At 36.4% G+C, this 65,378-nt stretch overlaps 2 protein-coding genes and 1 pseudogene across 2 annotated transcripts; 1 reads left to right on the forward strand and 2 right to left on the reverse strand.

The window, feature by feature from the left end:
• Nucleotides 1-370: 370 nt before the first annotated feature.
• Nucleotides 371-17,682, reverse strand: LOC132165314 (cell division cycle 5-like protein). Its single transcript, XM_059575814.1, has 4 exons — nucleotides 17,094-17,682; nucleotides 3,153-4,877; nucleotides 2,345-2,626; nucleotides 371-1,732 (listed from the first exon to the last, which is right to left on the reverse strand). The coding sequence occupies exons 1-4, from the start codon at nucleotides 17,268-17,270 to the stop codon at nucleotides 782-784; spliced, it is 3,135 nt and encodes a 1,044-aa protein (XP_059431797.1). The 5' UTR covers nucleotides 17,271-17,682; the 3' UTR covers nucleotides 371-781.
• A 36,423-nt stretch (nucleotides 17,683-54,105) lies between these two features.
• Nucleotides 54,106-56,781, forward strand: LOC132166342 (gibberellin 20 oxidase 1-B-like). The gene is made up of 3 exons (XM_059577144.1): nucleotides 54,106-54,668; nucleotides 55,098-55,419; nucleotides 56,244-56,781. Exons 1-3 carry the CDS (start codon nucleotides 54,106-54,108, stop codon nucleotides 56,514-56,516), a joined length of 1,158 nt encoding a protein of 385 aa, XP_059433127.1. The 3' UTR covers nucleotides 56,517-56,781.
• Nucleotides 56,782-59,488: 2,707 nt separating this feature from the next.
• On the reverse strand, nucleotides 59,489-63,684 carry LOC132166298 (thymidylate kinase-like; annotated as a pseudogene).
• Nucleotides 63,685-65,378: the final 1,694 nt, after the last annotated feature.

Genomic DNA, 65,378 nt, shown 5'->3' on the forward strand with positions numbered 1-65,378 from the left:
GCTGCAAATAGGGTGTTTTAAGATGGACCTAATAGTAGAAGCTCTCTTTTTTCTTTTTCTTTTTTGCATATTGGTAAGGGTTATTTTCCTTTTTATGTAATCTACATGCCTTTTAGTCTTATTTTTCTTTAAAAAATGGAGTTGAGATACAAGAAGAGAAATGAGAAAAGCAATCAAACACTGGATGAAAAAAGGTGCACAAAAGATTCATCTAACGGAAGAAGCAACACAACAGAAGCTTGTAAAACCCGAGAGAAATTGAAGTGATGAGAGTGCAAAAAGCGTGCAGGTTAATTGGAAAGGGCAAGAAATTCAACACCGCAGTTATTGGATCCATGAGTTTCAAAAGATGGGTCCAATCGTCAAAGGATGAAATTTAAGGAGAAGATTCTATATTTAGCTTCAACATCAGTCTTTGTTTACAACGAGGTACCACCGGATTAAGCAAAAATGCAAAACCTAGAATATAGGGTACTTGATGATACAAATCATTTAAACCTTAAAGAAGACTGACACCACATTATAGGAGGAGGAAAACAAAATCTACAACAGTTTCTGTTTCTCAGTAAATAACAGTTGCACCGTACTCGACACCAAACTAACATCTTGTCCATCTCTCTTCACCTTTTTTTGGTGTGTTTTAATAAGAAAAAAACAGTAGAGAATAATGAGAATCAGAGAACAGTACCAAATCTCCCGGTTACCGCTCACTTCACCACTTGAGCAACAACAGAAAGTTCAATTGAAGATTTCATCAATTCCTGAGAACAGTAAAAAGTCATCAGTCGTCCAACTTTGTGATGACCTGCTTGGAATTGGTATTCATATCTGCCGTTTCAGTTTGTTTCTCAGCAGAATCACCATCAAGTAAAGGCTCAGCCTTCAACACATTAGGCATTTGGTTAGTGCTATCACCAGCTGAATTCAGCATGCCCCCTTGGGCACCAGAGACCTGCATGGCATCCCCGTTGGCACAACCATTGTTGTCATCTGTTTCTGGGACACAATCTTCTTCCTTGTTGACGACACAATCTCGGTTTGTGGCTTCCGCTACATTCTGTTGATCCTCAAAATTTGGATTCACCTTGGTAACCTCAGGCGTTATATCGGCAGCAGCAGCAGCCCCATCAACCGACTCAATAACCGTCTTATTTTCCTCCCCTACAACTATTTCTGGAACTCCATTAGGGTTATCTCTATCTGAATGGGAGAGCTGAATATCAGTAGTACCTTCAGAACTATAACCTTGTACTGGTGTTGTCTTCTCTCCCCCCACGGCATCCGGCATACTAGTAGACAAACTTTCAACCATGCACAGTGGAGCATGCTCATTCTGGGTATCAACATCCATATCGGGTTTTGGACTGGCATAAGCATGTTCTTGCTCAGCATCCATTTGCTGGCCTGCATTTTCATCTTCTGCAGCCTTTGCCAACTCAAGAGCATGATTCTCGGCTGCAATTTCCTCTTGCTTTTGTGCTTGTATTCTGTATTCATCCATGAGGTGTTGTATCCTATCTAGCTCTGCCACAAGATCCCCGTACCGCCTCTGCAAAGTTCGTTCCAGCTCCTTTTGCTTCTGAACTTCCTCCCATAAACTATTTATCCGGTGTGAAGCTGCTAATTGCTCTTGCTTTTGTAAAGCTTTGAAGCACTCAAGTTCCGTTGCAGCAGTGTCCATCAGCTTGAGGGTTGCTTCCACCTTTGGCCAGAGAGTCATTTTAGCCCGTGTCTGAACAATCATAACATCCAATAGTTTAGTAATCGAGGAGTTTCATATTAAGTACCATTGCTGAAAAGCAATGACCTATGAGTTAATTTACATATCATTAATGTGAGAAAATCCAATGAATTTGATTAAAATATTATTTAGGAGTTATGGCACAATATTGTACTAAATTGTGTTCACTTTTTTCCCTGTTGGCACATTGTTCTCAGAGAATGAAAAGCAATACGTTAAGATAGACATTTCTGCCCCAGAAAGTGATACATTGACAGAATTTTTTTTTTTTCTTTTTGAAACAGAGGACTTCACCACAAATATATGATACGCATTGTGCATCTACATTACATAAATGACAATAATTCCAAGGTTTTCGGGGAACAATTTGAAACATATTTCAGCCACAAGTTCAACCACTACAACTTAAACCCTATTTTGCCTTTGATGCAAAAGCAGAAATAGATTCAATTTTCCACTCTTCTGATAAAAAGGGAGCATGAGTTAGAATGGGAAAATACGAAATTAGCAACTAGTTATAGAAAGAAAATACATTCAATAAGAATTGGCACTAGTATAAAATTAAAAATATTTTTGGTGGGTATCTTACAGGCAACAGCATACCTCGTAACCATGTGTGAGAACTTTAACCTTATTCTCAAGGCTTTCTGCCTTAGCTTTATCACCATCCATCTTCTTTTTCACATTTTCAAATTCCTTCTGCAAGGCTGCAAGTTTCTCCATGTTTCCAGCAACACTTGAGAGACCATAAGCATTGCGGGTAGGGAAGTACATCAGATCATTTAGGCAAGTTTTGTGTGCTTCAACAAATTCATCAAGGGATTCATTTTCATGCCCCATTGCCAGACGAAGATACTGAACCTCTTCCTCTATCAAATAATCAGCCTGCTAACAACAATGTTTCTTAGAAGTCTGTGGCTTGATAATGAGCCAAGATAAACTAGAAAGAGTCACCAGGTAAACATTTCACAAACTCAAACTGCATAGCATAAGATGAATCTGAAACTGATGCAACAGGAATATACTCACCTATCTATCTAACAACTGACAGTTACCTGTACCTTTCTACCCAATCTGACAAAGTGTGATCAATACATGTTTTGGAGACACCAAAAAGAATATCAAATACAGGCTGTAACGCCCCCAAAAAGGCATATTTCATCAAATACACATCTTAATCATAAGAGAGAAATGTCCAATACATTTCCATACAGCTCCTTTGTAGAAGTATCTGTGCTAGACGTTTTTACTAATCCAAAATTAAATGATGTTGGTTTCAATTCTAAAACTCTTAAGATGGGGATAGTACACTGACTCAAACAATGAGACAATAAATAAATAAATAAACATGACTAGAGAAGCAGTGATGAAAACAAGAATGTACAATAATACAGCTAAGCTTAAGTCATACCTCTTTCACCTCATCTTCTCCAAAATCATCTATCTCAGGGACATAATCAGAACCATTTGCAGAGCGCTTGACACTTTTCTTTTTCTCCTTGTTCATTTTTTTGTCAAGTGGATACTTTGCGTTATCATGCTCTAGTAAGGTTAAAAGCTCCTTTCTTATCATTTCATCAGCCTGCTCAATGGAAGTAGGAGGAACAAAGGAGCTCTTGTCTTCATCTGCTCTAATAAGAGAATTTCTAATTAGATCCAATGAAGCAGTAGGAGGTCTAGGGAGTTCCCTCTGCAGTACTTTTGATCTCTTCCTAAGTAATGCCTGCTGTCTTGCCTCTTCCTCGGCCTTTTCTCTGGCAATCCTATCAGACATATCTTCTTCAATCTTCTCCTCTGGTTCTTCATTATCTTCTGGAACTGGTTGCATAACTATTCGGTACTCATTCTTCGCCTGTGGAAGATTGCCAAGGCCTGAGCGCAAGTTCCTTCTCAAATCAGCTTGTCTTCTTTGATCAAGTTTTGCACTATCATGCATATCCATATCTTCATTAATATGGAGCTCATCCCTGATGGGAGTTCCCTTAGGCGTCATATTAAAAGAATAGCCATCTCTTGATGGTGTCGTGCCAAATCTAGGCGTATGACCAACAGCTCCAGGAGTTGCTGAAGGAGTCAACATAGGATTTGGTGTTTGGATCTCCCTTTTCTTAGGAGTGACCCCTGAAAAATCAGAAGGGTGCAACTCTGGATTCTCTCCCCCTAATAATGGTGTTTGAGATTCCCTCAACCTGGCCAGATTTTCTGCTTCCATCATAATAGCATCGCCCTTACCAGCAGGTGTTCTTTGTGGAGTTCGTAAAGGTGTTGTCATTCCTTGCTGTGGTGTCTGGGCATAATTTGTAAGAAGAGCACGTGTCGCACCACTCCCTTCAGCAAGTTCCTCACTCCCAGCAAGAAGATCACTAGCATAACCCATTTTTGCAATTTCCTCCAATTCATGGTCGGAAATCTGGGGTGCAGGAAGCATAAGTTTTGACCTCTTCCTAACTGTTTCTGGATCATTCATCTTGTTGGCTTGTAGAATAGCCGATGGAGCATCCTGCCTTTGTGCAATTTTATTCTTTGCGACATCTTGCTTTCTTAATTGTGCTTCCACATCCATTCTTCTTTTCCCTTCAAGTTCTTCAATTGTGGTCGGGAACTTGGGCTGCTCCACTGGTCTATCCTCATCAGCAACATCAAAAAAGCCTGAAGGAGGCTTCTTCTCAAAGGGAATCTCCGCATTGTAGTCTATGCCCTTCCTCTTCCTCTTGCGTTGCCTGTTGTCAATTCCAGCAGCCTTCAGTTCTCTCCTTTTCTGTAAAGAAGCGAGCCTCCTGGCCTCCTCAAGCTGTTTCTCCCTGGCTTTCCTCTTTGCCTTCTTACCTTTGGTGTTGGCTAACCGAGCTCGTGCCTCAGAAAGCATTTCTTTCTCATCCTCATCCATATCCACAGGATCTGGACGTGCAGGCTTTGACTCAGGGTTCGGGTCAATCTCTCCAGGACGCAATTTCCGAGGGTCATCACCTGGTTCATAGTTCTCATCCTTAGCACAAGCTGCATCAAGGAGTTTCTCGTACCGCTCAAGGCACTGGGATGGAGTACGACCAACAATTGGGGCAATTGTTCTCCACTGTGTGGGCATGAGTTTAGCAAGATGGAGTAATTTCTCATCCTCCTCTCTGGTCCACTCAGTCTACAATAATCATGGAGATCAAAATATCAGTTCCTATATGTTCCAAAAAGGATTCCACGGTGAGAAAATTAAAATACAATCGGGAAAGTAAAAAATGCTCTAAGATCATAAAATAATCAAACGAGCAGCTACCACAAATGCTCAATGAAGAAATACACAGGTACAAGGCCCCATAGATCCATTTTCTGTTGAGATAACACACACAAATCTCATGTTTGAAACTTTGATGTAGTTAGAAAAGATAAGTTCATGACATTCCCTTGCTTTTAATGACAAGTACCGTTCTTTAGGTGCAAGGTGATGGAGTCATTGTAGCCACACCTACACGAAATACTGCTTACTGCACAGCTGCGGGAGGTTCCATGGTAACCTGTGCTTTGTATACAAGTCATAGTTATATAATTTTGGTACCTGGATATTATTTGATTCTCGAGCATGGTTCTTTAGTTTCCAGTAGACTTGAGCTCTGGTAGAAATTAGTTCTTAATATTTTAATTTTTTTGATGGGGTATTCAAGTTGGTTATGCATTGAAGCTAAATCCTTTTGAGTTCATATTTGAGGTTGGTGTTACGGTTCTGCGGGTTTTTGAGAAAAGTAGGGGCTCCGCTCATTCAGTATTTCTCAGCAAAGTTACAGTGAGCTGGCTGGTGGACACCACGGTCTGTTTGAAGCAAAAGGTGCAAAAGAGTTCGTTAAGTCCCCTAGGGTACGGAGCAAAGCTTTTATCATTCAATGTTGTGCGAACAAATTTGATCGCTTCTTGACAATCATGGAGTGTGAAGGGGAACAAAGAGGCTCGATGGTCATCCTAGAAGGTAGAGGCAGTAGTGGGTGGTCGGGCTTTGCTCAAGATTTGCTGAAGTTCCAAGATTTTTCCAGCCACCCCACAATGGTGGAAACAGAGCTGTGCAAGCCAGGGAAGCTTTCCGTGGGTACCCAGCGCATATAGTATGGTGGTGCGACCAACAGTGACTGTGATGGGTGTCAAGTGAAGCATCTCTTATGAGTTCATACACGGAGGCGCTGGTTGAGCTGGGAAGAGTATGACAAGCTCCTCATCTTTAAGCAGAGGATGCAAAATAGTTCTTGAAGTCTTCTAGAGTGTGGAGCAAAGATTTTATCATACAATGTTGTGCGGACAAATTTGATTGCTTCTTGGCAATCACAGAGTATGGACGAGGGGGACAAGAAGGTTGGAATTTAAAGTGTTCGGGATAATGCCCTAAACTCTAATTAGTTTAATAAGATATTTTGGTTTAAATAGAATAAAGTTGTTATTCACTAATATATTTATTGAGCATTGAGCAGATAACATATTTACATGCTTTTACTTTATGAACATTATATATCATATGCATGTAAATGGTCCTTAGATTACATTGAATATGGCCTATAGTGGGAGTTATAAGAGTATCACATAGAAGATTTTAGACCATAAACCTTGTAGTCTAAAACCTTGTGTTTACAGCTATTAATGGAATTAGGCATTTCATTGGATAAAACTATAACACATCAATCATGATGATCTATCTTAATCATGTTAATATGTGACTTCGAATTACTGTGGTGGTTAGGGAGGGTTCAATGCACCCAATGGACCACAGGAGTTGCCATTCCTTTTAAACATTGTCTAAAATGAATAATGTGAAACTCTATAAAGACTCTTATATCAATTCTAAATCCTGAGAGAATTGCAAATTCAAATGTCAAGTGTAAATCACTTTGATGCATTTAGGAGTGAAACCTTTTTGCGATCAAAATTCTCAATCATTGGGTGATTGCATGTAGTATTGTGGCAACATCCTCAAGAAGGAAACCAAATCCTTTGATTAATTCAAAGAGATATGAAATTTTGCCTTGAGTTTAAGTTTAATGAATTAATAATTATTCTTAGTCCTTGGCCAAGGCATTTTAGTATGAAATTACTAAAATAATTATTACTTGATGAAATATTATTTCTCAAGTAAGAGAATAATTATGTAATTAAGCGGGGTACTCTAGGATTGACTTTAATTCGACTACATAATATTTCATGGAGGAATCAAATATAAGAATTGTCTAAAGGATTAATTGAATAAATAAAAAATTCTATAGAGTTCAACTACAATTATTTAGTATAATTAATTGTAATTTTTTTTTTTTTTTGATAAATAATGTATATTAACAAAACAAGTAGAGGGACGCAACCCATGTACATCAAAAAGTATATAAGAAAACCCTTACTAAGTAAAGAAAGAAGCACATAACACTAAAAATTCAAAAAAAAAAAAAAAAGTAGAAACAAGCGAAATATGCAATGTCACTCTCCATTAAAATAAAGTGTAACACCAACTTCTTCAACTCGAGCAAGCCATTTTCATGATCATCAAAGCTTCACGCATTCCGCTCTCGCCAAAGAGACCACATCACACACAATCATCATCCATATGTACAAAGCAAGACAATTACCCAATTGTCCCCTCCAACTTCCCAAACAGTCACTCACCCTATGCGGCATAACCCAATGAACACCAAAGAGCTGAAAAAACGTGCTCCATATCTCGATTGCAACCTCACAATGCTAGAATAAATGGTCGATTGACTCTCCACAATGCTTACACATGCAACACCACTACATCACCATAATATTCATCTTCCATAAATTGTCCAAGGTTGAGATTTTCTTAGAGCCACTGTCCACACAAAGAAAGCCGCTCTCGGGGGAGCCATAACTTTCCAAATACTCTTCCAAGGACAAATCGCCTGTACCGGAGTAGACAATACCTAGTAGTAAGACTTCACTTCAAATGTCTTCCTTTTTGATGGAACCCAACAAATTTTATCCTCACCTCCGTATCTAACTTTTTGGGAATACAACAATTCAAAAAATTGTGAGACCACATCTACTTCTCAATCATGCAAAGGGCAAATAAACAAAACATTCTAATGAATGATACCATTCGGAACCTGCATATTCTCCTCCACCCACACATCCTTATCACAAGGTAATACCCCACACCACACACCAAACCTTAGACCTGATGTGTATGCCACCAAAGTCCAAGGCCTTCATCACTTGAGCCAACCTTTAGGGTAATGTTAGGAAAGATTCTCACTACAGATAACCTAGAGAGAAAGAAATTATTGTAGTTTTGAAGACCGTGAGAGGACAATGGTCGACTTAAATGTGTCTTTTCTCAATATTGTCTACCATTGGATGCCAGCCATTGATTGCTTTCATTTTTCTAGCTTTCATGATTTTCTAGATATTTGTCATTTTCTTGGTTAGTTGTTTCTCTTGTATATTTATTGTGTGGGTTTCATGCGAAAATTCAAGATTTAGCCTAAGCCCTAGCCTAAGTTCTCTCGGTGCAGGATTGTATCGCCAAAGGTCGGTTCCAATAGATTCGTCGGAGATGGCAGCATGTCCGGAGATAAGAGTATGTAGCGGCTTAGCAGGTTGCTCTAGCCACCACGCCTGAAGTTTTCTACCGTGTTGGGTGCCCCCAAGTCCTCCTGTCAAAGCCGGCAACTTCTTTATGTTTCCTCCTAGGCCCGCAAGTGTTGATGCTGGGCTGGATGGGTCTATTCCGAGTAGTTGTTCGCAGGTGTCTGATCATTCTGTTGATGGGTCCAATCCGTTCGTCGAGGATGGGTTCTTTGTCAGTGTTTGTTAGGTCAGATTTTACTGATGAACGCAAATTGCTGGTCCTCCTCCCAAGCTGGTGAAGCTTTACCACTGCAAGCTTAAGGCAAGTTTAAGGACTGTAGGGTCGTCTGGGTTGTGTGAAACGGAAGGGAAATTTGGGCTGCCTTCTTCGCCTAACGCCGAAGCTATCTCTCTGCCTTCACTTAGGCCGATGATCTCTCAATTTTTGCCGGGTTTGTCTTCTTTCAACAGCGTTCATCCTCTTCAGTTTTCGAGGGTTTTTCGTTGGCCCCCCCTATCGGTGGCTGGTATCGTCATCGAGGAGGGTGAATCATCAAATGGGGGTGTCTTGGCTGGGGCTGGGGAGAATGGAAAGGTGGGGTTTGGGGGCTATTCCAAGTTCGTGCTCAGTGCGATGGGAGCTGCTCCCATTATGGGGTTGTCTTATGGGGGTGACGAGAAAAGACTTTCAAATCTTTTTTCTGCCATTGAAGATAGGGTTTCTGCTTCTAAACCTAAGGGGAAGAGGGAGCTTAAAAATTTGGAATGATCCATTAATTTTGATGTTAGAAGCAATGGCTCTAATTGGGGAAAAGGCAGGACTAGTGCTTGTTCTATGGGTTTAGGGCTTTTTTAATTTTTGTTTTTCAGCGTATAGGATTTGTGTAATGCTGCCTGCATCAACCAATGCAGCAGTGTTTGCATATATAGCAAAGAAAGAGTTACAAGTCGATACTAACTTACACTCTATAATACAATACAAGTTTAAACACCATAGGACAGTACTAGAGTCCTATCATAAGTCTTCTTGATGCTTATAATCCTCTACATTATCTCTAGGAGTTTGAGTTTGAGTAGGTCTAATACAGCATTCTCTTGTATACTTCATGTGTACTAGGGTTGCACCCCTTTGCGCTTTTGATATGCAACATTACTTGTCAAAAAGAATATTTAGTGTGCACCTGGGTTTTGGGCCTTTGTATTTTTTTATTGAATTCCATTTACTTATCAAAAAAGAGATAACACACAAATACAAAATAAAACCAATTCCAAATCTCATGCCCTGACAAGCAGCTAAACGCTCCAAGAAAAGCAAGTTTAAAGACCAAAATGGTTTAAAATTATAGTCTAAATTTGATGTAGGGCCAATTCAATACCCTCAGTAGGCCACTTCTGTTGCTACTTCAATCTTAGTTTTATGTTTCTTTATGTTAGAAAGACGTGATTATGCTTCCTGTAATTTTAAGAGCCAAGGGTATTACTATAAATTTTAGAATTCTGGATAATGTCGTACTTTTGAGCCATAGGATCTTATTTCAGTTTCATAATGTTATTTTTTCTTTTTCTTTTTATAAGTAATAACCAGACTTATTAAAAGCGTAAAGCGCCCCAAGGTACACAGAGTAAATACAAAAGGAATCACGTAAATAAAAAGGGAAAAGCGAACAAGGAAATCATCATAACTTATCAACAACAAGGACACAAACCCTACAGTCCAAAGATACAATGTATGAAAACAAGAGGATAATATGTCCTCCGAAGACCTCTCCAAGTCTTCAAAGCACCTATTGTTCATTTCCCTCCATAAACACCAAAAGAGCCAAGTAGGCACCATATTTCAGATGGCACTCCACAAAGCAAAAGCTACTTCACAATGAAGAAGAAGATGGTCCACCGTCTCCTCGCTTCTCTTACACATGCAACATCTATTGATCACAATAACATGCTGCTTCCTGAGATTATCTAAGGTCAGGATTTTACCTAAAGCCGCCGACCACGCAATAAGAACTGCCCTCATAATGTTGTTGACTTATAATTTGTGAGTTTTACAAGTTATGTAGTTTAGGCTTAGTAGCCAAAACCCAAGAAGTGCAGCCAAGGATTGTGTGTAACTTCATGAGAATTTCTGCAAAGATTGGTCTTGATTATTCTATGATGCAACCCTGTCAAATATCCGATGCCAAGATTGGATAAGAATTCTGACGTAGCGGAAGACTAAGGTAACTAATCAAAGAGCAGCGTCTTTGATTCTGTAAGGAGAAGCTTCTTCGTCTTCTACTCAAAAAGATAAAAACAAGCCCACAGGCTAAAAGAAAGATAAAACTCCACAGAGTATTTGAGAAAAAATTCTCTGATTTGATAATAATTCAATGAGTTCTGTTTTACATAATAAGCTAGCCTATTTATAAGAGAAATCCTTGGAGAAAAAGTAAACCTACTTCTAGTAGAGAAAGTAAATCTAATCTTAGTAGGAAAGTAAACGTAATCCTAGTAGGGAAAGTAAACATAATTTTAATAGGAAAAGTAAATATACTCCTAGTAGGGAAAGGATTAATAGTTAACTATTTATTCTTGGGGGTCGGGACACACATGTCCTACATTAGTATCCCCTTCTTGAAAAGAACTTGTCCTCGAGGTAAGTTCTGACTCCTCTGGTGGAAAATATTCAAAAATGTCTACCACGTTGAATGTTGAGGATATTGCCATTTCTTCTGGAAGATCGATGACATATACATTGTCGTTAATCCTTTTTAGTACCTTGCATGGACCATACTTCTTATTCCTCAGCTTTCCAGAAGTACCAGTCGCCAGTGGCCCCTTGCGTAGATACACTATCACAAGATCTCCTTGACAAATCTTCGATCGTCGACCCTTGTCAGCTTAGTTTGGGTGCTTCTCAGTTTTCAAACCCAACTTTGAAACCATCTCCTTAGACACTACGTTCTCCCCGCTACCACCATCAATAATCACATCACATACCCTCTGATTGACTATGCAGCGGGTACAAAAAATCTTGTGCCTTTGAGATTGATCCTCTTGCCTCGGGGTCAAGAATAAACGTTGAACTACTAAGGATCGGCAAAGTGGGATTCCCTCATCTACGTCAGCCAACTCCTCTTCCTCATACTCGGGTGTATCAATATCTCCATTTTCAGACCCTTCCTCTGGCTCGGGTTCGATCAAGTTTACCATCTGCCTTCAAGGACATTAATGCGACCTATGTCCCAATTGGTTGCATTTGAAACACTTGTCTAGACCGGGCCGTGCGTATGGATTGTTGGCTGGTTGTCTCAAGGTGTTTGAATTGCTGCTGGCTCCTTTTCCTGTGGAAGTCATTGGTTGACTTGGTGTGACTGTCGGGACTAGAGGTTTTCCCCGACCCTGTGTTGGTCTCATCGAATCGCTCGGGTTTCGCTCCCAGGTTGGTGCTCTAGGCCTCACCAGTTGCTTCTCTGCTCAGGTTGCCAAACTAACTACCTCGTTCAAAGTAAAGACAAGATGCATAGAAACCTTATCTGGTATTGCCACACGCAGTCCACCAATAAACCTTGCAACTTGTTGATCCTCTGTCTCCATGAGATCATTCCGAGCAGATAGGTGATAGAAATCATCAACATATGCCTGGATGGTCCGACCTCCTTGTCGACACTCTTGGTATTGTTGGAATAGCCGTTGCTCAAAGTCCGGTGGTAAAAACCATGCTTTGAGTAGCCGCTTCATTTCAACCATGAAGTTACAGGTCCCTTCTCTTGTCGGACTCGAGAAATCTGTAATTTTTCCCACCAAGCAGAAGCTCCGCCCTTGAACTTGTATGCCACTAATTTCACCTTGCGATCCTCGCGAATACTCATATAATCAAAGAACCTCTCTACTTCCATCACCCAATCTAAGAAATCTTTGATTTGAAGATGCCCGTTGAATGATGGGAGATCAATCTTCATTCGGTATTCGTGGGATTCCTCCCTACCATGATCCTAATGTCTGGGTTGCTCTCCCTCAGCATCCCGGTAGCCAGCGCCTTCATAGACATTCCCCATATGGCCAGCTCCACCACGCTCATAACCTATGAAGCCTGTGCCGCCACGACCGACTCCTCTACGTAGTCCACCCCTTTGATCTACCCCAATGTCCCGTCTGAATACTCCTTCAGCGAAGTCTTCATCGTCACTAAGATCGTCATAGGCCAGTGGTCGGTTTATGGGTGCAGGTTGTTGGTGAGGAATAGGCCTCACTCGGATCCGATCGTCATCATGGGCATCATTGTCCTTGTGATTACGATTAGGACCTATGTGCATGCACTCTATCATCTCCCGCATCTGGTGCATCTCCTGTTGCATCGTTTGCTGGATCTGCCGAAGCTCTTGGAATTCGGCTCTCCAAGGAGCCTCCTTGTCACGAGCAGCGTCGTTAAAGGAATCGTCACCGTTGCGCTAATTGGTCATGATCAGGATAAAGCATGCTCTGATACTAACTGACGTAGCGGAAGACTAAGGTAACTAATCAACAAGCAACGTCTCTGATTCTGCAAGGAGAAGCGTCTTCGTCTTATACCCAAAAAGATAAAAACAAGCATGCAGGCTAAAAGAAAGATAAAACTCCGCAGAGTATTTGAGAGAAAATTCTTTGATTTGATAATAATTCAATAAGTTCTGTTTTACATAATAAGCTAGCCTATTTATAGAAGAGAAATCCTTGGAGAAAAAGTAAACCTACTTCTAGTAGAGAAAGTAAATCTAATCTTAGTAGGAAGTAAACATAATCCTAGTAGGGAAAGTAAACATAATTCTAATAGGAAAAGTAAATATACTCCTAGTAGGGAAAGGATTAATAGTAAACTATTTATTCTTGGGGGTGGGGACACACATGTCCTACATCAAATTCGGACCTATTCCTACCCTGAATTCCTCTAATCTTTAAAATTCTAAACCACCTATCCTTCAAAAACCTCCCAAACAACAATAACAAATCAAATCCCCTTTCCCCAGTTATTGTTACAACTAGCCAAACCCTAAGAATTCCTCTTGGTTTTATCTCCAAATCCTACCCATCCTTTACACCCTTAGAAACCCTATATTCTCTAAGATTTTATGGACTTTTCCCACAAAAACCCTAGCCCTAGCTATCCTAAAACCCTAAAAAACTGCCAAATAAACCCTATATAGCCTAAAGGTCCTAATATTGCTGCTGTCCTATATTATATTTTGATATCATACCTGGAAAACGCTATCTCAAATTTTTTATGTATTGAGATGAAGAGCCAAATCATCATGTAATGAGGATAAAGAGGTATTATTTGATTATAGGGTTCTCAAATTAGATGATTTGGAAAAGTATGATGTTAATATCTCCCTTCTTTTGGCTCTAAGGTGTATTCTTGCTAACTAAATAAGAGGATGGAAATAGCAGGAATAACTCTATACTCCACACTTTGGTTTGTTGTGTGGATCAAGCTAAAAAACTTATTATTGATGGTGGAAGATGTTGGAATGTCACGTCGACATACACAGTTAAACGCCTCAAGCTTCCAGCCAAACTACATTCACAACCATTCACTGTGGCTTGGATACAGGTATTTATCAACTGGTAACTGAGTTTTGTTACTATTAGATATGGTGCAATTTGTTTTTCTATAGACTACACACACATCTTACTTGGTCAGGTTATAATATTCTGATGTTCAGCATTGTGCAAGGGAAAATATATACTTTCTTCCTCAACAATAAGGAAATTGTTCTAAAGTCCGTGAGTGCAAAGAAGATGAAAAATTATCTAGAACTACCAAAGACTGCTGCCGAGAAGATGCCAAATGATGTAGCTGAAAACTAGATCAGCAAGAACAGAAAGAGGGAAAATGTAAGCTGAGGGATGAAATACCAAACTAGCAAGATGAAAGTCCAAGACAGGACTTAAAACTTACTTCACAAAGAGAAATTTCAACAAGGGAGAAAAGGATTAGAGGTTAAACAAGTTTGGAATGACCAATGAATTTGATGACTAGCCCCATATAGTGCATATGATGGAGCAGCCCAACTTCCTAGTGCTTCCTATGGATTGAACTAAGGATATGTCACCTACAACAATTGTTCCTATCACAGATTTTTTTCTCCCTCACAGTCGCATTTAAGTCCCAAACCCTTTGTGGTTGTGGATTCTGGGTTGAAGCCCACACTCATGTTGGGTATGGGTGCGAATGGGGCATCTAGCCTCCTCATCCAGCCTGTTGATCTACTAGGGAAGGCGCCTGAAGTGGTCCTGCGTATGACATTGTCAAAGGCAACGCCGGCAACTGAGATGGTCATGGTGACTCCAATTGGGGTATACCTGTCAGATGGGTTTGTCCCAACGAGTTCTAGTGTCGCCAGTGACCTCTTTTTCTTCCAGCCTTGGACAGAAGGCTCGTCAATTTCTAACTAGATCTTGCCTAAAGCAAAGGCTAGTCTCCAGTCTTCAATGTTTACAACTATAATGGCTCAGCCAAGTGACGGAGGTTCCCTTTTGCAAAGGCTGCTTCCTTCTTCAGACCCTTTCCCCATAGTGAAGGAGGCTGTTCCAGTGAGGAGTCTTCTCCGGTGAGGCTTTCTTAACCCTCAACTCCCGCCAGCAGCTTTGGGCTTGCGTAAGGAATGTGACTTCATTCCAACAGTGGTGGCAACTAGGGCTACAGCAACAATGTCTAATGAAGATCGTAATGTTGGGTTTTCTTCGGTTAAATTTTGTTACGGACAGTCTTCGGTGCTGGTGGCAAGGGATAATAGAGTTGATTTTTGGGTGGAGGAGGATTCGGGTGAGGGGATCGAAGACCCTATAGTGCTTCTCCCTCAAAAGGTAAAGGGTAGAAGGGAGCTTCTGAATTTAGAGTGCTCCATCAAATATGATTCTAAGGGAGCGTCATCTAGGTGTGGGAAAGGCATGGCTCACACTTTCTAGCATTGAGTGCTTTGTGTGGGCTTCATGTGGGTTTCGGGCTTTTGGTGTTTTGAGGGCTTTTCGGGTTGTGCAGGTTTGTGGGTTTTCTTTGCTGTTACATTTCTGTTTTTCTTTTGCTGTTTCAGTTAGGAGCTTCTTGTGTATACTGCTTGTGTACATAGGGGCGCCTTTTTAATAATATTTTCCATTACTTAGCAAAAAAAGAATTTACTACTACATTTGGAAAGAAGGAAGTTACTTTATCACCATGGTTGCCTCCAAGAAAGAAGAGCAAACAACTTGAACTCCAGACTTATGCTATGGTAAAGATGCAATTCATGATATGTGAAAATCTAATTGCCAAATGCTTAATTAAAAGCTCATCTTTTTCCAACTAGGGGAGAAATGGATGTAACGGTTTCTAATCAATTAAAAATGGGTTTATGAAAATTTTCAGTAAACACTACTCTTGAGGATTGTGCAATGTTAACTCTATCCAAAGTGTGATGCCGAGAAACCATAGATGTGATGCTTAGGTTTACCTTTGAATTCTTAAGCAATTTCCCAACAAATTCCAGCCAAGACCAGATCTGAATTTGAACCCACCTTTTCCCTAAAATATTTATTTTTAAAAACCTAAATCACCAACCCTCAAACAACCACAAAAGGCAAAACATCCCCAGATATTACTCACATCCCAGGATCAGCCACCCAAATCTAAGTTTTCCCCATTGTTTCATCTCCAAATCCTACCCTTCCTTACACCACTAGAAACCCTATATTCCCTACAATTTTCCAGCATTTTCCCACCAAAACACTAGCTATCCCAAAAACCTACCAACCTAAAGTTCTGCATGTTTAATATTCTTTTGATAAGTAATCGAAATATCATTAACAAGCAAAGGGTGCAACCCAAATACACATGAAGTATAACAGAGAAATGCTTAGCAAGGAAAAAAAAATTTTTTTTGATAAGTAATAAGAAGTTTTATTAAAAAGCGTATAGGCGCCCCAAGGTACACTGGGAGTATACAATAGGATCACCTAACTAGAAGGAGAAAAACGAAGAAGAAAATCATCATAACTAATCGAAACAGGAGAGACATGCGCAACGGTCCAAAGATACAAAGTTTGAAAGCAAGAGGCTAAAATGTCTTCCCAAGTCCCCTCCACATCCTCAAAGTTAGTTTTCATAACTTTCTTGTTCATTTTTTTCCTTGCTTAGCAAGGAAAAAAATGAACAAGAAAGTTAAGAAAACTAAGTAAACAGGGATAGACATACGCAACTGTCTAAAGATAAAGAGTACCTAAAGAAAAAAGACTTAAGTTCCACTACCATCCTCTAGCGGTCTTCGAAATTTCTATTATTTATTTTCCTCCAAAGACACCACAAAAAACAAGAAGGCACCATATTCCACACTGCTGCAAACTGAATGCTAGTAAAAGGCTACTACTTGTCTAGGCATAATCTAAAACAGCTCAATATGACTGAAAACACCATTCCATAAGGCACAAGCAACCTCACAATGGAGAAGGAGATGATTCACAAACTCCCCATTCCGCATGTTTAATATTTTGTCAACTAAAAGCATACATACTCAAAACAAATTGAATACACAGCACCAAGAAAATCAAATAACTTATCACAATATACTCATTTCCAGACAGAGTTACAGCTTAAGAAACAAGAACCCATGCAAAGCAAACAATCATAATCCTATTCTCTCACTCACTCTTGTCAAGAACCAAACTGACTCTTACATTTCTACAATAACATCACTTTGAACATAAATCAACATAACCCAAAAAACAAACATGTGCGGGATTTGAATTTTCTCGAACGTGTTCCCTGAATTTTCTGAGCAAACAAACAGAAGAAAAAGAAGAAGATAGTAAATACCTTTTTAATGGAGGGGTCGAGCCACTCGTACCAGCGAGCCTTGCACTGCTTGGCGGACTTGCGAACGAGGAGAGAGGAGATTCGCGCCCACTGGTTCTTCCCATATTTCATCACCGCCGCCTTGAGGATCTCATCCTCCGTGTTCTTCCACACGCCTCCCTTTATCATGATCCTCATCTTGATGCCTTTTTTTAATTACTCCTCTCCTTCTCAAGTGTTCTAGGGTTTTGAAGAAGAAGAAGAAGAAAAAGATCAAGACGGTAGATGGAAATGGCAAAAGAGGAGGGGTACCAAACAAACCCTACACTCTGTTTCAGAATGGGGAGACAGACCGGAGTACCAAACAAACCCTACACTCGAAAGCACGAAGGAAAGCGCGAGGCTCTGCTCCTATAGCGAATGAGCAATCAAGGCCCAGAAGATCAGATCGAAAACCCTAGCTCTTGTTTCCGCTTTCGGTTTGAGCTGCAAGGTGTAGCCGTCAGTCTCTCAATTTTCATTCTGTGTTTGGTTGCTGGGAAAGCGTAGTAAATGTAAGAAAAAAATCCGAAGAGTCGCTGTCAATTCCAGCCCAATTGTAGCTTTCTTCGGCGCTCCGATGTCTCTAAAGTCCCATTTTAAATCAAATCTTGGAAAATACATGGTTTGGGTTGATATTTAAAATCTCATAATTTTAATGGCTGTGTTACAAAAAAAATAATAATAATAATTTTAATGGCTAAAATATAAATACAAAATATAATTTTCAATGTTAATTTGCGATTTCTGAATTTTTTAAAAGGGTTAAATATTTTTTTGTCCTGAGTGATTTAACAACTTTATTTTTTGCCATTCGGCTTCACTTTGTATTACATATGATACCTCAATAATGGCTAAAAATGAAGATGGTACATCCGTCTAACTTCCATCTAAAATTTAATGAAAATCCACATTAGAACCTCTAAAAAATCATCGGTGGCCGATCACCCCATGGGGGTGGCTAGAGTCACCCTTTGCCGGTTTGGTGGTGGTTCGGCTACCCTCATTTTGCAACTTGGGGGTGATTTCGGTCACCCCCAAAGCCCTTGGGCGGTTTGAAGGTGATTCGGTTACCCTCATTTTGCAACCTTTAGCCACCCCCAAGGCTGATCCCAGACCAACTAATCTAGAAGGGCCAACAACCTCAAAATGCCAACTAAAAAAAAAGTTACGGTTGGCCCTTGGGGGGTGGCTAAAGGCCATGGGGGTGGTTTAGCCACCCCCATTTTGCAACTTGGGGGGAGTCGAACCACCCCCAAACTGGCCGCTCAAGTCACTCCTTTTCCAATTTGTTTTTTAATTTTGTTTTTTAATGGTTTTAATTATTTTAGTTTTAAATTTTTTCTTTTTTTAATTAGGTATAGAGACACGTGTCAATTTGTAGGGGTGTTGACATTAAATTTTGGACGGAAGTTAGACGGATGTATTATCTTCGTTTTTAGCCATTATTGACGTACTATATGTGATACAAAATGAAATCAAAAAAGTAAAAAAATAAAGTTGTCAAACCACATGAGGCAAAAGTATTTAACCTTTTTTAAAATTATATTTTAAAATCACACATTTTAAATTATTATTTTAATAACACACTTGTTAAAGTTGCAAAATCTAACCCTTGATATCCATGAGGCCCTTTTGTTGTGTTAAGATTTTTTGTGTGTATGGCTTGAGTTTTTGTTTCTGCTTTTATTTTTATTTTTTAAAAAGAATCAAATTTAATTCTTAGGTTTTCATGCTATAACATTATAAAAACGACTTGAGGGTGTTTGGCAAACCCCTCCGCACTGTTCACCAACCCACGGCATTGTAGATTGGATTGGGCGCCAAAGACAGTTAGAAAAAAAAGCAGACTGTTGCACGCTGACAGGTATGGGTTTATTATCAATATTTTCTATTTTACCCCTTTAGCATTGTAAACAATTCCTATTTTGTCCTTTGAAAACACCCACACAAAAATATACCCAAATTTTTCCCCCCCCCATCTCACAACATAGTGAGAAACTTCCTCTTCCCCAAATTTTCCCCCCCATCTCATAGCACAGCGAGTAACTTACTCTTCCCCAACAACACTCACTCCTTCCTCCTCCTTCCATCTCCTTCCTCTTTCCGCCATTCTCTTTCTCTTTCCCCCATTCTCAGTCTCGGCATATAGGAGGATCAACAAGGAAAAGGAATCAACCACACCTTCATTGGCTTGGTGACTGGGTTCTGTATCTGAACCTGTGCGCCGCCAGTGAGTAAATCCTCTGTTCTTTGTTCTTCGCACTCCAGTTGGTTGTACTCTTCGTACTAAAAAAACCGACTAGATCTATTTTTCTAATATGCCTCAAGACAGTACGAGACAAGCACAGATACATCTCTGGACCAGATCGACGACCAAGGTGAGTGTATTAAACTTCCTTTGTTTTTTTCAAGCTTGTGTTTGCTGTCTTGTGTGGTTTGTGTATCGTGTGCTGCACAAAATTACTTGTATCATAGCCATTGGTTGAATCCTTTTGGATGTTTTTTTATATTCTGAAATTTCTATTTTTTGGATCAGTTTGTGGCTAGAAATTGGAAGAGTGGACTTCACTTTGAATTTGGTGAAAGCCCACCTATAAAGTTAGTATTTTAATAGTTTTTAAGGCTATTATATGCTGATTTGATCAGTTGTCTATTCCATGCATTATATGCATAGGTTGGGTCCTATGTAAGATAGATGTATTTGCCACCATATTGTGTTATGTTCGTAGAAGATGCACGCCAAAACCTCAGTGTTGTGCTTATGTGTGTGGATCCACTAGAAAAATTCTCTAGTTATGCCAATAAACTCAAGCTATTTAGGATTTCCACATATGCCATGGTTATATCTTTGATGAGGACATCTCTGCCCGTTGAGGTGACATACTTTCTAGGAGTATATGTGCATTCACACACAAACAGAGCATATGTTTATTTTTCTTGTTTTGCTTGCCTTTTTTTTTTTTCTTTTTTTGTGTTATGTTTTACTTTTAGCTATTCAGTTATCTTCAGTTAACATCTCAAGTTATTAAGAGCAATTTTCTAGGATAAATGTTCCTTTGTATCAGAGAAGCCTTTATAATGCAAGAGTAACTACCTTAAAAATTCTCTGGTTATGCCAATAAACTCAAGCTATTTAGGATTTTCACATATGCCATGGTTATATCTTTGATGACGACATCTCTACCTGTTAAGGTGACATACTTTCTAGGAGTATATGTGCATTCACACACAAACAGAGCATATGTTTATTTTTCTTGTTTTGCTTGCCACTTTTTTTTTGTGTTTCAAATGTTTTACTTTTAGCTATTCAGTTATCTTCAATATAACATCTCAAGTTATTAAAAGCAATTTTCTTGGATAAATGTTCATTTCTATCAAAGAAGCCTTTATAATACAAGAGTAACTACCTTAAAACTACGGGAAGAACTTCTGGGGTGCAAAACCCATATAATAATTAGTAGTTGGTTGTTTCTAAATTTGTAGAAATTGATTGAGAGTCAGAGGTTTGGAGGCTGGTAATTTGAGTTTGTAGCTTGAAAGAAATTTCCAGAAATGTTGATTGTTTGTTTGTGAGCATTTGTTGCTTTTCTCTAGCATTTGTCTCTGAAATCCTTGAGCTAAGTGTAATTGGTTGAAGAAGATGGTTGGGGCCACTGAAGTAATGCCTAATGCGGATTCCAATGGGTCAATTCTGAGTATCAAATGGTGCTTTAGGGAACTATGACAACTGATTTGCAAATGTTGATTGCTTATATAATGACATTGATAAACCATGGTTATTACTTCATTACTGTGACACTTTATTTTTATTTTCCTGAAGAAATTTAACTTGATTTTTTGGCACACTTGTGATAAGAGGTTATTTGAAGTATATGGAAGGTTAAGTATGACAAATGAGACCTTGTCTTCTAAAAAATAAGAAAAATAATGAAAATGAAATATAAGTACAAAGGTACAAACAAAACGAAGGCCTAGCTTCCTATTAGTTTCAGTGACTACTATATTTGGGAGGTTTGTTTTGTTAAAATCTTTATGCATGAAATGAATTTTTGAGGGATTGGCATATTTAAAACTTCTGATTTTTTTTTTTTAATTTTTTTTTACCTTTTTTTTTTTTTTTTTTTTTTTTTGGCAGAGAAGTTTAAACCATTTCTTTAGATCCGTCGAGCATATTGGTAAATACTAGAGAGTTGGTTGTTTGTGCTCAGCTATTGAATTGTATAGTTGTTGAGATTCGTTAGTATATATATAAAGAGATATAACATTTTACGTTAAAGTGTGTTAGCGACTATATTGTATGGTATGAATTATGTTAATGCCAAATACCAAAATTACGAGTATTTAGTATTGGCTATATGATAATGTAAACCATAGATATTGGGGGCTCTCTTGAATGTAGTGGCATTATTATAACTTTTTATAGGGTATTCTAAATCACTAATACGAATATTTATTATCTTTTAGTATGGTGGGTATAATCTATAACCACGCCACCTGACACAAGCACACCAAGTGACACATCCACAGGTAGGCAATCTTCTTTAACCATCATGTTGCTTATATTGCATGTGTTTATGTTAAGATATAAACACAAATTTGTGTTCATTATTTTAAACTTATTGTCCAACATTCTATAAATGTATTCGTAGATGTCATACTGTACTACACCACGCAAGTCACCACGGAAGGTGGGTCAAGGTGTCCCATCCCCTAAACAGTTCCCTGACCCTCCCAACAATCAGAAATGGGAACGAGAGCATGAGGTAGAAGTGCTCGAAGTTCTTATGAGTCTCCAAGAACAAGGTATCCGACCACCTTATAGGAGTTTCTTAATACCTCGCATAACCCATAAGCTCAACAAACGTCTGGTGGATGGCAGTAGCTACGTAGGCAGCTAGGTATCTCGGAAGATTGGTCATTTGAAAGACCTGCATAAGGATTACACCGACCTGATAAATCAGCTACATGACACAGGGTATGGATGGGATGACGATCTGGGGATGGTTGTACTGAGTGCCGATAAATGGGAGCATTTTTGAGCGGTATGACAGTACAAATTACAATAAAACAGCATATTGTTATACCAATTGACCTATTATTACTATATATGCCTCTAATTGTTGAATGTTTTTATTTGACATTCTTCCAGACACCGGGGTTGTACAAGTACTACAAATTCCAGAATGGGCCACCTGCGAACTAGGATAAACTATGTGTCGTATTTGGGTCAACATCCACTGGAAAGTTGCGGTACGCTAGCACACAATCCCCTCCTCGCCCGGATCTTAATATCTCACCTGCAATCGTGGATCTAACGGAGCCCCATCCATCTCCCCCGCTAGTGTCACAAAGGAAAAGGAAGGGAAAGAGGAACGCATCTCCAATAGAGTCATCGTGGAGCAACAAGCATTCATCACTTGGCATTGAAATTTTTGAAATGGTTATGGATAAATTAAACTTCTTGCAACATAGCTATCAAAAGAAATGTAATCTCAATGATGGTGGACATTCACATGCAGACGCTACCTCGAAAGCGGTCCCCCTTGCACAATCACCTTCGGAAGATGTCATGGACATAATTAACGTCTTATCAAAGGAGGTTTCATTGCCTCTAAACGCGTACCTTCGGGCATGTGATGCATCATGGATTCAGAAAATAAGGCAAAGATAGTCCTTAAAATGAATGACATTGTGCAACGCCAGTGGCCGCTGAATTTCATTCAGCCTGGAGATATATTGTATGTGTTGTTGACTACTGTGACATCAATCCTAACCGTGTGTACTAGTTTTAATTTGTATTTTTCATGATGCTTGCATGACTTAATGACTGTGTATGCTAATGATATTCGTGCTTACTTGTATTGTTGAATGGTTGCTTATTCCCTTTTAGTGTGTTGGATGATAAGTTTAATATATATCTACAAAGTTTTGTTTGTTGCAGAAGTTGTTTATTTTAATGTTGTTTGTAATGAATGTTGAACAACTATTTGACGTTATGCATTTGGTGTTAGCTTTATTATCGCTATGAATGAACCTGGAATGTCAGGTGCGAACGTTGGGTTCATACATTGGGAAGATAGTCTCGATCCATTTCCCGATTTAGACTCAAAGAGCTCAAGTCTGGAGATGATGATGACATTAATACGGATCCACAACTTATGGAAGAGTTGGAGATGCTGCTAATCCGCATGTTGGAACTGGTGAAAGAATACTACAAACAGTTAGCGCACCCAAAGGTAGTGAGGGTAGCAAGCAAACGACAAAGGAATTCAAAGTTAATTGGCCCTATGTGGGTACACTGGGTGCTTACACATCCAAACGAAACTACATGCTACGAGCGATTTTGGATGTCGCCATGGACATTCTTAAACTTATGCAACACTTTGAAAATGAATGGTTTTCTACGAAGCAAGTAGCTGCATTTTATCTAGTTATGGCACATGCCCACAAGCAAAAAGATGTAATTGATAGGTTACAACGCTCGTTAAAAACAATAAGCAAGTATGTTAATGCAGTTGCGATCGCGATGTGCTACCTTGGGAAAACAATCATACAACCACTTCCAATGCAGGTGTCTCACCCATACATCACGACAAATAGCTTGTACTATCCGTGGCTCGCGGTAAGGCTCTATTAACCTTACTACTATTATATTTTGTTCTTTAACCTTCAAGGACCAAAAATTGGTGTATTAATGTTTTACCCAGTATCAATCTTCTTCTCTTTGTTTTTTGGGGAAACTTCACTAAGGACTCCCAAACTTTCACCCGTTTTGAAATACCCCCCCTGAACTTCAAAATATCTCAATTTAGTCCCATGAACTTTTAATTGCTTTCAATTTGGACCCCTCTATCAGATTTTAAAAGTCACATGACGTTTATACCCCTGACTTTTGTATAAAATTCCAACTTCTAAAACATTTTTTTAAAAAACAAAAAAACAAAAATTACGGATATCTTGGTCTTTTTTAAAATTTTTAACGGCTAAAATTAACGGAAGAGTCCAAATTGAGAGCAATTGAAAGTTCAAGGGACTAAATTGAGAGATTTTGAAGTTCAGCGGGGTATTTCAGAACGGGTGAAAGTTTGGGGGTCCTTAGTAAAGTTTCCCATTGTTTTTATTTTTTATTTTTTATGTAAGGTGCCTAAGTTACTCACTTTTTTTTTTTTTTCTTAATCGGCTATTCAAAACTATATATATGTCATTATTGAAATAAGTTTTTGTTCGTTATTTTTAGGATTGCGTTAGGGCGATTGATGACACTCACGTAAAAGCAAAACTGCGAGATGGCAATAGTGTGCCATATTGAGGGCGAAAGTCAAGCACAACACAGAATGTCATGTACATGGTGGACTTTTACCTATGCTTCACATACGTCTATGCCGGTTAGGAGGGTAGTGTACATGACTCGCGGGTTTTCTTCGAGTGTATTAACGACCCCAAGGTCCGCTTTTCCACCCCAGTCGAAGGTACAATATAAATACTTACCTTTGCATGAGCTATGTAAGTTGATTCGCTGTTGTACTCTGTATGTCTTACGAAAATGTCTTTTGTGTTGCAGATTATAATTACTTGGTGGACTCTGGATACGGTTGCTTCAAGGGGTTTCTACCCCCACACTGGAATAATATATACCATCAGGAAGCCTTTCGTAAATCAGGGGTCAAACCGAGGAATGCAATGGAATTGTTTAACTATAGGCACTCCTCCCTTCGGTTAGTTGTTGAAAGAACGTTTGGTATATGGAAGGCTCGATTTAATATATTCGAAGATATGCCCCCTATCCGATTGAGAACCAACGACTGTTCGTGGTAGCATGTTGCGCAGTTCACAACTTTATTTGCAGGGATGAAGGTCAAACTGATCCATTATTTAAGGAAGATCTACAACAGATGTACGGACAAGATTGGGTTGATGTGTCATTGCGTAATAATATGCCAAGGACTCAGTACGTAGAGCCAGGATTACGGCTAGACCAAACGAAGGCAAGCAAAGAATACATGATTGTGTAACGAGCCATAGTGGCGGAGCACATGTGGAGTACAGTTCATGGTGGATAGTTAGTTCTCTGTTATATCATTTATTAGTTTGTTTTTTTTAAGATTATATATGTTTTGTAAAATTTTTATTTGCATTAGTTTGTTATATCATTTATTAGTTTGTTATGCACGTCCTGATTATATCGTTAATTTGGTGGTTTGATGTTTAGCGAAACCCTATTTTGTAGGTGTTGCTCCTTAACCGGCTACTATTTTTATTGTAATGGTTTTATACGGCATATATGTACCTACATTGAATATATTTCCTTATCATAGTAATTTTCATATGTGAAACGTATTTTGTTTATAAAGTGTCACATAATTATAACAGACAGTAGTAAATTACTAACCAAAAATTGTATTCTACAATGTAAGTACTCATTCCAACTAAATTACAAGAACTAAACCCATAACAGTAAAGTGGACTAACATATCTAACAGCAAAGTAGACTAACATATCTAAAATGACAATATATGTTTACAACTATCGCCCGATGATTCGCCAGGAAGTATGATTGGAGCCAACATAATTCCTAGGAGTAATGCAAATAAAGCAATAACAATGAACTGCAACTGCAGAATGGTTGCATCTTTGTTGTGAATTTCATGACATAACAATTCATTTTGTGCAATTAACGCAGGTATAAGATTGCAACAGCCTTCACAGACGGGGTCATCAAACCATTCAAAAAACCTGCAATACGGCTCACCCGTGCCATACTTTGGGCAGCTGAAGTATCGTCTACCGGGATTTTTTTCCGACAGTGCGGTTTGAATGTATGAGACCAAGCCGCAGAAGCAACGTTTGGTTTTGTTGAGACTGTGTGTGAAAGCAGTGGATGAGATTTCCGACATCTACAAAGGTCAATAACAAACCTCAATAAGGCGCTTTAACATATATACAGAAGTCTGTTAGGTCTTATCATTCGGATGATTACAAAATATAAATATAAGAATTTTTTCGGTGTCGTTCGAAAAATATGGTTCCTATCACTACAATGGTAATCAATATTTTTGTAAGCAATGATACATGAGCTCCCAAATGCAATCCCAATAAACCAAAGAATCCCAAAAAAAAAAAAAAAAATACTAATATTAAAAAATTAAAAAAGCAAACCCATCTAAGAAAGCCAGCAATCCATCCAAGAAAAAATTAAACAAAAATAAATTTAAAACAGCATAGGAGCCTACATTTTAAGAACAAATCCAGAAACACGTTTCACAAAAAAAAACATCTACATTTCAAACCCGACACAGGGACCAATCACACACACACCCACAAATTCATCATTCGTTTTCTTGTTGCACAACATGATTCAGATGTTTTCTGAATCATGTTAGGATAAATATATGCGAACCCATATTCCATCATGGTTGGCTCACAAGATATGGGTTCGCAATATGGCTCATTTGGTTCAAAAAACATGTGAGCCAAATTGTGAACCCATGGGTTCACATTAAATTGTATATGTGAGTCAAATAGCGAACTCTAGCAATCATGTTGCGAGCCAAATTGCGAACCCATTCCTCTTACATCACAGCAAAATAAAGATTTAATTTTCATTGTTGTAGTCCATTCCTAAACCAGCAACCAAACCAAATCAAAAACTAGTATTTCCTATTTCACTACTTAATTAATTGTACTTATAAACAATTAATTAAAAAGAGAATTATCCAAGAACAAGCTATCAATCTAAATATGTAATTTGGATTTTTAGCTGGGTCAGTGCAGTATATCAAAATTAACAGGGCATCATCAAATAAAAAAAAAAGTCATGAAGTAATAAAAAAAAAAAAAAATTAGAACAAAGCATCAAATTTTTTCTTTTCACCGTTGATAATGTGGGGGTGGCTAGCCACCCCATTTTGGCCAAGCCACCCCTTTTTGTTTTTTTTTTTTAACAAGAAGAACATAGAAGAGCATAAAACCCAAAAAAAAAAAAAAAAAAAAAAATCAAAATGCTGGCTGAATCGATCTCTCTGAAAAATTAAGCAAACCTTGATTTTTCATATTGATCGGGGAGATGTCCGTAGTGGCTGTATGGAGCTTTCCATCGGCATAGCTAGCTTTTAAACTGTTGAAGAACAATGAGGGAGCAAGAAGAGGAAGAAATGATGAACTGCGGAAGAAGGAATGAGGGAGCAGGACGAGGAACAGTGCCGTGAAGAAATGAGATTTCATTGGTTTTCTATTTTGCCATATGGGCATATTTGTCTTTTACTATCAATTGGGTTCTCCCATACAAGCATGCTACATGTGTGCAGCAGTAGCATAGTCAAACTCTTTCACTCGAGGAACAGTGCCGTGGGTCTTGGGGAAAGTGCTGTCATTTGACAAACAAGGCCCTTGAGATGGTGTTAAAAAGCTTAAAAAATACTTTTAATACATAAAACATAGTGCCTTCTAATCTTTCCCATTAAATCTAAAACAAGGAAAATATTCCTTATCTCTTTGTTTTCTAACAAAAGATTTGAATTTCTTCTTGAAATTGGTATTCCCACAAAGCTACATGCGATTACCCAATATATTGAGGTTATTTCGACTAACGATAGGTCTCACTCTTTAATACATCTAAGTAACCTACACTTCACATTTGAGTTTACAAACTCCTCAAGATTTAGAATAAATGTTATAAGTCGGCGTGCATGTACATCATTTGTTATGACAATATTAACAAATGATGACTCACGTGGTCCTATTTGGTGTATGACATAAACTTGTCAATACCCCAACATATTAACCTGAAGCCTATCTGCTTCCATGACCAAGATAAGTCATTTGAGGCTTAATATGTTATAGTTTAGATGCAGTTTCTAATTCTATTTACGACTACGAACAACAGGTTTTATAAGTTACAAGGACCTTTGAGTATAATCTTCTGTGATACCCACATCATCACTCAAATATGATGCATCTTAAGGATTTCACATGCATATAATTGGACAATACACAATCACACATATATGTCATGTAAGAATATAAGTGTACATGTATATTGTTCTATAATAATCAAAATATTATCCAATCAATTGAATTTTTGGACACCATTTCCAACATATATGTCCAAGCCGTTCTTTGATCCCAATAAATACAACCCTGTGTTGACCCTCACGTCAATATAGGTGCATATAACCAGGGGTGGAACCAGGACTTTTAGTATGGGGGATGAAGGTACATAGATATATATAATTTCTCTATATATATACGTTTGTGCGTATTTATGTAAAATAAAAACAAAGAAGTCTCAAATTTAATTTCATAATAAATCATAAGTCATTAATATATACAAAAGTTATGTCTATAAAATTATTTTAGAATATCTATTAATCATAACACACAAGGGCAACTTACAAAACTAAAGCAAATCATGCGGGTAAAGACAGTTCTAGTCATTTTATGGAAAAAATATAAAAGGTTACCTTCCTAAAAAAAAAAATTGCTGTAGTCGAATAGCCTCTGCCCTTGTAGGAAAAAAACAAAAAGGAAAGAAATCTATAACTCTCCCAAGAACCTTATTGGTTCTCTACACGATATACACACATAAAAAACGAAAATAAAATAAAAAAATAAAAAAACAGATAAAGCCTTACAGAGTGCCGAATTCCTTACGGGAGCTTTGGAGGTTCGATGGCAGAGTTGCGGAGAAGAGAGAAAAAAGGTTCAACTTTTTTAGCTGTTTAGCAATGAGCAATAAAATGAGAGGCTGAATCCAAAGAACAATAACTTTCATTTGTTATAATTTGAGTAGAGGAAAGGATGATAATATGACTATATGAGAAGAGACACTTAGGTAATGAGTTTGATGGCAGTCGGCAGAGAAGAGACATGACGCTAGAGTCTAGATAGAGTTCAAAGCCAAGTAAAGTTGCTTCAAAATCTCAAACCAAATTAGAGATCTTGTTAGAAGCCAACGAGTAGGTCTATATGGAGACATTTTTGACAAATTGTAACTTTTTTATAGAATATTTTTATCTAAAAACTTCAATTTGTGAAAACTAGTTACAAAGTCAGATTTTTTTGTGAATTTTTTTTTCTTAAAAGTTTCATACTTCTCTCTGTAGCTTAAGAAAAGCTGTCACTGCACTTGCAGCCTGCTATGCTATCTTGTCTATGACCTCAAAAAAAAGACTAGGAGCTTTGTAGGTTTCTTTGCTAGGAGAGCCAAGAGGGGAGCAAAATGGAACAAAAATATTATTTGGGAGGACAAATATAATATTTTAGAGGGACAAACTTGAAAAAACCATATACTTTGGGGGAAATTTTAAAAATTTTGGGTAGGTCCGCCCCTGCATGTGACATCAGCTCCTTCCTTAGTACTTGTAACAAGACAAAATGATGATCAAAACATCGGATTGTCTTATAACAAGACAAAAGCTTTCATTGCAAATAAACCAAATAAAACACATGATAAAACACGAAGATCGTGTTCTACCCCCAAATCAAACGTACATGCAATTTATATAAAGAAAATAAATTACAATGCTCAATATTAACACAACCAAAAAAACTTCTACACAAAGATTTGTTGACGAAGTGGAAAACTCTTTGAACTAATCAAAAGAAAAAATCACTCTGGGGCTGCCAAACCCTGAAAATCACTATACAAAATTCAGATTACAGATAGTAGAAAATACTCACAAACCCTTGTAAATCTCTAGACTCTGTAAAATCAACAAGCATCCAGCTTGTCTCTTAGCTGATCATCTTCATGGAGTGCATTTTCTCACAGACCCTTCGGTAGACTTCTTCACGATTGTAGAACAAATAAGGTTGTAGATTGTGGAATGATGATCAACATATCAAGAGAAGGACAGTCCGAAGCTTTCACCACGTCCTCTCTTGGAAATCAACTCACGAGAACTAATAGCTCAAAGGAAAACCTTTGTGACTATCGAGAAAATCACCCAAAAAGTCGAAAAATGACAGAAAATGGAACTTATATGAATGAAATTTTATACATCAAGTCTTAACGGGACTCATTTCGCATCTCCCATTAAGTCTTGATGAACAAAATATGCAGATCTGGAATTAGTCAAGTCTTAATGCGAAATGAGTCTCGTCATGACTTGAAGAGTAAAATTATCTCAGCCCTGTCACGAGCCCGTCATGACAACCATCTAATGGGAAATAAAATAAAAAAACAAAAACTAGTCAGGGTATTTTGGTCATAACATTTTCACCCAAACTCCAAATGACGCAAACTCAATGGCTTTGGAAAGCTCTTCCCTGATCTACAACTTTGTCTCTAATGAGCTTCTTCAAATTTGGACATTTACTAGTTTAAAAATGGCTATCAAAGTTCTACAGAAACCAACTGGGTCATGACGGGAATTCAGTTCCGTCATAATGAGAATTGTGCAGTAACTTACTGCCAGCGCGTCAGGAGCACATCATGATGCCCATGCGATGGGAAAAAACATTCCTAAGTGACCCAATCACTTCCAAGTGATGTTTGGGTGATTTTTTGGTACTAGAATATTATAGAACACTTCCGTAAACATATCCAATGCTTTTTCAAGAGTAATGAGAAGATAAATCATAGAAGAAAACCAAGATACCATGGAAACTATACACCACGTCTTGATGGGCATCCAACGGAGAATGAAATCCTTTTTCACATCTTAACGGAAAATGAATCGCGTCATGATGTGGAGAGTAAAACCTTTGCATTCCCATCATGTCCACGTTCTAATGCCTCATCCAACGAGGTAGCCGAGAGCAAATCATAAAGTCTCATCATGAGCCTGTCCTAACGCCTATCTAACGAGAAAGCACCAAAAACCTCTTTTCACTTACAATCTTCACCTTGATACTTGAGGAAGATAAAAGGGTTATAAGTAAAGTTTTGTATATCGAATAAGGCTAATGTCAAAAACCTAACAACACACTTACAATTTTTGTCCCCAACCTCGCTCACAAGGGTGCCATCCTTGTGTGTGTGAGTTATGAATAAGGTGCTTCTGTCAGGGCCTCTCCTTGATCTAGACTCCTACATATCACTGATTTAAAAATACACGTAAACAAAATAAATGGCGTCAAAAAACATCTAATGCATGATCCTATATATATATATATTTCAATGTGTACCTCCTCATCATTAAGTTGAGCGAAGCTCTTGGACCTAGACGTGTGGTTTATAGTTTGCATGGCCTGATGTTCCTTACTTTTTTGTGCCTTCAACTACATATTATTAATAAAATAGTTATACATAGAAGCCTAACAAATGTCGGGATGGTATATAGATGCGTTGTTACCTGCACTTCGAGATCACAAAAAGTATCGAAATCAACCTTCAAAAGCCTCCCAATCAGTAATGCAATTAGGATTAGCTGTCACAATGACAATTTTTGTAGACTCACCTGGTTGTGTAGTGACCCAAATAATTAACTAAACATAGGTAGCTTAGTTAGAGGATTAAGATGGACTTTGGGTCACTAGGAACAGTTAGAAAGACATTTTGAGAATTTCAGACTTTCGGAACGGGGTAATCAACAAGGGGAACTATGAGTATACACCCATGCCCTAGGCCTCATGTGTTTGTTGTATTCCATTGATTTATGCTTTCTTAAAGAACAACTTAGTATACACCCATGCTAAATCCTTTAAGAAAGAAAAGAGTTAGAATATACACTTATACTTAATTCGTTGCTTAAGGAGATCAATAACTTAAGGAGTATACACCCATGCCCTTAGGTTGGCAAACATTAAATATACTGGTATGATTGGTGCATTGACATATTGTTATCTTAATTAGTCTGATTAGTGGTAGATGTCGAATCCCTAACATTTTCATTTATCTTTATCTCTTTTCATAATATCAATTTCGTGACAAGAACCCGCAAAGGTATCTTTTCTCACTTTATTAAGCTCAGGACTCGATTATCTAAATTGACTTAAATAACTAATTCATACCACATGCATATTGATCAGACACATTCATATGAGGAATTCAATTAAGTAGGAAATAATCAAGTTAGATATACCAAAATATGATTGTAGCAAAGACGCCAATATTGAAATCCCAAAAAGATATGATTAAGGCTTCAATCTAGCCCTTAACTAATTACACATAATTAAAATAAAGACTAAAAATAAAAGGAAAAGAAGAAACCGAAAAGCTACTGGAAGTAGCCTCCAAATTCTCCTCTCTGAAGTTGTGTGTGTAATTGTGAGGCTTAGAGGTCTATTTATAGGTTTAGAAAAATCCTAGAAGTCCTAGAAACACTAGTAAACTAGTAGGTCTAAAGCCCTAGTTCAACTAGGACTTGGGAAACCTAGTTTGGGAAGGAAAAGGAGTCTTGCCATGTGTCTGAATTTTCTCCAGCGCCAGAATGCCCTCGATTGCATGGGTGGTGCGCTCGATCGCACTCCTGCGATCAATCTCTGGTGTTGGGCGTTCGAGCGCATATGAGCTCGAGCCTAGGCAATGTGCGCTCATGTGCACCAGTTACATGACTCGAGTATGAACTTCCTCACTTCCAGAATTTCCCAAAATTGCTCTTTAAGCTTGAATTTTCCAGAATGCTTCATTTTCCTCAAAAACCAATAAAAAGACATAAAACACAAAAATGAAGTAAAATTGCACAAACTAACAAAACTAAGGGATTAACAAATATAAATTAATGGGCTAAAATATGAATAATTTAGCACATAACACACTCCCAAACTTATATATTGCTAGTCCCTTAGCAATACGAAACTAAAAACAAAATGAAAAAATAGAAAACAAAAAGATAAATTCATCTTTCGTGGGATGTACGATTGCATTTAGCATATGCAACAAGCCTTTTAACCCCTAGGCATTTCCTAGAGGACGAGTGAAATCTCGTGAGGGTTTTTCAGGAATATTACCTACAAACATTATGCAAAGTTCATGTTATCCGAAAATTCATTCATTAGCAAGCTTAAAAAAATGAACTTCATCTTCTCAATGAATTGAAATTTTAAAGTTGAATCACTTATGAAAGACAAGTTAAGGCATCACAAGTTCGAAATAGTATATAGTGAACTAGCATATAAATATGAAGCTTCCAATTGTTTTCAATGTGCAGTGTCTCAATATCTTAAAGTTTACTGAAATTCCCATCAAAATGAATAACTATTGCATAACTTTCTGTTTCTTTTTTTTCTTTTTCTTTTTTTCTTTTCTTTTTGGTCAGGCTGTGCAATGTTAGGTTCCCTTAAGCTTTCTAATTGACCCATGTAACGAGTGTTAAGTCAATCATTCCCAAACTAGATGGTTTTAGGGCATTAGGTATAAGGACACCCCTAAGAACTTACTAACTCGAATAAAAAAGGCTACGAAACCAAACTAACCATGACATTAACCAAATCAAAGTTCTTCACCTTTTAACGTGAACATTCATTGCTTAATGAGGCAAGAGGTCCAGTTACTTAGTAAAAAGCTTATCAATGATCAAATTTTTTTATTTTTTACTATGCCAAAGTATCCAACCAATAAGTCATCCAGTTTCACCCAAGAAATCGAAACATAAACATCAGACTCTCATGTCATACCCCACAAATTATGTGCTAATGTGCTTGTGTCAGATCAGATCAAACAGGTGAATTCTCAGATGCCTAAAGTAAGTAACCAAACTGAAAAACTTTATCATCGAATCATGTGTTCAAAATTTTAAGCTCACCAATGAAAATTAAATAACAATTTTTAAGATCAACCAAAATTTTTAGACAAAACATGAACATGCATTTTTTTTTTCTAAAATGGGACAAAGTGTGTGTAAAATGTCTCATATACTTCCAAACTTAAATTACACATTGTCCCAAATGTGTGAATAACATGGAAATATCTTACCTGGGAGATGGAAAAACTAGCTAAAATGGTATGGCTCGTAGCACACCCCCAAATTTGAACGTGAACACACTTGTCCTTGAAAAACAAAACACTTAAACAAATAAAAATGAAACAAAAAGAAACTAAAGATAAACACCAAAATAAACTGAAAAACAAATAGAAGAATAAAAGGATAATTTGTGGGGTGCCTACCATGAACGCTAATTTTAACGTCTTTAGCCAGACTGTGGTCCTCCCCTCACTGCTGTCCTAAAGAAGATGCCCCCAAAGGTGGTAGTAGTCGGGCTAGAATGGACCATAGCAATACATCTTGTGCTTGTAATATTTCTCCTTGCTTTTGTAGTAGTTCTTCTTGCGCCTTTAAACGTTGTGCAACTAAGAAGTTGTCCTCCCGAGCTTCCCGTCTCTGGTCAGCTAGCTCATACCGGAGGAATGAAAACTCATCACAAATGTACTGGTATTGTGATATGCCCACGGTGATGGTCTCCTCTTCCCCTGCCTGTTCAACTGCAAGGTCATCCGTGTCCATTGGCTCCGCTTTGTCTACTCTCTCTGCCTGAGCTGCTGACACCCGAGGTACCCTTGGCATGTGTAATTGGCTTTGGTTCCACTGGATTCTACCAAATTTTGGATGTTCTTTGACAAGTCCATCTGCCAAGGTGCCCTTAATGCCATTCTTCTTAAGAATATGAGTGAGTAAAAATGGAAAAGGTAACCCCCATTTATTTGTAGTGCCAACTCCTCGTACATGCACCCCGTCCCAAAATTTATAAATCTAGCTCTAGATGAGTGCATAAATGGAACACCAAAAACTTTTAAGAAAGGTGTAAAGTGCTTGGAGGAACAGATCTTTCTCTGAATTTTATGTTCCAAGGGGGATGCATAGAGATGCAGAATAGAGTCCATAAGCCAAAGTCGTGGAGGCATTTTGGCCCTGCTGCCAGCATTGTTGTGCTTGTCTGCAAACTACCCTTCACACATGTCCTTAATGATTTCTGCAACGTAGAACCTGGGAGGTTGCTCTTCAAACGGTGCATCTTCTAGAGGGTGCTCATCATTGCCCTTTAAAGCAATGGCTATGTCGGTGGATGTCACCTCAATATCCCTGCCTTGTACTGATGAGGACATGACACCCAGCTTGGTGTAGTTGTAAGAGATGCTCATAGAACTGTGTGATGAGGCATTCGTAGGCAGTGGAAGTGACGGGCTTGAACAATCTCGTCAACTCACGGAAATTAAACTCTTCTACCGTCCATTTAGTAGCTTCAAAGTGCTTGAAGTCGTCTTCTATTGCAAATGTCATCTAAAGAAGCTCCCTCTGCCCAAAAGTGGGTTAGGAGTCTGTGGCTTGAGTTTCAGAAGACCAAGAAGACAAAGCTCGAGCTCTAGGCATTGTTCAGATTGGTTCAAGACTTGTGTCGAACAGGTGGCATGCACTCCCAAAACCAAGTGGTGTAAAACCACTATAAAAATGGCTCCAACCCCCTACAAAATATATAAAACCAACACAAAAGATGAAGCACTATCTATAGCTACAGATTATGCTTGTCAAAACAGAGAAAAAAATTGGAGTAAATGGAGAAAAACGTAAGTACGGGGCAGGGAGGTAATGGGGAGATAAGAGCGAAAGAGGGATGAAGGGAGGGGTTGGTGGAGTGTGCGGCAGTGTGTGGTGGTGTAGAGGTGAACGGAGATGGAGGTTGGCGGCGCTGTACAATGTGTGCTTGGGTGGTTGTGAGACAGTGATGCGACGAGTTTGGGGCGTCTGCTGGGTGTTCACGGCGCTTGGGGGAAATAACAAGGGAAGGGGGAAGTGACCTAAAAATAGGTCACATGCACCTCTATTCAAGTGCGCTCGATCGCACTCGAGCAGAGGTGTGAGTGTGTGCGGGTGGGTTGTGCACGCAGGGGCGCATAGGTGGGAATGTGCTCGAGCGCACAACTAGGTGCGCTCGATCGCACTTGCAGAATCAAAAACCTAAAAATCCGCATGAGAAGAGACAACAAACAAAATAAAAATCTAACCTCTATAAAACAAATCAAAATAAACAACAACCTAAAATTAAAACAAATAAATGATACTTCAACCATATCCATATATCAGACAAGTGCAACACATTGCTGTAGAAATAGAATCAAAGAATGAACATGTAACAACAATGGAAAGGATAAACTTGGATGGATATCATGGTCCCTGGCTTGATGGCGAACTCAAGCGCATGGGCCAGCACTCGAACCTACGAAACTGACTCAATTAGTCGAAATATATGGGATCCGCCAAGCTAACAGAATCCTTATCATTGAAGCGCTTAGTGCTTTTTGACTTTTAAGTTTAAACTTAAAGCACCAGTCTTTTCTTCTCTTTCACCAAAGAGAATAAAATTTACCTACAGAAAGGTAAGTCCAATTTTCAGTAGATCGGGGTGGACCACTCTGAGTCTTCTCAAATAGTTTCTCATCCAGAAGGGAATCATAAACTTGAATAACATGAGGAGAATGCTCAGAGAGTTTTTCTATCTTGATGTCTGATGTGTCAAATTATAATATACTTGCAAGTGCAAGAATCGTTTGCAATATAATGTTTTGCAAGTGCGAAGTCGAACCCACAGGGAATTGTGTTTTTGAAGAACAAATCATAACTAAACTAATTAAATCATAACCTAGTTCCAAAAAAGGTTTGAATTTTGATTTTTGAAAATTATAGGATAAACATAAACTAAATAAAATAAAATAAAAGATAAAGACTAAGGTTTGGGAACCACACTCACCAAATCATAACAACATATTTTACGTTCATCAATATTAATCCGAAGTTCTCACAAATTAAATCTTATGTATGTTTTACTATGCTTCAAAGAATTAATCAAACCATCTCATGCATCCATTCATTGTACAAATCACAAAAGGAATCCAAATTTTATTGAAACACCAAATGTATCCGAAGAACAAATCACAAGGGATATCCCATTTTTAGGCATATAAAACCAAGCAATCAATTATGTGAAATTATCCTAAATCATCAAGTGCATCCTTGAATCACAACAAGATATCCAAGAATCATGTCACATATTGAAAAGAGTAAAACAATTGAAATCAAAGTCAATAAAATCGGAATAATAAAAACTTACATAAAAGTAACGTTGTGCTTCATTGGTGAGGCTTCATTCTCAACTTTAGTTTGGAAATTAGCTCCACATAAAAATAAAATTTAAACCTAAATCTATACCTAAAGAAAAACTAAACTAAAGAGAGAAAAGCTGTGAAATTTTGTTCTCCAAACTTGTCTTTTTTTCTTGAAGGCTTAGATATCTATTTATAGGGCTTCGGAGAGTCCTAGAAGCCCTAGTAATCCTAGAAAATTTGGATGTCTGTCTCCCAATCAAATTAGGAAGCAATTGGAGTATAAATCGGAATAGGATTCGTCCAAATTTGCGTTCTTATATTGCGGGACGATTTTGGAATAGAAAATGTTTGAATTAAGAAAATCCTATTTCACAATAAATTGTAACATTTTGAGTAGCTTTCAAATGCCTTTAGTTTCACTTCAATCCGATATTTGAGTAGAAAGTGATGGTCAAAATACTGAGATGTATGTAGAATCTAAATTTGAATCAAATCCGATTTTTACTCAAATTAGAGAAATTCTGATTTAATCATTTCCTTGATTTGGTTAAACTTAACCACATCATCTAGGTCTTCTCAAAGTGTGCTTTCTTCCTAACTTTGCATTTTTCCCTTTAAAGAGCAATTTTTTTTCAACAACCTATAAAACACTAAAAACAAATAACTAAAACAAAACATTATATAACGATACAACTAAGGATTAACTAATGTAAATTAAGGGGCCCAAATATGCAATATTTGGCACTCATCAATGTCCTCAATTTGCTCATTGGTAGCTTTAACAGACTTCTCTCCTAGACTCTTGGTACTTCGGGAATAAGAGCTAATGTTGAAGAAGTCTCAATGCTCTCTTCTTTTTCCCGATGTAGTCATGTGGAACCCCAATTTACTCCTCCTTCCTCTCTTCCTCTTGACTTTCAACCACTTCTTCACTCCTCAATATGACAGCTTGCTCATGATAGTAGGTACACTCATCCTCCATGTGGTGCCCATTAGGATTGGCTATCAACTGACTTTGACACTCTTCTTCTTGGTATTATTGATGCCAATAGATGGGAGGTGACTCTTCTTCATGATATTGTTGAGACCAATTCATTGGAGATGACTCCTCTTCATGATAGCAAATATTCTCTTCCTCTATGTAGTGTCCATTAGGAGTAGTCACCGACTAACTTTGGCTCTCTTCTTCTTTGAGCTATTTGATATTTGCTTGAAGTGATCCTCTATCTTGGCAAAGGTAGATTGCAGCTGTTGATTATGGTCATTCATCGTCTCAACTACTTGCAATGTATCATTGGTCACCACTCTGACCATATCTAACAACTCTTCAGAAGTCTTAGGAGGAGATGGTTCAGCCTGCTATTGCTGTTGTGGAGCCGATTAAGAGGAATATTAATGATCATAAAACTGCAGATATGATTGATGGTGCAGTTCATGAAATTGTGGAGCATGATTTATAGGTGCTTGAGCTTGCCACAAGAAATTAGACTATTGGCTCCATGACGGGTTATAGGAATTAGAATAGCCGTCGTCCCCTAGTCTAGAGAATGATGTGTTCATATGCCCATAAGAATAGTTAGAAAATTGTCTTATTGAAGGACAATTTTTAACATGGTGATAAGGGTTACGGCAATATGAACATGGCCCATGGGATGTTGGAATGTTTCCCCACATGTGAACAAAAATAAAATAACACAAAGAAGTTAAAATTAAAAGGGGAATAAAAACAAAATTTAAAATAAAGACTTACAAATATGCAGACTCAAATGACCCTGCATGAAAAGAAAAACAAATCAAATTTGTAATTATAACAATTTTTGTGTTGCTGTTCGGATGTGCGATCGATCACCTTGGAATGAGCGCTCGAGCACACCTCCGTAGGCAACACAAGAACTGCAGAAAAACCAGAAAAAATAAAAATAAAATAAAATAACTAGGAAAAAATTATAAACAAAATTAAACAATCTCTGTCAACAGCACCAAAAACTTGTTGTAACAAATACTACCTAAATTAATAGATAATATTTGCTACGTTTTAACTCGTAAGTGCACAAGATCAACTGATAGTATAGTGCGGCAAATACAAGATCACTCCTACGAGGATTGTTGATTTTGTTTAGAATTGATTTTCTAAATTAAAATATCAAAATTGTCACGAAATTGATATTATGAAAAGAGATAAAGATAAATAAAAACGTTAGGGATTCGACATCCACAACTAATCAGACTAATTAAGATAACAATATGCCATCACCAATCATACCGGTATATTTAATGTTTGCCAACCTAAGGGCATGGATGTATACTCCTTAAGCTATTGATCTCCCTAAGCAACGAATTAGGCATATGTGTATACTCTAACTCTTTTCTTTCTCAAATAATTTAGCATGGATGTATACTCCTTAAGCTATTGATCTTCCTAAGCAACAAATTAGGCATGTGTGTATACTCTAACTCTTTTTTTTCTCAAATGATTTAGCATAGATGTATACTAAGTTATTCTTTAAGAAAGCATAAATCTATAGAAATCGATAAGCACATGAGGCCTAGGGCATGGGTGTATACTCCCGGTTCCCCATGCTGATTACCCTAAGAACCCACAAAAGCTATCTTTTGTCACTTTATTAAGCCTATGACTCAATCATCCAAATTGACTTAAATAACTAATCCATACCACATGCATATGTTGATCAAACACATTCATATGAGGAATTCAATTAAGCAGGAAATAATCAAGTTAAATACATCAAAATATGATTGAAGCAAAGGCGCCAATATTGAAACCCTAAAAAGACATGATTATGACTTCAATCTAGCCCCTAACTAAGAGTTAGTTACGTATAATTAAAATAAAGACTAAAAATAAAAGGGAAAGAAGAAACCGAAAAGCTTCTGGAACTAGCCTTCAAATTCTCCTCTTTGAAGTTGTGTGAGTAATTGTGAGGCTTAGAGGTCTATTTATAGGTTTAGAAAAACCCTAGAAGTCCTAGAAACACTAGTAAACTCGTAGGTCTAAAGTCCTAGTTTAACTAGGACTTGGGAAACCTAGTTTGGGAAGGAAAAGGAGTCTTGCCGCATGTCTGAATTTTCTCTAGCGCCTGTGTGCGCTCGATCGCATGGGTGGTGCGCTCAATCGCACTCCTACAATTGATCTCTAGTGTCGGGCGCTTGTGCGCTCGAGCGCACCAACTGCATGGCTCGAGTCTAGACTTCCTCACTTCCAAAAGTTTCCAAAATTGCCCTTTAAGCTTGAATTTTTCCCGAATGCTTCATTTTCCTCAAAAACCTATAAAAAAAACATAAAACACAAAAAAGTAAGCAAAATTGCACAAACTAACAAAATTAAGGGATTAACAAATATAAATTAAGGGGCTAAAATATGAATAATTTAGCACATAACATGTAATGAACTCTAATTTTTATAAAGTGTGCAACAGTTCCAACATGATAGATTTCCATAAGTGTGACATAGATATATGATATATGCATATAATATAAAGTAATAGTCATAGTTCAACAATATGGTCTACTCGAGATATTACCCATTTTTAGTAGGGTTGGCGCTGTCCTGAGGGACTTATAATACAGTGCTGATGCCCCGACCATTATACTCTACTATGCATAACACTAGCGGCATGATCGAGTCCGACCTCGGTTGACCCACACCGCTAATGATATTCGTCCTATAGTGACCACCCATTAAGACTGCGTCGGCCACTAAACAACCATTCAATCCAAGGCCTATATAACACACATGTATAGTAAGCTCATAACCATTATACCGCACGTACCGATGTACCATGTCATACGATGCAATTTATCTTGTATGTATTTCACATGCATGCTTTTTACAAGTCTCACTTTGTTAACATATTATGCACAACTTTTTTCTAAAAAATGATAGAGTTCATGTGTAACAAGTGTAAATCGTGAGAGTTGCAAATATGCATGTTTTGGTACACAAAATAGTCGTGCAGTCATGAAAATTAACAGCGAGCATTATGTGAGTTAAAACTCATCTGGGACGTATAAATTCTCCGAATACTCCTCCGAATGATCCAAGTTCCCCAAATCTATGGAAAACCTTCTATTAGTCTTAATTCCACTAAAACAACTCTATAACAAGAAAATTGGATTTATTGGACGGCTGACCAAAATAGCATTCCCTAGAATGCTTCAGATCGTATATCCAAGCTCGATGCCATACGTCCGCTTCGAAGGATTTCAAGTAAAACCTTATTTTGTCCATTCGTCCTCCTATCCTCCTAAATCGATTTCTAAGGCTGCCAAAAAGGCTTTCTAAGACTACTTAGAAAGCCTTTTATTAGTCTTAATTCCACTAAAACAACTCTATAACAAGAAACTTGGATCTATCAGACGGGTGACCAAAATAGCATTCCCTAGAATGCTTCAGACCGTATATCTAGGCTCGATGCCGTACGTCCACTTCGAAGGATTTCAGGTAGAACCTTATTTTGTCCATTCATCCTCCTATCCTCCCAAATCGATTTCTAAAGCTGCCAAGAAGGCTTTCTAAGACTACTTATCTCAAAATAATGCCTCCATCCAATACAAAACACACTAAATCAAGATAAACTATTAAACCGCCAAGATTAAAGCATAACCTAACTAGAAACTCAAAACCAATAACTGAGCTAGCAATTAAACAGCATAACAGCTAAGAAACGAGCTAGGCTTAAGGATATTACCTCCTTGAAGTGAAACTTCAAGAACCTCCTCTCTTCTCCATACAAAGCACACAAAACACACTCTCACAGAGTTCTGGGAGCCTGGGGGCTTAAATGAGCATGTGATAGTAAGGGGGTTAGGGGGATATTTATAGTAGAGGGCGCTACCAACTTCTCTGAAAAGTAGCGAATGTCCGGGTACTATTGGGGCGTACGTCCGGGTATTATTTACACAACGGTCCAAAGGCTGTAGCGTACGTTCATGTATTATCCAAGGGGTATTCCAAAAGTAGCGTACGTTCGTGTGGTCCCAGCGTACGTCCATGTACTATTTGCAAGTGTATGTACAGTGGTCCCCCGCGTATGTCCTCCACTACAAACAAGAATATACATCCGCCAATCTTAGCATATGTCTGGTCCGAAAGTCCAAATTCTTAAAATGCCTTTCGAGCGGTCTTTAGTGACCCAAAACCCAAATTAACCCTCTAACCAAACTACCTAAACTTAGTTAATTATTTAGGTTACTACAGCTGTATTCTCTCATTTAGGAGAGATTAAGATCCCTGAATCTTGTCCTGTGAGGGATGTAGGTTGAAAGACGAACCATGGAGTCAATTACCAGTTAATTGATTTTCACAGAGCGTTACAGTAACAGTCTTACTCAAAATGGAATGCCTAGTTCCATTTACTGATTGCAAACTTTATACTTTAAGAATATAAGAATTATAAAATATGACCTTGTGTGATAACCATATTACTCACACTCATATCCATATTTAATGTAATCCTAGGACCTTTCACATACATAACAAAAATTGATAAACTTGATAATAAGCATGTAAAAGACATTTTATATGTTATATGTTCAATTCATTTTAATCAGCGAATATAGCATCTATATTCATAACAAACATTTAAATGTCAACACAGATATATAAAATCATTGGGATTCAGGGCATAATCCCAATAATGGGAACAAACGTTTAACCCTCATGGCATGAACATCCACATGTAGCATTGTGGGAAAGCCTTTTTCAAGAGAGAATCCAAATCTTTTGTTGAAGAACAACAAGACAATAAATTTCCCTTTGAGACTAAGTTTATGGATATTATTCTCGAAGTCTTCGGTTGAAACAATTTGGTTGGCATATCAAAAAATATACATGTGTCTTCACAAGTATGATAATAATATAAAATCAATGACTCAATGATAGGGAGGTAGAGAATTTAGTGACAGTATTCTTAAACTTAATTTTGCTACAAAATATTTCATAGGAGGATCATAAGTCAATATTAAATAAGTCAAATGGATTAATTGTTTAATCAAAAATATTTATTGAAGTGCAGTCACAATTATTTAGTGGAATTAATTATGATGAAAAAATTGTTGCGTAACAAATGTCAAAGAGACATGATTACGAACATATTTAAGTCAATAATTATTTTTCCTTTTAAGTCTCTCACCAAGCAAATGTAATTTAACCAAAGTTAGGTTTTCTTATTTATTGGGTTGCTTGTTTTATTTATTTAAAATATGGGCTAGAGATATACAGTGTAGAGATGCATGTATGGAGAATTGGACTTGAGATAAAACTTAGAAGCCCTCTAGACAAAGAGTAGAATGCATTAGGTCAGGAAAAATTTCATGGGCCTATGTGTTGACTACAATGTGAAAATGACTGGAATAACACCCAGGCCCTTGACCACTAGAGTGGATGCATGGACCATGGAAATAATTTCCTAGCCCATGCGTTGGAAGCAAAGGAGGTGGAGGCTAGAGTTTTCCAACCCTAGCCGTCCCCCCATTGTCCTAGTGAATCTGGGATTAACTTCTTATAATCCTATGTGGATTAGAACTATTACTTGTCCCACATTGATCATTTCTCAACCTCTGCTAGCATGCTAAGCTTGTAAATAGAAAAGAGTCTAAACTCTCAAATCACTCATCAAGTTCCCTTAATAATTAATTTTCAGAAACTCTCTAGACTTCATGGTTATTATATTAAGTGACAAAGAATAAAAGTTTAAGATTTGAAGAGTCAAGTAAAAGCCCACAATCTCTTGGTTATTATCAGTCATTGGTGAGAAGATCTAGATATCTCATTATCCTTGAGATCTGTCGTGTTCTTGGAGAATGAGCAAAAGACTTTTTCCCAAAGGTAGGTGTGGCCATTGATATCAAAGTAAGTGTTCTTTGTTCTTAAAAATTAATTTTAAATCCAACTGTTATTTACATGTTCTTCTTAAAGTTGTTCTTGGGCATGAGAATTTGAATTTTCCATTATACAATTTCTTATTTGCATACATATTCCCATCAGAAAGTTGCTGAGCAACTGTGTCCCAGAGGGTATTTTTGCTAGAAATACTGTATTCTTTGTGCAAAATGAAAATTTTCTCCATAGAAAGAAAAAAAAATGTTAGAAAATGAAAGTAGGTATATTTTACAAAAAGGAGGGTAGGGGTGTAAACAAGCCGAGCTTGGGCTGTCCGAGCTCGGCTCGTTTATTTTGGGCTCAAGCTTGAGCTCGAGCTCAAGCTTGACTTGAGCTTGGAAGTGTTGCTCGAGCTCAGCTCGATAGGGTTGGAACCCTGTTCGAGCTCGAACTTGAGCTCGACTAATATATTCGCCTTAATTTGTTATACCCGATATGTGCCAAATATTGCATATTTAAACTCTTTAATTTACTTTTGTTATTCCTTTAGCTGTGTTACTATTTGATATTCTGGGTTAGTTTTATATTTTTAGTGTTTTGTAGCTTGCTATGGGAAAACTGCGGGATTTATATGAAAAATTGCACACTTTGGAGAAGCAGCTAATGGACCTGCGATCAAGCGCATAAGCGCCCAGTCCAAAGCTCATCACGTGCTCATGTGTACACCGCATAGGAGAAGTGATGCTCAAGTGCGCTCGAGTGCACTAAATGTGAGATCAAGCACACCTGTCCGATCTGGCAGCAGTTTTATCTGAATTCAACTTGTAAAACCCTAGTTTTAAGTCTATAAATAGATAATTATCAAATTAGTTTAGTGAGGCTGCGAATTTCAAGATTTCAAAGGAGAAAGAAGAGAGTTTTAGGGTTTCCTACCTTTTGGATCTTAGCTTTGTGATTCCATATTTGTAAGTACTCAATTTTCCATTATGAATTCAATTAATCTTATTTTGTCTTCCAATAACATGAGAGGCTAAACCTTCAACTAAGGTTGAAGATGAAGCCTCATTTATGATTAGCACATCATTCCATGTATGTAATGTTTCCCAATTTAATGATTTAATTGCCCTATTATTTTACTTTAACGCAATTAGATTGAATAATTCTTAGATATCTTTTGTGATTTAATGATACACTTGATAATTTAAGATTATTCAATACAATTGATTACTTGATTTTTTTTGTTAAACATTGGATTTCTATTGTGATTTATTCTCTGGATACAATTGATATTTTGATAAAAATTGAATATTTTCTTGTAATTTACGGATACAGTTAATGATTTATTATTTATTGGATTTTTTTTTTTTTTTTTTTTTGTGATTTTGGTTATGTATGGATACATGAGATGTTTTAATTAATTCTTTGATGCAATATTAAAACAAATCTAAGATTTATATGTGAAAACTTTGGAAAATATTATAGATCATGAAATTATGTTGCTATGAATTTGTGAGTACAAATTCTGAAACCCTAGTTTTTCGTCATTAGATTAAATTTAGATTAAATTGCTTATGCTTTTGATTTTTCATTCAAACAATATGCTTTCAAAATTTGGAACTAAGTTATGGTTTAATTAATTTAAATTTAAAATTGCATTCAAAAATACAATTTTTTATGGGATCGACTCTCATTTGTAATCCATTAACTACAATTAAGTCGTGCCCAGTTAATATAAATTGACACAACAATACCCATTTCAGAAAAAACTCGAAACTAGCCTAATAGAATCACAAGCGCTATACCCATTTCAGAAAAAACTCTGAATTAGCCTTGAATATAATCACAAGCATTATCCAATCAAACCCTCATCCAGAAACATCATTTAACGCAAAATTTATTTACGAAAACGAATACTTGATTCGAACCCATTTCTATTTCTTCGAAAAAAAGAAAAGAAAAAAGGCTCAAATCCATACCTTTATCCGATAATAAGTGGTACATGATTGTGATGGGAGAAATGGCAGAGACTACAAAAGATACTGAGATAGAACAGGAGAAGTGTGGGACAGAGGTGTCGTTCTGTCCTTCTAGGATTGGCCGCGTGAGAGAGAGAGAGAGAGGCAAACGGCTGGATAGTTAGGAGGTTTAGGGTTGAAAGAGAGGTATATATATATGTTTAAAACGACATAGTTTTGTTTCAATTAGTTTTGTTTTTAAAATGCTTCAAAATGACATTGTAAACTCATATGTAAGTTCAAAACGACGTCATTTAAAAAAGTCTGAAAAAATGGTCAAAAAAATAAGACAAAAAATACCCAAATAAATTCGAAAAACATATTAAAAAATATTAATTTTTTTTTTAAAAAAAAAAAATTAAAAATGAAAGGGCAACTCACATAAAATATTAAAAAAGAAACAAAATAAAAATGAACACCATCTCATACAAATAAAACACAATCTCATACATTTATACAAATTGTGTTATTTATTTGTCAGTTTGTTTATTTCAATTTCAATAATTACAATTTTAAAAATTGTGTTTTTTTTTTAATCATGTATTTTTTTCTTATTTTAGATTAAGTGTTTTTTAAATTACAATGCCAAATGCTTTATGTCACACACACTAATCACTATTATCATATCACATATAATATTATTTAGTTAATATGTCAAAATGTTAATACTTAACACAGGTCAAGTATATAATGTCAATATTAATATATATTGTATCTTATATGTAAACATTTATATACTTATATGAATGTATCATTATATGGGTCAATGTTAATTGTTATATACTTCTATCATATGATCTCACGATCACAATTCACGACATGTGATTTAAATTCAAATTATTAAGTTTTTACTTATCACAAATTGTGATTATAATGTATAAATTATAAGTAACACATTAGTTACTTAATTATTAATCATTTAATCTAATGGTAATGCTCAAAATCTAAATCCTAAATTCCTCATGATCTAATGGTCATACACTTATATTTAAATTATATGATCATATTATCTCACAATTCATATTAATATTATCTTAGATTTAAGATCATGGGATATACGTTTTCTAGGAATAAAATATCTAATTATAATGCATTGATTAAATAATACAAAAACTTATGCAGATATATCATATCATTATATAATGATTAATGATTATGTGATATACGATTCCAGTTTTCAAAGTATAACTATTCAATGATAATACTTTTATTAAAAGACAAAATAACTTGTATCATATGATAAAATGATTAATGATAATATTAAATATTTCTTATTATTTACTATATATATATATATATTTCTTATATGTGTTTATATAATATATACATATATGTAATATATATACACACATATGTATAAATAACAAAAAATAAACTAACAAAGGTATATATAATATATTTGTTATCATTAAGTAATGTTGATTATATATTGTTATTTGTTACTTAATAAAAAATATACGAGTCGAGCCTAATAAACGAGGCGAACCTTATACGAGCTTGCTCACGAGCTTAGCCGAATCAAGACAAGCTTGCTTCATTTAATATTTGAGCTAGGATTCGTGTTCACAAAACGCTTCATTTAATATTCGAGTCAAACATGAGTAGAAGTTATGTGAGCCAAGCCCGAACTTACTCGTGAGCGGCCTGCTCTCTTAACATCCTTAAAGGAGGGTATAGGATTTTGTACTTTTTGATGGTCCAACAAATGTCTACTGGACACTTGCAGTGCTGGGAACATTATACTATTTAAGCAAAAGACAGAGGTGCAGAGCCAGCCAAGCTATGCTGGGTCCAGTTGATCAGCATCATACATACTCTTTCTTTCATCATCCCAAAAAAATTGATTTAGTTGACTTTGGATAAAGTTTTCCTTTAAATTGGATCGAAATTTTTTTTTTAATCTACTCTATAAAAGTGACATGTGTCCCTTGAACATGTGAAATGAACATGTTTTTTTAATAGCAGTAAAAATTCATGTGCATCTCGTATGTTATTATTAAAAAAGGCACGCGTCACTTTTATAGAGTAGGTTGAAAAAAAATTTTCCAATCTAATTTGGAGAAAAACTTTGTCCATTTGATTTTATAAGCCCTCCTCCTCTTTTATTTCGAATCTAATGATTTTGAAAATGTTTTTCGGTGAGGATAATTAGTAATTAGTTTGGGAATTAAAATGGGAATTTGGACATTATTAATTTTGAGATGACCTCACCAATTAATTTTGAGAGTGCTAATTATAAGTAAAAGAGCAAAAAAAAAAAAAAAATCACGTACCCTTTTTAAATTACCATCCAATTTGTAAGGATTTTTTTATTATTATCAAAATTTTAATTTTATTTTTTATTATTATTGTCCTCGAAAGGACATTGGCCCAATTAAAATTTTGGGAGACATTATCAATTAGATTGTAGTTCGAAGGGTATGTGAACTTTTCCTTAAAATCAAAATAGATTTTTATGTGATTCAAAAAATTTATGAACTAAGACAAAAAAAAAAGAAGGTAAAATCCACTTAATCTCCTCAAATTATCATCATAATGACAATTTACCCTACAAACTATTAATTGTGACAATTTACCTCTAAAAATACCAAAACAATGACAATGTACCCCTTAATGCTAGCAAAATGACGAAATTACCCCTATAAAATTTTTAATAAGACAAAAATACCCTTAAAATTTTGAAATTTTTTTTTTTACTATTTTAGTATTTTGTTTTTATTTTAGTAAGGGTAATTTCGTTATTTTGTTAAAATTATGGGTACATTGTCATTTTTTTGAAGTGTGGGGGATAAATTGTCATTGAGGTGGTAGTTTAAGGGGATTAAGTAAACTTTATAAAAAAAAAAAAAAAATTGAATTTAAAAAGTTTGGATTACATAATAAATGAAGATGGTGTATGAGATAAAATAGACGTGGGCCGTAAGAGCATTCTCAATGGAAGAGCCAAATGTTACTTTTATCTAAAATAGCTCTTCAAATGTTTATAAAACCCTACATTAGATTAGGAAAAAAAAAAGAAAGTAAAATAAATATTTGATTGGAAGAGCTAAAAAAAAGCTAAATGTAACAACACTTTTCAAATGATCTATTTTATTTTTCATTATTTTTCTCACATGTTTTCTCTTTGTTCTAAATTTTTTTCTACTTTTTCTCTGTATGTTCTCTTTTTCCCAAAAAATTTTCTACTTTTCCTCTTACATGTTCTCTTTTCTAAAAACTTTTTTTACTCATAATAATATTTTAATAGAATAAATAAAAATATAGCTAATCAAATATAAAGACATTTAAAAATAACTTAACTAAATTAAATAAAAATAAATTTTAAGAAATTATTTTACATAAAAATATGACTCATCTATTAAGAATGCTATAAGATAGATGAAATCTAAAAGAGCTTCTTGGGACCGACCATGACGTATGTGTCATCAGCGGTAGTTTGCACAAAATGTTGACAACTCTGGGTTGGCCCCCCACGCTTCAACCGTATTACCGTGCATTGCACGTGTTGTATCGCCAGTTTCGTGCCCAGGTGGGGGGCCCAAGTGGGCATGTAGACAAAATGGGTGAGATGCTTTGTAGGACTCAGATGTCTTTATAGCAACAAAAATACCTCATCATGCCCACGTGAACACCCTCTTCTCTTTTTCTTTTTCTTTTTCTCTTTTTGTCGAAAATTACTATTGAGAGATTTATTTAATTGGCTTGAAATTGTACCAGGTAGAGGACAGTTGGTCCAAGTCTTTTATGGCGTCTTCTTGTGCAGAATTCCGGCACACTGGCCCCAGTTGTGTAGCATAAATCCATGCTCTTTTTACACTTTTTCTTCAACTCGAGTTTTCAACTTTCAAGAGCTTTTGGGGTGTCGCCAAAGCCCAAAGGTCCCTAGCATTACTCGTTGCGAAATCAAAATAAAGATCAAAGATTCCCATCACACTCGCAGCTTTGACAAACTCAAACTAATTAATAATGGCTGCTGCCTGCCCTGCACATGCAACTGGCACCAATCACAACTATCATTGTGTAAGACTCCGGTTCCATATTAGAAAGATGAGAAGAAGTCTACATAGAGTTGATGGTTTATAGAGATAGTCATGGGTGCTAAGTCCCACATTGTCTGATTACTAGGTGAAATTAGGCTTTATAATGAGTTCTAGGAAAACTCCAAATTGACTAGTCTTTTTGGGGTGATAGCGCATATATGGCTAGCGTTTTTCCTTGGGTCGTTCACTTTGTTTTCGGTGTGTATTAGTAAGCAGAAACCAGAGATCAAGGTGGAAGCTAACTTAGGATAAAAGAAAAATAATATATAACAAATAGAGGTGAATCAAAAGACAATTACAGTTAGCGAATATTAACTAAAATTGTCAATCATAATTGCGCAAGTTGTTAGTAAAATTTGTTAATTGTCTCAGCTGTTAGGCGGTTAGCGGCTAATAATCATAATAACCGCTAACCACCTTTTAAAAGAAAAACCAAAAAAAAAAAAAAAAGTTTGAAAAAAAAAAATTAAAACGACCTCGTTTCTATTGTAATACCATAATACCCTACAACATATGACATCGTTTTTTAGATTTTTATATATATAAATATAATATATATACAGGCGGTTAGCATTTTTTTAAAACTTAAAACCACTAACTGTAATCGTCTAGGCGGGTTAATGGTTTTTCGTAACCACCTTCAAAAGCGATTATCGGTTAACGGTTAATCACCTACCTTTTCACAGAAATGTTATCGATTTAACCAACCGGTTGGTTAAATCAGTTTTTTGTGAGCTTTTTATTGGACTTTTAACCGTTGTTAATTGGACCAAAAATTAATTGTTTTAGAGGCCCAAATACGTTTTGTTGGGCTAAAGCCTAAAATAGCTTATTAAAAATTAGTTATTTTTTAATATATTTTTGGCTAAAATAGCTTATTGAAGCTTTATTTTTATTTTATATTGATCCACTACAATATAAAATAAAAACCAAAACGACGTCGTTTTGGTTTCAATAATAAATATAAAATTATAAAAAATTAAAAATTAAAAAACTTATTGGTCATCTCGGTCATATCCGTTTTTCCATAACAAATTATTAACCGACCGATAAGCTTATCGGTATAAAATTTTTAACCGATTACTCGGTTAATCTACGCACTCCTAAATTTGACAAATCAACATTTGCCCATACTCATGCATCACCAAGTAAGATTTACATGGCAATATTTGAAGTTATATATATATACTCAGAAATATTCTAACTTGTGCGTCCTCAAGTAACGTGTTATTCCATGATTGGCAGCTTGCACGTAGGACGTATGCAAGTAAAGTCGTGTTGTTTTTCGTATTTTCAATTAATATATTTTATAAATTAAGTCACATTTCATGGCGACTGCAGGAAACAATTACTATTGACTCATGTCACAATCTTACCGATACATCCCACGCATCTCTCACAGCGACAAGCTATTTCAATAATCTCATCCCATATTCATATTTTTATTATTATTATTATTATAAGTTAAAACACATCAAAGAGGCAAAAGAAAAAATCCTATGATCTATTCACAGTCCTCTTGACCATACAAAATTTCTTCCCCTCTTTAAAGAGGAAGTCTAAGCCTATGCTTGAGAATAGTAATAGCAGAAGCAGAAGGAAAAAATTTAGCGATTGCAAAAGCAAAAGCGTTGGATTTGTAAAATGAGTATTTTATTAAGAAAAAGAATAGCGATTATTATAAATAGAGGAGAGTAGAATGAAATAATTATTGTTATTCTTTAGTTTGGTAACAACCCATGTTTTAAGTGAAATTGAATCAAAATTTAATTCAGATCATTCTCCTCGGGAGTATGTTTGGCAAGACTATTGTGGAATTTCTTTCTAGGATATGTCAGATCATTTTCCTGCTCTCATTTTTGGTAGGTATTTTGTAAGAGCAAAAAAATAGTATCCACGTAGGACTAGGAAACCAGAAAAATACTATGAAGAACCGTAGCATTTCTCGTAACATTCCTTTTATATATATATATTCCAATATTTGTCCATGGTACAAGAAGACATGCATATATTGTTCTTCCCGTTTCTTTCCACACATTTTTCTAAACTTTTTTTTTTTTTTTTTTTTGACATGTCCACACAAGAGGGGGGAGGGGGATTCGAACTAGTGACCTCCACTTCATTGAGTGTGGTCCCAGCCAATTGAGCTACCTCTTGGGGACCACATTTTTTTTTTTTTTTTTTTTCTAAACTAATCATGTCTTCTTGTGGCATGGACAAACATTGGAATTTGGAAATTGATTCCTAGCAAAAATCCAGATATATATTTTCATAGTGTCTTGGGAAAGCATGTATAAGTTGTCTTGATGTCTTATATCTTTTCCGAATTCACAGATTGAATCTTTTTCACATAATTGTAGAATCAGGTATTTATGTTTGAAATCTTTTGCTCTTTCCTGTTACTATTAATTCTTTCCATATGTGGAATGTGTTTCCATTTTGAACAAAGAAACAAGATATTGATTCTTCGGGGTTGGATAATAGCTAGCATATATGTTACAATATAAGAATCCTATGCTTTGAAGGTATCCAAAGAAGAAAATGACCCCAATTAGCCAACAACTCCTAGACTAAAACTTCTCAATTTTTATACTTCCGATCCGTTTGTTTCGGCATAAAATGATTTCTAAAAGTATTTTCTATATTTTTCGATGTTTGGTGCCATAAAAAATAATAGTCAATAACAAATATTTTCAGTTTGACCGAAAAAGTTTATTTAATTTCTGTAAATAATTTTCATTTTTTTAAATCGTAAACTACTTTTCGAGTTTGAGCTTCTCATTCTTAAATCAACAAACCTAGTTAACAACCTGCTCAGACATCACCAGGACCCGGTTGGGCCCTTTCTGAGACCTGATTGAGACACCGCTAGGACCCACCAAGACACCGTTTGGACCTGCCAGAACACTACCTAGACCCCATCGAGACATTGTCATGACCTGCCGAGGGACCCGACCAGGACCTACCGGGACCTGGGACCTCGCTAGGACCCAACCAAGGCCCAGTTTGGATCCCACTAGGACCTAACCGAAGCCTAGCAGGGACCCTACTAGGACCAAGTCTGAACATTATCGTAATTTAAAGTTTAATATGATTGAGTGAAAATATATATATTTGTGTATATCTGTACACTTTAAACGTCGAAAAATATTTTTTGCTAAAAACATTTTACATCAAAACAAACGGTGTTCAATGAAATAAGGTTTTTTTTTTTTTTTTTTTTTTGGGTATGAATATGAATTTATTGAAGAAACTTAACGAGTACCAAAAAGATTCATAAACAATTCCTTAAAAACAATATGACTTTAAAGCCAAAAAGGGCCTACACAAGGAAACCTAGGCAACATGAGCAAGCAATTAAAACTAAAAAATTATATATATATAAAATAAAAAAAGCCCAATAGCCCAATATATACTTGGCCAAAAATATTAGCCGGAGAACCACAAACATGCAACCTTCAGGAATTGAACCCAAAACATAATCTTAGGAACAATGCACCGGGAATTCATGTTTCTCCTTTGAAACAAGTTATTCTCTCACGTCGTCATAATGCGTACAATACAACAACCATCATAATTCTTATGAAAACGAACATCAAACAAAAAGATTAAGAATATTCTCCTCCCCAAATTCATAGTAAACACATTTCATCTATTGATGAAGAAAGCAAATAACAACCCCTCATATCCAAAATAAAATTAATATAAGGTGGAAATAATGTTTTATTATGTCGCGCGCAGAATTAGAATAGTTTGAAGAAAGATATGTCTTATTCATGGGGTCCAATTGGAATTAATTATAATTAGCAAGTTTTATCTAGTAGAACAAAAACGACAATAGAAGGAAAGATGGAAAGAAATGAAAGAAATATGGTTTATGGTGATTTTAATTAATTGGAGAAAGTGACCAAAAGGGTTAAACGACGTCCACCACTCGTCTCAGTTGTTGGCACCTAAACACTCATCCAAACCTTAATTTCTTCTTCGACCTCTCCAATGGACGGCCTTGGCCTTTCCCTTCTCACCATCTTTTTACTTACTCTCCCTCTTTTACCCCTCATTTTTGTCCTCTATAAATACCCTCCTCTCCTCTGCCTCTGCCTCTGCCTTCAAGAACATGTCTCTCCTATTGGACTCTACCGCCACCTCATCTCCTGCTCTTCTCTACCCTCCATCCATCGAGCTTAAACATGATAACGCGGGCGGGGCTTTGGTTTTCGACCCGGTTTTCCTTCAAAAGCAACCAAACTTGCCCGCCAAGTTTTTCTGGCCTCAGGGGGACTTGGTTCACGCTCAGGAGGAGCTTCAAGAGCCCCTCGTGGACCTGGGTGGGGTCCTAAGAGGTGACGGCGTGGCAACTGCTCGAGCTGTTGAGCTTGTGCGGGCAGCTTGCTTGAGCCACGGATTCTTCCAGGTCACCAACCATGGCGTTGATGCGAGTCTCATTCGCGCCGCGCATGATGAATTCGACGCCATTTTCAAGATGCCCCTCAACCGGAAGCTCAGACTTTGCAGGAAACCCGGGTGCATCTCCGGGTATTCGGGCGCCCATGCGGATCGCTACTCCTCTAAGTTGCCATGGAAGGAGACTTTTTCCTTTGCGTACCGTGGGACTGAATCCCAACCAATCGTATTTAACTATTTCAAGTCTGTCTTAGGACAAGATTTTGAACAAACTGGGTGAGTAATAGCTAATTGTAATCGCTAATAAACGGTTAAATTTATTCTTTCTTTATCCACTTAAGTTATAGATGTTCTAAGTTTGAATCCTGACAATCTTAACTTAACCCTTTGAATTATCGTCACTTTTATAATGTTCTGTCTAAAGTTCAATTTTTCTCAATTTAATGTATCTATTTTTTAATTGTTTGTAATATTACTCCTCCGTTAACTTTTTTCAAAATACTCCCATTTGTTTTAGGGAACCAAAAAAAAAAAAAAAAAAAGCAAAGAGTAAGGCGTTGGTCCGAATTTAAAAATATTTACAAAAATGCCATGCCTAAATCTTTGCAAAAAAATTCTATAAGAAAAATAAATAAATAAATAACGCTGACTAATTTATTTTATTTTTTGGGAAAGCTATTTTTATAATTTGGTTTTTGTTTATAGATGGGTGTACCAAAGATACTGTGAAGCGATGAAGGAAGTGTCTCTAGTGATAATGGAGCTGTTGGCAATGAGCTTGGGGGTGGATCGCCTACATTACCGGAAATATTTTGAAGATGGAAGCTCAATAATGAGGTGCAATTACTATCCCCCTTGCAAAAATTCGGGGCTCACGCTCGGCACGGGTCCTCATTGCGACCCGACTTCTTTGACCATTCTTCATCAAGACCAAGTTGGAGGGCTTGAAGTGTTTGCAAATGACAAATGGCAAGCTATCCGACCCAGACCCGATGCCCTTGTCATCAACATTGGCGATACATTTATGGTACATTCTTTACCATTTTAATTATACCCCCCTTTTTTTTTTTTTTGCTTATTACTTCTAATTAATATTACAATTTGATAATAAAAATTAATTTTTAGATAACAAAGAAATTAAAAATTAATTTTTATTATCATATCATCCAATTCTATTGCATTAAGTAATATTATTTGTAAGAATAATAATGCGTATTCTCTTAATATTTTCTTAATCCTAACTTAAGTGAATATTATTTTTTAAAAATAATATCTATCTAAACCAGAAGAATACCAGAAATATACTAATATTTTCCTTTGTAAAATGAGTTAATTTGAAGTGGCGCAATCAAGGAAAAGAATCGGATAAGTGTAGGTTTTAGGTACGGAATGAGGCGAAAAGATAGAAATGGGGACAAGTAGACTTAGCATTAATAACTAATTTCTGTCGTGATTAAGACATTAATTAACTTTCTGAAATGACTAGTGAAAGGCAATTATGACATAAAGTTCACTTTTAGCGGTTTGGATTCCAAATAGTATAACTATTTCTAATTGGACGTCGCTTGTGGGCCATCAACATAATTAATCCATAATTTTTTTGATAATTTAGGGTTAGTGCAACAACAGTACTTAATTATAAGAATGTGATCCAAGCAGCTCGAATAGTCTCAAACCCTAACTTGCAACAAAACTGTGGGCTAAAATTCAAAGCGAATAATTTCATACTACTTAAAGAGGACGGTTACGGTATTGATTTCCCGAGGATAAAATTAGATAATGTTCGGGGGTGTCGTTGGCGGTGACGAAATATGTTTCACAGGTTTTAATGTAATTTTGTTTGATATGTAGGCGTTATGCAATGGGAGATACAAGAGTTGCCTGCACAGGGCAGTGGTGAACAGAGACAAGGAGAGGAGATCGTTGGTTTTCTTTGTGTGCCCAAAAGAGGACAAAGTGGTGAGACCCCCACAAGATTTGGTCTGCAGAGAAGGGCCAAGGAAGTACCCGGATTTCACATGGTCCGACTTGTTGGAGTATACACAAACCCACTACAGGGCTGACGTTGCTACCCTCCAAAGCTTCATCCAATGGCTTCCCTCTTCCAAACCATCCAAATTCTAGTTCCTTTCGCCTCGCCTCATTATTCTCATCCTCAATTGCTACTTAACCATATATATATATATATCACTCTCTCAATTATCTTTTTTATTATCTTCGTACAGAGAACGGATGAATTTTTCATTGAATTTGTGGGACTTACACGTGAGTTCATAAATCTAATGATGAATTTGTGAAAAAGATAGTTAAAAGATGGTTGAGAGAATAATATGTACCTAACATGTCTTTTATATATATTATCTCATAAACCCGCCCTATTCTATATATATATATATATATATATATATATATTCCCTCAACTTCAAGAACATGGCTATATATAATATGTTATGTAAACCTATATATATGTTTCTTTGCTGTACTTTTCTGCAGTATATATACACAAATTTCTGTACTTTTTCACTGTATGAATGGGTTTCTGATCTGTGTATATGGATATATGGGTAGTACTCGCATTCGGAAGGAGCTTTTTTTTGGAACAATTAATTTGGATGAAAACTTGTCATATCGTATGACAAAATTAATACTATATAAAATTATTAAACTGACGATTTAACAAAGATAAAAGAAAATATGCTTAAATTATAATTATTAAACGTTAACTACAAAACTCAATTAAACAATCAAAATAAAATAGACGTGAGTGTACATGCATATTCCATGAAGAATAGCTACGTGTCTGTTTATCAAAAGAAGAAATGATACAAATACATAAAAGAGGGAGATGAAGGGAACATGCAATTCGGGGCACACTACGGCGTCGTTTCCTGAGACTGACCACGCAATTCCCATCAATGTTGGCTCTATGAGCATTTCTCGTCTATTCCCTAAGTTTAAAGAATGTCCCAAAAATCTGTGGGATGCCTTAAATGAACCCTAAACATTATGATTGTTATAGTGAAATTCAATATTTTGAGTTTTACTATTGCAATCCTTATGATTATTAAAATAAAATAAAAATGATTCTCTCTCCTCTCTTCTCTCTTCTCTTATGAGTCATGTCTCATAATTCTCTCTCATCTCTCCTCTCATATATATAATATAATTAAAAAAAATAAATATTTTAATGATATAGAGAATGATTAAAAAAAGTTATTGGGATGTATTTTGACATCAAAAAATAAAAAATAGTTTAGATCTTGAAATGTAGAAAAAATAACAAAAAAGCTACTGAAAATACTCTGAGAAGAATCAAAATGAAGGAAATGAGGGACGGAGTGATGCGGGTTTTGGGTATGAAGTGAATCAGGGTCACCAATTCGGGTTCTGGTAACAATGCTGTTGAGCGTTGAGTGTTGACTGGTGGGTTTCCAACAGTCCCACAAGGCTACACTGTCTTTCTATTATCTCGCTTCACTCGACGCAATCTCTACCAAGTAAACAAATGGCACTTCGAGGAAAGGCTCACGTATGCATAGTGCATGTATGTGAGTAACGCGATACTTGCACTTAGGATGATAATTTTTCATAGCCCAATATGACCTTAAAGGTGAAATTAACGTTTGACATATTAAATTAAATCGGTTCAATTAAAGCTGACTTATATAATCTTATACACATATATCAATACGAGTCGACTTTAACACATCACATATAGAGAATATATATGTCAATTGTTTACGCGACCTGCATACTTGACATAAACTAACACAAAATTACATGTTAGGATTGAGGGGTTTAACATGTTTGATTAAATGGATCAAACTGATAAGTTATTGTTCACATATACAGTCTTATACTTATAATACCTCAACACGACTCAAACCTGACATACAAATACAAATTGCCTTCCGAAGAATACTACACACTCTCCCACTCTCATACTCACTCTCAAATGCATACTCTCTAACATGCATTTGTAAATGTGTGTAGCATCTCTCATTGCCACCACCCCTACCTACACTAAAGCCTCTTAATAAGGGACATGGTGACAAAGATCCGTCGCAATAGGTTGAGAGGTTGCTCAAATCCCACTTGTTTCGAACAATCTTAATGATATAATTGAACAATCTTATTAGTCATTATCTAAATTCAGGATTAAGATTTATCTAAATTACATACAATTCGAGCAACTTGCCTCGAGTAGGTAGACCTCGTATTTAGGGCCGCCTAGAGCCGGTGGATTCCACAACCTTTTCTTATGAGAGTAGCCCAAAATTTCATGAAATTCAGACAACCAATTGTGAAAAATCATTTTTCCTAAGACTATTTTATTATGGCTTTCTAGAAATTTGTAAAATATCTACTGTCTTTTTTTTTTGGGTTTTACAAAATTCCTGAGAATCACAATTCTCATGAGTATCTAAATTATGAAAAAAATATAGTAATTTAAATCATCTAAGTAATTAACACCTAATCGATTCAGATTAACATAATAATGAATCTTAAATCATCTATATTTTTATCAATCGAAAGAAAGTTGCAGTTTCATAGTTTGTTCAAGCCATTTGAATTAAAAACTATTAACCAAATTCAAAGTAGATGTGTACCAAGCATGATCAAGGTGTAATACAGCTTTAGGCAGTCGTACAGTCCATGCCCAATTCACTAAGCTTCAGCTATCACGACACTTAAAAAAAAATAAAAAAATTTAAATTTAAATACCATGATTTGCACTTTTTCAAAATTGATAATTTTTACTACATGAATTTTGCACATTTATCAAATTTTACTTTCGTCATCTTCCATTCAAAAAAATAACAGTCATACCGTTAGTCATAAGGTGATGAGGGGATCATGGTGCCTCACCGACCTCCACCCTTCATGGAGATCGCGGAGGCCCAGTGACCTCCCCGCCAGGTGGTCGTGAAGGCTCCCCAACCCACCACTCAGGAGGTCGCATAGACCTTGCGACGCATGACCCAACCACTCCTCCCTCATGAAGGTGAAGTAGTCAAGATCTTGGTTAAACTAACCCAACTGGTTATATAACAAGGAAAATGCAGAGGAAAAAAATAGTAAAAATAGCAATCCAATGGAGCAAGAGTGTCATTTCTGAAAATCAAAGGTAAACCTCATGTGAGTTGGTGTAATTTATCCCATCTATTACATTCATAGACCTCACTTTGTTAGAAGACGCACGAGGCTTGAAACTGATTAAAAACACCACCAGGATTTTAAAAACTACCCGACAATAGTGGGTACACGAAATGGTCATGCCTTAGAGAGGTTTCTCGTCATAATTTTTTTTTTTTTTTGAAAGATTACTTGAACAAATCTGCGAGATACATATGCAGAATCCCTTTACACATGAAGGGAAAAAAATCACAAAAAGAATGAAAGGAAGAATTAACTTGACCAAAGGTAGGAAAGGGGTTTGCCTTTCTGGCATGTCATGACACAATCCAATACAATCTCTTGCAGGTGTTTCTCGATATCTTGTATAGGTTGGCCGTCATCAATTATCTGCAATCAGATAGGAATACATGTTTATATCAGCCATAACTTCCTTCTCCTTTTTTTTTTTTTTTTTTCATCAATGCAAAAATAAATTAAAGAAGAAAACTCCAATAAAACTGATGGGAATCAATGAACAACATAACTTAGATGGAGTAAGTGCTATTATCATCTAAAACCCAATATTTTAGCATCATCAAAAACCCAATATTTTAGCATTCCTTAAAATATAGATTAAAGAAAGGAAAAATATAATGCAAAGTGAAAATCAATCAACAAAACTCTATCTTAGTTTTGGGCTACTGATGAATGGTTTTGTTCTGAGTAGTGGCAGGAGAGGTGCCTCCCACCAGAGAGCATCACAACCATGAACCAGAATATGCAGCTTCTCTATTCACAAAATATCACACAGATGAAACATAAAATTACCTTCCAGGAGGCCATGGAGAGCCTGATAGCATTGTGCAACTTTCCTCTGGAACTCGAGCTGCTCATATCTCTCAGCTCCATATCCTCCTCTCTCAGCAGTTTTCTGAAGATTTTGGAAAGGCTTTTCAGTCCTAGAAGTATGCAAGTCTGTGTACATGAATACGTGTGTGCGCTCACACTATAGAAGGGTATGAATTTATGGATGCAAGGGGCAATTAAGTGTGTGTGTGTGTGTGCGTGTGTGCATGTGTGTGTATCAGGGCCCCATGGATAGTCATCCAATTTCATAGAATCATTGAAATTGGTTGATTTGGGTTCATGAATTCCTTGCATATAAGGGCACATAATCCACCTTGCTTTTCTTTTTCTTTTTTTTTCCCTCCCCTTTTCTTCTTTTGCTTTTCTTCATAGGGGTGAGGTTTTATTGACAGCCCAGAATCTGTCTGCATTTATGAAACACAATATTGCAAGAAGGGCATGGGTGTCCCAAAATAAAGATTAGACAAAAAAGAACACGTTGAAATCCTTCAACACAAAGTAAACTAGCTCTCAGGAAGGGACATATTTCATGCCTCAAACAACGTTTGAAGAAAGCAAGCTACCTATAGAACTCAAAGAAAAACAGGTTGATAATATGGCCGAAGCCGTTGATGTTTACTTTCTTGAACTATAAGTTTATATCAATCAACATAATGGCAACTACAACATACCTCTGGCTGTATGTCAAGGTAAACTACCAGATCTGGAGCCAACAACCCAATCTCAGGTGCCTGCAAAAAAAAAAGAGACCACATTCTTAAAAAGAAGACGAACACATGCTCCACTCAAGAACAGTCGGAACCATGTCTTCATCTTACACCATTCAATGTCCAATCCTTCGGCAGACGAGAAAGCCACCCCAGAATAAGAATAACGGTCAACAATGAGGATGGTTCCAGTCTTCAGTTTAGTTTCCATCAATGATCTGCGCATGCATTACAGGTAACTCTGAGTACAAGTCCCTAAATTTTTTGTCCCAATACATAATGTTTCAGAGAAAAAAATAAAAACCCAAGTCCTCTTTCTTTCTAGAAGGTACAATGAAATCAATTCTATCTACCAAAATGGTTTCAATTTTTCCAACTCGAAAGTATTAATAGATCGATCTTACAAGAATAATCAGAGTATAACTATAGAATTCCATCTATCAATATTGATTAGCATAATATCAGTTCTACCAAGTCCTGGATATGCAGGTTAATTTTCAATTTTCAAGAGCTTCTCTAACCAAATACCCCCTGCATGTCCACATTCTGGACAATGACTCAAGCCACAAGATCATGATCATTTAAACCTAAGTCACCACTCAACTATAGAAAACTATTTCCCACATGCCCCCCAGCTTAAAATGGCACGTCTAATACTTACAAGCTTCATGGCAGACAGGCTAAACAACAAGTGTCATGCCACCCACCAATGCTACGGGGCTTGCAATAACTCGGAAAAGCTTATCACTTCAAAAAAAGAAGAAAGAAAATAAGAAAATGAATGAGTTTTATCACTTAGCCAAAACAATAAAGACATAAAAAATAAGATACAGAAAAGTTTATCACCAAAGTTCACAAATTATCTGAGGCACTTTGATTCAACAAAAAATAATTGATAACTAATCGAGATATTATTAAAAGCGTAAAATACCCCATGTACATAATAAGTGTATAAAAGAAGTCATCTAGCTAGTGGAGTTAAGAAGAACAAAAAAATCATGATAACTAATCACCAAAGGAGAGACATATGCAGCTGTCCAAAAATACTAAGTGTTGAAAAATAAAGACTTAATCTCCTCCAAAGTCTTCTCGAGGTCTTCAAAATTCCTATCGTTTCTTTCCCTCCATAGATACCACAAAAGGTAAGAATGCATCATCTTCGACACAGCAGCGTTCTGAGTGCTACTGGCAGTCCACCAACATGCATACAAATCGACTCCTCGTCTAGGCATAACCCAAGACAACCTAAATTAATTGAAGAAAACATTCCAAATGGCACAAGCAACCACACAATGAATAAGAAGATGGTTCACAGACTCCCTATTCTTTTTGCACATACAATACCTATCACCCACAATTACGCGCCGCTTCTGGAGATTGTCCATGGTAAGGATCTTTCCTAGAGCCGCCGACCACATAAAAAATGCTACCCTCAACAGAATCTTAGTTCTCCAAACACTCTTTCAAGAGAAACGAAAACCATCATGACAACCTATGACCCTGTAGAAGGATTTAACACCAAACAACCCTCTTTCGAAAGGGACCCACCAAAACTTGTCTTCCCTTTCCCTTCTCATTCTTACTATATACAACAAGGTGAAGAATGAGGCAAAGGCATCCATCTCCCATTCCCTTCTCTTTTGATTCAACAATTGTTACTGCCTCATAGGTGATTCAATCTTATTTATTTAGTTGTAAGTACATGTGCAACAGCTATGATCCATTCAAGCTAAAGAAAATGATACTTCAATTAATTTGTTTATATATGCAGAGTGATAACAAAAAAATTGCAATTAGGAAAAGTACGTTTAAGAAACAAAGTAGAACAGTGTTTCCAAACGGGTTTTGTCAACACCATATATCTCTTTTTCTTCAAGAACCCTAAGGTTGTTAATGGAGGAAAGCATTTAAGGTTTGCAATGAATACCAAGATTTTTTTTTTCTTATACAAACAAATAGAACAAGCAAAGAACTACTATTAGAAGAAACAAGGTATTTCAGCTTATATACAAAATCCATCAATTAAACCAGAACACAACATGCTGCATAAAATAACATAACGAACCTCTTCTCCCAACGATTTGCACTAAAGAGAAGATGGATAGTGTGATCATCTAACTGTGATTTGTTGGAAAGGTATGAAGATATATATCATTTGCCCAACATTCGTACTTCTGTCGGGAAACCGCCATAATTCAGCTGAATGCCCCAGTCCCTCCAAGTATGTAAGGAGTCTACTACACTGTGAGGTCTTCCCACTTCGATCCAAGCCTTCTAGAACAATCAAGGCACCTCTTGACTCACTGTTGCCACCATTTAGGATACAATTGTGGGTATTTGCCATTCGTATCTGCCTAATTGGACACTTGTGAGGAAAATTCAATCGAGATTTCAATAACTTTCCCAATGCTAACGCTCCAAAATTCCTAGAGAGAAACAAAAAACAAAAAAAAAAAAATCTTTCCATTAAAGAGGCTTTAAATAATAGAAAAAGAGTAGAACAATAACTTCAGAAATCAAATTTTAAGGTTTACATTTTGGGTATTTGATAAAACAAAAAATCTCCACTCAACCAAGCCTGATACAGCTATTGGCGAAGTGGGTTTCTTTATTGTGCAAACAAATTAAAACGCCCAAAAACCCACGATTTGAAGTTGCATTTTCCTTTCTTATCCACTACTGCTCAGGAACCAAACTGACATCTAACATTTTCAACTATATTGATGAGAATTAACGAGCACCATTAAAGGATCTATTGTATATTTCAGTTGGGCCTATTACTAGAGCAAGATTCAAGAAGATCAAAGAAGCACTTAATGGGCTGATTCAAGAGATTTGAGCTGATTCTAAAATGGGGCATTCCAAGCTTGGCCCAAAGGAAGATGAATGCGTAATAAATTTGATCCAAGCTATTGATGGAGCTGATTGCGCATAATTTCCTTAGAAATGACATGGATTAATGGTTGATTATGACTGATTGACTTTCAAATTACATACCAATTAATTGGATAATTGACTTGCCAAATTACATGCCAATTAATTGGTTGATTGACTTACCTATTTCAAGACCTTCTTTAGGCGTGATTTAATTGCAAATTTTAGTCTATTTTTGGCACGGAGGAGCTGCTAATTCATACAAAATCAACTTTAATTTTAGGCTTTTATTAGTTAGTCATTTTTTACTTTATTTACTTTCCAATGTTGGAACCAATTTAATTTCATTTCCATAGCAAGCAGGTAGTCATATTTTCAGCCATACTTTATAAATAGCATGCACTCATTATAATGGACATGATGAATGAAAATTAGAAAAAAGTGAGGTTTGCTTTTTCTATTGGTTCTTCAAAGAACTTTTGAACTTATCAAAGATTCTTCATTGTGGCGTTCAAACTTTATACATTCGGTTCGTGATTCAATTATAATCATTAGGTCGAGGGTTGTTACTTTATACCTTTGATTTGCGTTTCATTTATAAACGTTGGGTCGAGGTTTTCTTTCAAAAATCTGAATTTTAGCTTTCTTGGGTCCGTATTCCAATATTGTTTATTGGGTCTCAAAAGCGCGTCGATTGAGGTTTGCATCATTTGGTATCAGAGCACATGCTCTAAAATCAGGTTTACTATCATTTTTTTTTTTATTTTTTTTTTATTTTTTTATTTATTTTTTTTATCTTTTGTTTATTGTTATCATCCTATCTTGTTCTGTTTGTGTTTATTATTCGTTCTTGTTGTTTTGCGTCGTGCACCAAGTTAAAAAAAAAAAAAAAAAGGAGGCGTCAAAAAAAAAAAAAAAAAAATACAAAACAAAACAAAGTAATTGTTTGTTTGTTTTTCTTTCTTTTTTCCTTGTGTCATCTTCCTTCGATTTGTTGTTTCTATAATATTTTCCTGTTTGTTTGTTTTCTTTCTTCCTTCTTGTGTCCTCTTCCTTTGATTCGTTGTTTCTATAATATTCTCCTGCCGTCGGTATTGGTTTAAATACTACAAGTTGAATTTCTTGATCAAGTTTATTAGTTCAAAAAAGAACTAAAAAGGGGAAGCTACGAGTGGAAGAAGGCAAGAGAGTGTGAGACTAATATCGAAAACAAAGCCAATTTAAGAGTGAAACATAAGTGTGAGTGACATAATTTGAGTGCAAACACGTGAGGGACTGTTGTGAGGAATTATTTCTAACATTTCTCTATAGTTTTAAGCTATGCCTTCCAGGGGTGACACATCAAGCAAAGAAGGAGGGGAGGAGTCATTCTTCTTGCTGCAGGCTATGCAACAACAATTTGAACGCATGAATGTGGTGT

This window comes from Corylus avellana, chromosome ca11, assembly GCF_901000735.1.
Source record: "Corylus avellana chromosome ca11, CavTom2PMs-1.0".
NCBI lineage: Eukaryota > Viridiplantae > Streptophyta > Magnoliopsida > Fagales > Betulaceae > Corylus > Corylus avellana.

Excerpts from the sequence above, each read along its gene's own strand:
- LOC132165314 (XM_059575814.1), bottom strand. The coding sequence starts at position 17,270 with ATGAGGATCATGATAAAGGGAGGCGTGTGGAAGAACACGGAGGATGAG. Across the intron at positions 2,627-3,152 it reads GAGAAGATGAGGTGAAAGAG|GCTGATTATTTGATAGAGGA; the intron begins GTATGACTTAAG and ends TGTTGTTAGCAG. Across the intron at positions 1,733-2,344 it reads TTCTCACACATGGTTACGAG|ACACGGGCTAAAATGACTCT; the intron begins GTATGCTGTTGC and ends ATGATTGTTCAG.
- LOC132166342 (XM_059577144.1), top strand. The coding sequence starts at position 54,106 with ATGTCTCTCCTATTGGACTCTACCGCCACCTCATCTCCTGCTCTTCTC. Across the intron at positions 54,669-55,097 it reads CAAGATTTTGAACAAACTGG|ATGGGTGTACCAAAGATACT; the intron begins GTGAGTAATAGC and ends TTTTGTTTATAG. Across the intron at positions 55,420-56,243 it reads ACATTGGCGATACATTTATG|GCGTTATGCAATGGGAGATA; the intron begins GTACATTCTTTA and ends TTTGATATGTAG.